The following is a 71,541-nucleotide window of genomic DNA, read 5'->3' on the forward strand; positions in this document are numbered from 1 at the left end:
TGGACAAGACCCCACACGCTTACCGGGGTCCCCCCGAACTATTGATGAAAAGAGGTCTCAAAACCAGCATAGAAACATAGAAAATAGGTGCAGGAGTAGGCCATTCGGTCCTTCGAGCCTGCACCGCCATTCAATAAGATCAGGACTGATCATTCCTTCAGTACTCCTTTCCTGCTTTTTCTCCATACCCCTTGATCCCTTTAGCCGTAAGGCCATATCTAACTCCCTCTTAAATATATCCAATGAACTGGCCTCAACAACTCTCTGCGGCAGGGAATTCCACAGGTTAACAACTCTCTGAGTGAAGAAGTTTCTCCTCATCTCAGTCCTACCCCTTATCCTAAAACTATGTCCCCTGGTTCTGGACTTCCCCAACATCGGGAACATTGTTCCCGCATCTAACCTGTCCAGTCCCATCAGAATCTTATACGTTTCTATGAGATCCCCTCTCATCCTTCTAAACTCCAGTGAATAAAGGCCCAGTTGATCCAGTCTCTCCTCATATGACAGTCCAGCCATCCCTGGAATCAGTCTGGTAAACCTTTGCTGCACTCCCTTGATAGCAAGAACGTCCTTTCTCAGATTAGGAGACCAAAACTGAACACAATATTCCAAGTGAGGCCTCGCTAAGGCCCTGTACAACTGCAGTAAGACCTCCCTGCTCCTATACTCAAATCCCCTAGCAATGAAGGCTAACATTCCATTTGCCTTCTTCACCGCTTGCTGTACCTGTATGCCCACTTTCAATGACTGATGAACCATGACACCCAGGTCTCGTTGCACCTCCCCTTTTCCTAATCTGCTGCCATTCAGATAATATTCTGCCTTTGTGTTTTTGCGCCCAAAATGGATAACCTCACATTTATCCACATTATACTGCATCTGCCAAACTCTCTCTTGTCCAACCTGACTTGAACGATCACGTTGAATACAGATGTCAAAGTCAGCAGCGGTATCATGATCGCGCCGCTGTGTCACGTGACATTTCTGTTAACGATCCTGTGTATGTACTGAATTATGGTCAAGGTCCCAAGTGGATCGCCGGTACTGTTACGGCCAAGGAGGGTGACAGAGTGTTTATCGCCAAGCTCAAGAATGGGCAAACATGCAGAAAACATGTTGATCAGATAAAGCTGTGGCACACGGATGAACCGGAACAGTCTGAGGAAGACACAATCAGTGACCAACCAACCTACCCTCAGTCATCAGAGGACTCCGCTGTCATCAATGAATCTGGACTTTCAATCCCTGACATGGTCATTGCCATTCCCAGCAGATCGGCCCCAGCCCCCGGTCATAACAGACTCAGAACACTCGCCCAAGGCTGGAGTTGAACTGAGACGATCAACTCAGGAGCAGAAAGCCCCGGACTGTCTCAATTTGTAAAAAGACTGTTACTAATATCTTAAAGGGGGATATTGTCATGTATGTATGCTTGGAATTACTAGCCACCAGGTGGTGCCACTGTCGGAGGTCATTGGGCTGTACGCACATGTGTGTGGCCCAGGTAATCACTTTGGGCCCAAATAAAGCAGAGCCAGGTTTGTACCTGTGTTAGTTTACAGTATTCAGTTTATCGAGTTATTATGTACATAACACTACCCACAGTGCTTCTTCCAAGTGGTGTTCACCATGATGGAGCACTGATTCAGCAGCTGAGGGAGGGCGGTAGGTGGTAATCAGCAGGAGGTTTCCTTGCCCTTGCTTGACCTGAAGCCATGAGACTTCATGGGGTCTGGAGTCAATGTTGAGGACTCCCAGGGCCACTCCCTCCCGACTGTATACCACTGAGCCACCACCTCGGATGGGGCTGCCTTGCCGGTGGGACAGGACATACCCAGGGATGGTGATGGAGGACTTTGCAGGGTGGCCTGGGCTGGGTGTGCCATTGTTGTGTTCGAAGCCGATGCCGGTGGTCCATCAGGTTTTATTTTTCTTACTGTTTTTTGTAGCTGGCTGTTGCAACTGAGTGGCTTGCTAGGCCATGTCAGAGGGCAGTTAAGAGTCAACCATGTTGCTGTGGGTCTGGAGTCACATATAGGCCCGACCTGGTAAGGACGGCAGATTTCCTTCCCTAAAGGATCTGCACTTGCGTCTCTGTATTATTAGTCTGGGCCTCTGGATTACTGGTGCACCACGATCACAGTCACACAGGATGTTGTTTGTGACTTTTGCTCGGGACATCTCAGTGCAGTGGCAGGGGTACAAACCTGATTGGAGTGATTCAACCGTGGAGCTGTGGGAAAGGGAGGTAGTGAGATTTGCATCACAACAATACATTCAAGGACTTTGGAGAGAAAAGGGAGGTTGGAAATGAGGCAATAGTTTGCAAAGAGAGTGATTGAGGGTGGGATTTTTGAGGAGGGAAGTGATGATGGCAGATTTGAAAGAGAGGGAACAGTTTACAATGTCAGCTAGTATGGGGGTCAGAAAGAGAAGCTGGGTGGTTAACAGTTTAGTGAGAATGGGGTCAAGGTAACACACGTTGGGTCTCGTGGACAAGATGAGGTCGGAAAAGGTTAGGGGAGATGGGACAGACGTTGGAAAGAGGCCTAGGATCAGGACTAAGGCAGAGGGGAGCACAAGATGTTTGGTTTGGTGGGAAAGGGGAGGGGGGCCGTGGGAAATGGCAGAGGATGGTCTCAAGCTTAGTGACAAAGAAATGCATGAATTCCTTGCTCTTGAAGTAAATGAGGGTGGAGGGGGAGAGGAGATGGGTTTAAGGAGATGGTTGGTGGTGGAGAAAAGCTGAGTTATCGCTGTTCTCCAGAACAATCCTTGAATTATGGGCATTTTGGCCAATGAGACTCAATATTGCTTTGTATGAATATGGGTTGGAGAGTTCATATGGAGGGAGAGATTTAGGGAGGACAGCAAGGAAGTGCGTTCAGAGGTGAAGAGGGATGGGAGAGCTAAGATGGAGATTGAAATCACCGAGGATGAGGAGTCTCTCAGTGCAGAGGCTGAAGGAGGAAAGGAGGGAGGATATCTTGAGGGATCTAAACTTGGGGTGTGGATTGGGGGAGCGGTAGACAATGAGGATTTTAAAGAAGAGGTGAGGGGTGGACTGAGGTGAGGTGCTTGAAGGAGGAGGAGAAGATTCCAGAGGAGTAAGAGGGGAGAACAAGGTATGACTTAACTGGGATCATGCCCTGGTCTGTATGGTGCAGTAACACATCGGGCAGTGCGTTTACCAATCGAACCACTAGGAGGAGCTCCGACCTACCAGATTGGAATCACAAGGTTTGATTTTGTGAAGAAATGCTGGTCGACAAGTTTACGGGTCTGGGGATCTGGGGGTCCGGGGATCTGCGGGTTTACGGGTCTGGGGGTCTACGGGTCTGCGGGTTTACGGGTCTGGGGATCTGCGAGTTTACGGGTCTGGGGATCTGCGAGTTTACGGGTCTGGGGGTTTACAGGTCTGGGGATCTGGGGGTTTACAGGTCTGGGGATCTGGGGGTTTACGGATCTGGGGGTTTACGGGTCTGGGGGTCTACGGGTCTGGGGATCTGCGGGTTTACGGGTCTGGGGGTCTACGGGTCTGGGGATCTGCGGGTTTACGGGTTTGGGGGTTTACAGGTCTGGGGATCTGGGGGCTTACGGGTCTGGGGGTCTACGGGTCTGGGGATCTGGGGGTTTACGGGTCTGGGGGTCTGCGGGTTTACAGGTCTGAGGATCTGGGGGTTTACGGGTCTGGGGGTCTACGGGTCTGGGGATCTGGGGGTTTACGGGTCTGGGGGTCTGCGGGTTTACAGGTCTGAGGATCTGGGGGTTTACGGGTCTGGGGATCTGTGGGTTTACAGGTCTGGGGATCTGCGAGTTTACGGGTCTGGGGGTCTGCGGATCTACAGGTCTGGGGATCTGCAGGTTTACGGGTTTGCGGTCTACAGGTCTGTGGGTGCACACTGCAGGAATCTCCACGATTCCACTTTGTTTTGCTATGTTACATTCCGACCTGCTTTTCTTAAATTTAGGAGCCAGCTCTCCTTTCCCTCCTCAATTGTGATTCTCTGAACCCTCATACCCACTCACACTCACCCCACGTTTATCTGACCTCGTGAGGCCTCACATGTAACCCCACTATTTAAGAAAGGGCAGAGAGAGAAAACGGGGACCTACAGACCCAGTTAGCCTGACATCAGTAGTGGGGAAAATGCTAGAATCTATTGTTAAGAACGTGGTAACAGGACACTTAGAAAAGAATATTGAGATTGGAGAGTCAGCACGGATTTATGAAAGGGAAATCATGTTTGATAAATCTGTTACAGTTTTTGAGGTTGTAACTAGCAGAATAGATAAGGGAGAACCAGTGGATGTGGTGTATTTGAATTCACAGAAGGCATTCGATAAGGTGCCACACAAGAGGTTATTAAACAAAGTTAGGGATTATGGGATTGGGGGTAATATACGAGCATGGATTGAGGATTGGTTAACGAACAGAAAACAAAGAGTGGTAACAAACGGGTCATTTTCGGGTTGACAGGCTGTAACTAGTGGGGTGCCGCAAGGATCGGTGCTGGGGCCCCAGTTATTCACAATCTATATCAATGATTTGGATGAGGGGACCAAATGTAATATATCCAAGTTTGCTGATGATACAAAGCTAGGTGGGAATGTAAGTTGTGAGGAAGATGCAAAGAGGCTTCAAGGGAAAACAGACAGGCTAAGTGAGTGGGCAAGAACATGGCAAATGGAATATAATGTGGAGAAATGTGAAGTTATCCACTCTGGTAGGAAAAATAGAAAAGCAGAGTATTTTTAAATGGTGAGAGATTGGGAAATGTTGGTGTTCAGAGCGACCTGGGTGTCCTTGTACACCAATCACTGAAAGTTAACATGCAGGTACAGCAAGCAATTAATAAAACAAATGGTATGTCGGCTTTTATTACAAGAGGATTTGAGTACAAGAGTAAATACATCTTACTGCAATTATATAGGGTAGACCTGGAGTATTGTGTAGCTTTGGTCTCCTTATCTAAGGAAGGATATACTTGCCATAGAGGGAGTGCAACAAACGTTCACCAGACTGATTCCTGGGATGGGAGGTAATTGTCCCATGAGGCGACATTGGGGAGCCTATACTAGAGTTTAGAAGAACGAGAGGTGATCTCATTGAAAAATACAAAATTCTTAGTGCTTGACAGGATAGATGCAGGGAGGATGTTTCCCCGGGCTGGGGAGTCTAGAACCAGGACTCTTGTACTCAAATCCTCTTGTAATAAAAGCCGACATACCATTTGTTTTATTAATTGCTTGCTGTACCTGCAGGTTAACTTTCAGTGATTGGTGTACAAGGACACCCAGGGGTCACACTTAGAATCAGGGGTCAGCCATTTAGAACTGAGATGAGGAGAAATTTCTTCACTCAGAGGGTGGTGAGTCTTTGGAATTCTCTATTCCAGAGGGTTGTGGAGGCTCAGTCATTGAGTATATATTTTTTTTACAGATAGATTTTTGGATATTAAGGGAATCAAGGGATATGGGGAAAGTGCAGGGAAGTGGAGTTGAGGTAGAAAATGAGCCATGATCTTATTGAATGGCGGAGCAGGTTCGAGGGGCTGAATGGGTGACTCCTGCTCCTATTTCTTATGTTCGCACCGCCATACTTGGTGAGTTAGGTGGTTTGGATAGGTCGATTCACTCCCGGGCAGGCCTGCCCCTTGGCAAGATCCCGTGTAAGTGACCAGGATGGAAGCCTTGATCTTTCTGGTTCAACAGCAGAGAGAAGGCCTCAGGCCCATAGATCCACGGGGAGACTAAAGAAAAAGGATGACCTTTCTGCATGGCCCTTTCAGACCCCCTGATTTCAGGGTTCCAAGTACAAAAAAGAACTTACATTTATATAGCGCCTTTCATGACCTCAGGAAGTCCCAAAGTGCATTGCAGTCAATGAAGTATTTTTGTAGTGTAGTCACTGTTGTAATGTAGGAAACATGGCAGCCTATTGCACTCAGCAAGCTCCCACACACAGCAATGTGGGAATGACCAGATACCAGGGATAACCCGACTCTTCTTCAAAATACTGCCATGGGATCTTTTACGTCTACCTCAGGGCAAACAGGGCCTCATTTCAGGTCTCATCCCAAAGACCGTTCGGATTAGGGTTAGGGCAGAACTCCCTCAGTGCTGCACTGCAGTTGGTTTAGCAGTAGCTTCATTGAGCAGTCCTCAGTCCGAGGGGAGGCCGAGTCTGGAGCACCAGTAACACCTCCTCCCGCCTCATTCTTTTGACTGCTCCGGCTCTGCTCCTGTTGTTGGTCCTGGCCCAGGTCCACCTCTCCGAGGAAGCTCGGGTAACTGAAACGGGAAGATATGTAACATAAGAAGTCTCCAGCTCCTTTTTATCTTTATACTGCAATGCAGCTGAGCACTGCCTGGTGAAATATCAGGGCCAACACATTGTAAGATAAGGAAGTGAGTGAAGACTAAAATAGGCTTCATTTTATAAGCAGACAATGGGTCTAGTTTACATTTTAGGAAAACTGGACAGATGGTGATCGAAAGCCAAGGAAAGCTCTGTACAAAGATGTAGTAAATCTCTAATGAGGATGTGTTTAAAGTTCAGTTTGATGTAAAATATAATCGGTATATGATGCTGCAGTGACCACAAGTAATGGACATTAAACCAGGAAGTGAGCATTTTTCCAGTCAGAATAGACTAAAAACCCGGTGAAGGTGCTGTCTGTCTTTGCGCTGGAGTAAATCCCATTGTAGTCCCCCACTGCCACCTGCACCCACACCTGGTCCTCGGGGTCCAGGCGCATGAGGGCTCCGCCCGATAGCGAGACAGGCTTCGGCCAGTTGCCGTAGTACTGGAAGAAGGACGAGATGGTCACGTTGTTCTTCATGATGTCAAACTGCAGGCTGGTTTTGTAAACGGTGGAGTGAACCACAAAGTAGTAGAGCCCCGGGATCTCACAGGTGAACTTTCCTGTCGCTGGGTTGTAGTGCTGCTGATCATTGTGTATAACCACATCGAACCGGACTGGCTCCTCCAGCAGGGGGAAGATGTGGGTCTTGGAACGCTTTGCACTGAATGCTGAGTTGTAGCTAAACACGCTCTCCCCTTTGACTCCCTTCTCACCTGTTAGCCCAGCTATCCCTGCAATGCCCTTCGGTCCTATGGGTCCATGCAAGCCTGAAAAGCAAAATCGTGATTTAGAGTGTTACAGTTAGGATTCTCTGGTTCTTTCCTCACCCCCAGAGGAGGAGACCAGCAGCACAGTAAAGTTACAACAATGGCCTGTCTCACTCAGAATCAAGGTCTACATCCAGCTCAGGTTGCTGAAGATTTTCTCTCGTTATGGACTGAGTGCTATACTGGGTTAGGCTCTGTCCTCATGTTTCAGACTAGGATAAATTGTAGAAGTTTACATCGCAGTAGGAGAATATTTGGCCCATCGTGTCCATGCCAGCTCTCTGAAACAGCTCTCCACTTAGTCCCGTTCCCCTGTCCTGTGCAAATTTTCTTTATCAAGATAAATGTTCCTAAACTCTCCCTTGATTTAAATTTAACCCCTCTAGTTACGGACTCACTGACCAGTGGAAATGGATTTCCTATTTACCTTCTCTGCTCTAATGGAAAGAGTCCTCATGTCTCTCATTTCTGCTCATAACTAAAGCCTCCCATCCCTGGTATAATGCAGTGAATCTCTCCTGTACCCTCTCCATGACCTTCACATCTTCCTCAAAGTGGGGTGCCCAGCACTGGATGCAATATTCTAATTGCAGCCCAATCCATTGTGTTGACAGGTTTAACATCACCTCTGCTTTTGTACTCGATGCCCCATTGACAAACACCATGATCCCATGTACTTTATTTTAACAGCTTTATTAACTTGTCCTTTATAGTTAGGGAAGTAGCACTGAAAAAACTGGTTGAACTGAAAGTGGAAGAGGGACTGGCCTCTGGTGGCTGCATCCTAGAACACTGAGGGAAGTCAGAGAGGAAGTAGCAGAGGCTCTGAGCATGATCTGTCAAACATCTTTGGATGGTACCAATGACAGACAGTCCGAGGCTTCTCAATGCAACACCTCTGTTCAAAAAGGGGGAAGGGATAAACCAGGTAATAGAGATCGATAAGCCTAAGATCCATCTGTTGAACCTTTCATTCTTACTCTCATACTCTCCTGTTAAAACCGTAGCAAAGTCCTCCTTTAGTATTTTCGCCATGAAGCTTGTGTTTCGGAGTTTGAGCGACACTTGTAGTCACTGCAATGCATCCGTGAGGCTCAGAATGTCATGGATATCACGTTTCTAGAGGTGTTCACCCCTCAGCTTCAGAGTATGCAGGCAGAGAGGGAATGGGCAACGGCCAGACAGAAGAGGAGGACCAGGCAGATAGTGTAGGAGTTCCCCGAGTGCATCTCGCTCTCCAACCAGTATTCTGTTCTGAGTACTGGTGGGGCTGATGGTTCCTCTGGGGAGTACAGCCAGAGCCAAGTCCACGGCAACTAGGGTGGCTCAGCTGCACACAGGGGGAGGAAGAAGAGTGGAAGAGCCATAGTGGTAGGGGATTCAATAGTTAGGAGAGCAGACAGGCGTTTCTGCGGCCGCAGACGTGACTCCAGGATGGTATGTTGCCTCCCTGGCGCCAGGGTCAAGGATGTCACAGAGCGGCTGCTGGACATTCTGAGGAGGGAGGGTGAACAGCCAGAGGTCGTGGAGCATTTCAGTACCAATGACATAGGTAGAAAAAGGGATGAAGTCCTTGGATATAGGCCAGAACTGGACTTGGATGTGATGCAACCCACAGTCAAATAGCAGAAAGAAATAAAATTGCAAGTCAGTCAGCATCTGTAACCAGAGAAGATGGATTACGGTGTCGGATGTAAGCCCTCATTAGATGTGGGGAAGGGTAACATCTTAAGCCCTACAACCCTCCGAGAAACTCTGTTTTGCTCCAGTTCTGGTCTCTTGTGCACCCGCCATTCCCTTCGCCCCACCATCGGCGGCCGTGCATTCAGCTGCCTGGGCCGCAAGCTCTGGAATTCCCTCCCTAAACCTCTCCGCCTTTCTCCTCCTTAAATCTCTTTGACCAAACTTTTGGTCACCTGACCTAATGTCTCTATGTGGCGCGGTGTCAGACTTTGTTTGATAACGCTCTGGGACGTTTCACTACGGTGAAGGTTGTTGTTGCTGAAATGTTAACTTCACTTTACAGAGTGCAGCTGGCCAGCTGTGTAATTGCAGCAAATTCTGCTGTTACTCCACAGTCAGAGCCCCTGCCGACACCTACTGCACGGGCACACATGCCAAGGGTGGCCACTGGGGTGGACAGATAGTGCCTGCGGGGACTGTGTCCCAACCTTCGGCAAAGGGGCGGAGAAAGCCGCGCTCCCCGCTGCTGGGACTCTGCGCGGACTCTGTAAACAGAAGCAAATGCAAATCCCAGGACTCAGTCCAAGTAATCTGGACAGACAACATTTCAAAAGAAGCGATAGAGATTCCTGATCAAAATAAAATAACCCGGGCCCAGGAGCGTGTTCCAACTTCCTTTAGGAAAAAACAAAATCAAGTGACTAAGTTGCCCAGATCGCTCCGCGTAGACCCCAGCCACTCCTCCCCACCTCCTCACACTGCCAGCTCAGTATCATTAACAGGAATGAGTAATAAGCAACTAAATGCTTCTTGTAAACCCGAACACATCTCTTAAAGGGGCACTGCTGTCAGGAGGGAAAGAGTTTTTGACAAAACTTTCTGTTCACGGAAGCAAGCTGTGATCTGTCAATCCAAGCAGTACGATGATAAGTTGCGACGCAGTTTATATTATTGTACTGTGATATGTAAAGACAATAGAAATATCAAACTCTAGGAAACTGGCCTCGGACGGAAGCTCCTCGATGGCATGGGCTGACATGAAGGAATGCAGTGTTCAGGAAATATTTCTATCACACATGCCAGTTATAATCAAAACCCCGGGGCAAACAGACTGATGCGAGGAGCACGGAGGGTGTGACACACAGGGCGGAGTGTTACACCCTGTCCCATGGTTCTGCCTCCAATCTGGGAGTTACACTCTAGGAGGAAGGATGAAGAGCAGGATCAGCTCTCCTTTCTCTCACTGTTGTACGCTCTATTGGTGCCAGGAGTGCATCAACCGGGGGCCAAGACTGTGAGCATTGGCAGGCAATTCAGTCATGGGGGACATCTCAGCAGAGCCAGTACTATCCTCATGCAAACTTGCACTTTCCAACAAAAACTAACTACCATGAGGCTCTTTGGTTCAGGATTATTTCCAAATTATAGTTTGGTTGGTATTTATAACATAAGTGTTTATAACACTGAGCTGTGAGCCGAGCGGCCAGGAGCAGCACGAACATACCTTGTTTTCCTTCGTCACCCTTCTCTCCTTGTGGTCCAGGCATTCCGTCCCTCCCATATCTCCCGTCCCGCCCTGGCACCCCTGGGTGCCCATTACGTCCCGGAGTTCCTGGAATTCCAGGATGACCAGCACAAAATCCAGAAAGGTTGTTGTCCTCCATGTTGGCCGAGGCACACGACAGCAACCAGAGCCACACGGGCAGGGTTACAGGAGTCATCCCAAGGCTCGGACAGCAAATCCAACTCTAGAGAGAAAAGGAATCACTGTTAGGCCTCAGTGGAGAATTGTGGCCAATTCCGGGCATCGGACTTTAGGAATGAAGTCAAGGCCCTGGAGAGGGTACAGCGGAGAGATACTAGAATGGCCCCAGGAATAAGGGGCGTCAGTTACATGGAGAGACTGGAGATGCTGGGGTTGTTCTCCTTAGAGCAGAGCAGGTTAGGAGGAGATTTAATAGAAATGTTCAAAATGATAAGGGGTTTTAATAGGGTCGGTCACCAGAGGACAAAGATTTAAGATCATTGGCATAAGTAGCAGAGGGAAGATGAGGAGAATGATTTTACGCAGCGAGTTGTTGTGATCGGGAACGCGCGGCCTGAAAGGGCGGTGGCAGCAGATTCAATAGTGACTTTCAAACCGGGGAATTAGATAAATACTAGAAAAGGAAAAATATGCAGGGCCGTGAGGAAAGAGCGGGGGGAGTGGGATTAATGAGATAGCTCTACCAAAGAAGCCAGCACAAAGGTCGAGTGGCCTCCTGTGTTGTATGAGTTTGATTCTATTTTAATTCATACTTGTCCGGCTAACGGGGGTGGGGAACGGGGGGTGGGTGACTGAACAGAGTCAATCCTCCTTTACACTGCCCGAGCTGCAGCTCTGAGGATGTCAGTGAGGAATAACCTTCAGGCTTACAGTTGGAGCTAAAAACAGAAAATGCTGGAAATCTCAGCGGGCCAGGCAGCATCTGTGGAGAGAGATTCCAGCATCCACACACAGTATTTTGCTTCTGTCTCACTTGGAGTTCGTGCATCCCAACCCCAGGAAGGAAGTATTCAATATCTCGGGAGAGAAGGGACAGATTGTTCTGGACAACTCTTTGGAAAGAGATTATTCTGTTGCGCTGTCAGAGGGCAGGATGGGTGGGGGAGAGGTTCGGAATCTAAAGAGAAAAAGCAAAACTAGAGTCAAATCCTCTGGTGTGAGCCAAGGTACTTACAGTGCCATCTGATTAATGACCTTTTCTCACCCCTCAGGATGCCACTCAAACTGTCAACATGTGTTTTGGTATCAAACCAATCTGCTCAGTCACTGACCCAGACCCGAGACAGGAAACATAACCAGTAGATCGAGTGTCTGCTGCAGGTTGGCAGACTTGTGAATTTGTGATGCTCACAGCCTCTGGCTCCGCCTCTCGATCGGATCTCGCTGATTTGAAGCTGTCTCGTGGTCTGTGTCTGTAATCCAGATGTTGGTGACACAGCTGTCTCCTTGGCTGGAATCCCTTGCGGTTCCTGCATTGTGTTTACAGCCGCAATAATTGACAGCTCACACAGACTTACCGCACGCAGTGTACCCAGGACCTGCCCTTTGGCTGTGGTCTGGTGCCCAGTCAGTGAGAGAGGGACACACTCTGTATGATAGTGTTTGTCAGACCTCTGAGGGTGGGAAAAGCTGTGTGTCATGTCAAGCGACGCATGACGCTTGAGTAAAGACACAGGGACTGGGAATGCGTCCTGATTTACACCATTGCATCGCCTGTTTAATAGATTGTCAAACAATATTTCATGAAAGCCATTATCCTTTAATTAAAATAAGTGCAGGCTGGGCTCCGAGTTCCACCCTTTACTCCCCTGTCGTGTTTACCAAGTCTTGTGACCGAAGCAATCTCATTTCCGTTACTTTAAACCCAAACCGGCCTCAGAACAATGAGCAAACCTCCAACTGCCAGAACTGGAGCTTAATGAGTTTTTATTCATCTCAATAGAGTGAGGTACATCACACCCAGACAGCCTATCCTGTCACACACTGACATCATCCTGCTCAGCTTTTTCTTAACTCCAGAAAATAAAGTCCTTTTTCAAACATTCTTCACACCGCCAGTTGTCTTCAGATCCCCCCATCTGTTCACTGAAATGAGAGTCCATGTTTTAAATTTGCTCCCCACTCTCTGGTTACTGTGAAATAAAGTAGAATTACAGGATGGGAGTTCATTTAAGGAACAATTAAAATCTCTCAGACTGCAGGCTGAGGTTTGTATATCCACAGAAAAATATTTTGAACCCGACCCATAGCCAACATCTGGGGCTCTGTCTCTAACAGGGGGCGGGTACAGGAAGTGCTCGGATTGTTAATAAGGTTTAACGTTCCAGTCCTTCAATCCCTTGGAAAACTAAAAGACACACATTTAAAACATACATTAAATAACTCACCGTAAACATGAAATATTTTCTACTTCTGCAAGAAGCGAAACTGTGAGAGTGGTGGCGACAGCTCTTCGATATCGCAGCCCGTGTCAGCGTGGCTTTGCGCAGCCCTTCAGTCTCCTGATCAGACAGCCCACCATCCAGCTCAGTTCACAGGGAATGAGCAAGCTCTCTTACTTACAAACTCTGTCCGACTCCAGGAGGAAATGGTTGGTGCGCTCAGAGGCAGATCCAGGAACAGCAGAATGAGTAAAGACACAGGGACTGGGAACAGACTGAGTAAAGGCACAGGGACTGGGAACAGACTGAGTAAAGGCACATGGACTGGGAACAGACTGAGTAAAGACACAGGGACTGGGAACAGCGAGTAAAGACACAGGGACTGGGAACAGACTGAGTAAAGACACAGGGACTGGGAACAGACTGAGTAAAGACACAGAGACTGGGAACAGGGAGTAAAGACACAGGGACTGGGAACAGACTGAGTAAAGACACAGGGACTGGGAACAGACTGAGTAAAGACACAGGGACTGGGAACAGACTGAGTAAAGACACAGGGACTGGGAACAGGGAGTAAAGACACAGGGACTGGGAACAGACTGAGTAAAGACACAGGGACTGGGAACAGACCGAGTAAAGACACAGGGACTGGGAACAGACTGAGTAAAGACACAGGGACTGGGAACAGACTGAGTAAAGACACATGGACTGGGAACAGCGAGTAAAGACACAGGGACTGGGAACAGACTGAGTAAAGACACAGGGACTGGGAACAGACTGAGTAAAGACACAGGGACTGGGAACAGGGAGTAAAGACACAGGGACTGGGAACAGACTGAGTAAAGACACTGGGAACAGACTGAGTAAAGGCACAGGGACTGGGAACAGACTGAGTAAAGACACAGGGACTGGGAACAGACTGAGTAAAGACACAAGAACTGGAAACAGAGTAAAGACACAGGGACTGGGAATAGACTGAATAAAGACACAGAGACTGGGAACAGGGAGTAAAGACACAGGGACTGGGAACAGACTGAGTAAAGACAAACCGATTCTCACAAAGTCAGTTCTCTTTTCAGAGAAATAACTCAGAGGATAATAAATGTTCAGTAAATCAGATGCTCAGTGATGTTCTACAAATTCTATGCCCACTATTGTCCACACATTCAGTCCCACTCCAGGACTTGACAACATAACCTAAACGGGCATCACAATCCAACACGGAGGGAGTGCTGCATTGCCAGCAGTGTAGATAACAAACCAATACCTCGGCTCCCTGTCCCAAGGTACTATTTGAATGTCAGGGAGTTCTCCCGGTGTCCTGGGGCCAATATTCCTCCCTCACCAACAGCACGAGAAACAGACTAATTGTTCATTACGTAATTCATTGTAGGTGAAGTGGGATGTGATAAGACAGTACATAAGACAGTGATAAGACGTTTATTCTAAATTATTTTATTCTACTTCTTACACAGTGCAAGGGATGAAGGTTAAAATTCTAAACGCAGCCAGGTCGAGTGAGAAAGTAAGGACAGTAATATCCTGACAGACTGGACTCCAAAAAGGTAGATTTATTCCAGTGACCATATTCCTGTTTTATTTATTTCTGTATCTAAATTAAATGAGATGTTGTAAAGTTAAACAAGATGCAGATACTCTGCACTGAATGCAGCGTTGAGATGTGTTTGTGCTGCTAGCTTTTTCCATTTACCATTTCCCCCCATTTTATTCGCCCTCTCCTGAAGGTACCGAGTTCTTGAGTACCTCACCCAAGTTGTCGCTCTTCATGTGTGACCTTCAACAGTGAGTGTCAGGAGGCTGCTCGACTGTGGTGGCATCACAGCCCAGCCAAATCCAATCCTCAACGAGCAGCCACGAACATACATTCTAGTAGCAGTCACTGGGTAGCGATCAGGAGCAGGGAACCCGGCTGATTCTATTCCCTCCCAGTCCAAGAATACTAAAGTCAATCTGAGAATTGCAATAGCTGCCCTAGCGATTAGCTAACTCCGCACAGGCTATCCATCAAACCCAGAACCTTGCTGCCCTGTGCCACAATGGGCAGTGCATTCACCCACTGAACTTTGGGGCAATTGCTTTCAGGCTCCTGAGTCACACATTGGGGGCCATTTTAACCAAACCCGCCCCGCGGGAGACTGACGGGATCGGGTGCAATGCTGTTTTTACAGCCGAGTCAAGTTTATAATCGGGCAGGGTGTAAAACCAGTGCCTGTTGCCTGTTGCTTTCCCGCCGGGTGAACTAGGTTCAAATGACCCCCATTGAGTCAGCTCCACCCAGCGAGGCATCCAGAGGTTATAGCAACAGGGATCTCATGTACCCGGAGCCTGCAAACCTCTGCTATCGTGATAATCGCAAAACATATCCATGTTTAAGATAAATTAAAATGGCTGCTTGAAAGCCTCTTGGCCATAGTTTGCGCTGCTTCAAAATAAATCACGACTCCTGCGACACGCGTGTTTCCATTATGGCGGCGGTGACATTCCGAGCTTGCATCGTCTGTCCGAGACTGGGAGGCCACCTGATAGACATGATGTTTCTTTAAATCGGAGTTCCAGCATCACAGCCTTGGTCTTGTCGAAGGAAGAATAAAACTCCACATGGGGAGAACTTATAAACATTCTCAGCTCTCACTTTTACTAAGAAATGTGTAATTCGCGTTTTATTGAGGCTCGGTCATGCGGTCTCCCAGACACTGGTGTTATGGGAGTTGCAATTAAAACAGTTTCTGTTGTTAAGGTGAGCGGTAGCTGTAGTTATGGATTGGGTCGGAGTGTTACCTCTCCCACTATGGCCTCACACATTCAATGGGGTCATCAGAGTCTGGGAAAAGGTTACAATTGAAAGGCCACATTATGCCCAGGGACTCGAGCGAGTGCTGGCACCGTTTCTCAGCAGATAGGCAGAGAGACTGGCAGGGTGGTACTACCCCACCGTCCTGTGTACACTTGGGAACAAAGATGCTGCAGGTTAGCAGGCGAAGATTCTCATAGCAAACCAACCCGGTCAGGAGCTGTCGGAATGAAAGGATAGACTGTTAGTGCCGCGACATCCAGGTACCATCGGGTTAGAACTGGTCAGAACCATTTGCACTGGGACCTTGTTAGACTGGATCAAATGCTCAACTGTACAACAGAAAGTTGACAAGCATGGAAAGGATTCCTAGTAACAGGGCTGTCAGTAACAGACTCCAAGAACATGTGGCTGGGGCTATGTCATTTCCCTCACTCAGAAGGAATTTGGATAAATATCTGGTTGGGAGCAGGATCTCACCATCTCCACAAATCCTCAGCACAGATCATTTGGTCAGCCGTGGGTAGCACTCTCTCTCGCCTCTGAGTCATGAAGGTTATGGGTTCAAGCCCCACTCCAGAGACTAGAGTACAAATAATCTAGGCTGACACTCAGTGCTGTATTGAGGGAGTACTGCACTGTCGGAGATGCTGTCTTTTGGATGAGATGTTAAACTGAGGCCTTGCCTCCATTCTCAGGTGGACATAAAAGAGTAGGGGAGTTAGCCCCAGTGTCCTGACCAATATTTATCCCTCAATCTACATCATTGTTTGTGGCTGCTGTGTTTCCTACAGTGACAACACTTCATTGACTGTAAAGTGTTTTTGGATGTCCGATGGTCATGACAAGCGCTATATAAATGCAAGTCTTTCTTTCTTTACAAACACTTCAAAACTGTGGGACTCCACAGGTCTCTCAGTCTCCCCTTCCCCCAACCTAAGCTTGGTGTCACCAAACTAATACTTGGTTCATCTCATCTTGTCTTTTAAACCTCGTTTTAATCCTGAATTATGGGTCTTATCCAGTGTTCCTCAAGGGGCGTGGTGCTCCAGTAATGCTTAGACTGAGGGGCTTCCCCACACTGGGGGAAGAGTAGGTGTTGTCTGTGAAGAGCAGCAGTCTCCAGGGTGTAACAGTGGAGGTGTGAAGCTGGAAGAATATTTTGGAGATTTGCTTGATATTCTATGGTCACGGGGAATATTGAACCAGATTTTCCCACAGGAGAATAAATGATTGGAGTGGAGTCAATGCATGTCATGCGGAAGGCGTGAGATAGATGGACTGAATACTCTCTCCAAATTCCAGTGATTTAATTTCAGGATATTTAATGAGTTACATTTCTCATAAGTGGACCTTGCTCCTACAAACTCACATAATCCTAGATTGCTAGTGCCCAGTGCATTTCATTTCTCTCAAGTGCTCTGGGAGATGGACTCAGGTTCAAAATTAACTAACAAAATATATTTACTGAAGTTAAACCAGTGAGACAAAGAGAACAGCGCACTGCTGACACTCCATGGCATGCTAGTGTCTTACACTGAGAATCCAGCAACAGCAGCAAGCTGAGAGATCAGCAGGTGTGGTGGGCATAGCCATGTCCTCTCACCTTGTAGTCTTTTAGGGTTGAAATAGCACTTCGCTGATCTGGAATTCCAAGCCAGATATTGGGGAACGAAGTCTCATTATAACTGAGACCCTGACACATCTCCACCTCAATCTTCTCACAATTGGTTTCTGGGAAAGGAGAGCAAAATATTCATGGCATGTTCAGAATAAATTGGAGTTTCCTGGGACATCGGACAGCTCCACCCTCTCTCCCATGGCTCGGTGGGTACATATACTGCCAAGTGTAGTACTGAGCATTGAGCAGAAAGATACCACATTCACCCTGTGGTCTGTGCTCTGTTTACTGAGCTAGCAGTCGATGTTACAACTGGGGAACATTAACATGCAGTCAGTTAGAACCATGACCAGTTAGAACCATGACCTTTCGTCTTTGGGCGTTGCGTTTGAGCTCAGCCTGACCTGATGAGGTGGATGTCGCTCATTTTTTTCAGGTTCATCAGTATTCTCAGCCCACCTCCATTTAGCAACAAGTTAGAACAAAAACTACTTGATTTCTCCATACATTTATCTAATGAGTTACAGTAATAAGTACAGAACCAGAGGGCACGGCCTGTGCATAAAGGGGGGTAAATTTAAAACTAAGCTGTGGAAACATATTTCTGTGAGCGAGTGGTCAATCTATGGAACAGGCTCCGTGGGAGATATTGGAAGCAGTTAGTATTGATTCAGTCAAATGCAAATGACATAGATTTCTTTCAGAAAATAATACTTAGGGATACAGTATTTGAGTAGTTGGAGACAGGTGGTGTGCTGAGTGTAGCGAGCGCGGGAGGAACAGGTGACTGTGGTTTCCAAAACTCTCCATCACTGGGGATTTCCTCGCCCTCTGTCTAGGTCTGTTGTAGACTCATTGATCGATTGATTAGTCAACAATTCCATTATTGTTGTAGCAAGTGACTCCCAGGCTAGATGGACTTTGGTCTTTTTTTGTCTAGCAATTCCTATGTTCCTGTAGGTAGCTTTTTCCATTGAACCCCATTCACAGGATCGTACCATAAGGCAGGTGTGTGACACCACTGCAGTTCATCTCGTCACTCCCATCCGAGCAGTCGTTCCAGCCATCACACACCCACTGCAGCGCTTCACACTGCCCATTTATACAGCTGAACTCATGAGGGCCGCACGTCGCTGAGAGAAAGAAGGAAGAAGGAAGAATTATTAGGGCGAGTGATTTAACCTCCTGTGAACTTCTAGACTTACTGCATACAGTGGAATTTGCTCCCCAAATATCACAAATGTGGGTAAAAGGTTCTAGAGGCAGGGAAAATGTTAGATTTGAGCAGACCGAAGTGATGACAAATCATTAACCCCGATAAGGGTTTAGGATACACCATATGGGGTTGATTCAAAGGAAAGGGGAGCTGAATTTTCATTTTGTATTTTTGCTCCTCTGAATCCTTGAACATTGGAGCCATATCAGCGGGGTTAACACCCTCCAGCCATCAGGTGGTATATTCCTGGTATCACCGTTGGTTTGATACAAGCACCCAGCTGAAGTACAGGACCTTTCTCGTGAATGCGGAAATTGGAGCGATAATCAGTGCAGGCCACTGCCTGAGGCTACTGGGGCCATTACAAGCGTGTTTACTTTTCAAAAATACTTCATGTGTCCTGAGGTGGCGAAAGGCACTAAATAAATAAAATGTTTTTTCTTTCTTTCTCCCTTTCTCACTGCCTCACTTTCTTTTTTTGGAAAAGGGGAATTGATGGAAAAGCAAAGGGAGGTCAAAAGTGTAAAAGTGAAGCAGGACAACCTGGAAATAATGGTATAACATGGCAGTGTTGAAATCACATTCCACCTGGGGAAAATGCTGTGTAATGGCAGGGCCTGGAGTTTCAGCACATGGTCCCTCACACAATACTTTGATCTGCGCTGGTACATGTAGCTCACAAATTCACCCTCATGAATGCAACATACAACAGTGTCTCTCTCACACATCAGAGAACAGAAATGAATAATTTAAAAGAAATTCTGCAAAATTGGCATTGATGTGCCAAGTGAGCATTGGCCCGTTTAGTATGAACCCCTCTCATCCACTTAGTCAGTTGTACAGGAACACTGATGGTCCCGAGAGGAGCTTGGCCACTCGTTTCCTTTCTCAAGGGTGTTGCACAGCACAGTAAGAAAGCACAGCATTCAGAAACCTTAAACAGAATTATGTAATAATTACAATTCCATGAGGCTTGTTCGAGCGGCAAGGACAGGCAAAGTGCAGCGGTGTTCCTTACCTTCGCTTCTGTTGACCGACCAGTAGGTGGCAAAGAATCCCACATTTGATTCACCCTCATCAGCCACAAAAAGAACCAGCATCTCATGTCGTGGGGACGTCAGAGTCGGGGGGACTGAGTCCCCACAGTATCTTTCAAAGGAAAGGAGCGGCTTTACTTTGTGCTTTTTACTCTCATTTCTTTTCCCACTTGGTCTCATGCAGCTGAGAGTTCAGGCACATATGTTGCCCCTGTCCTCTTGTAACTGGCCATCAGGAGACACCTGCGACCACCCAGGTGTCTCTCTCCCCTCTGACTATTCCTCCGTCCCCAGGGCTGTAAGACACTCAACATGGCCAGGACTGGAGCATTGTGCCTCTCTCCCGCATGACGCTGTGTGTCAGCTCGTTCGTGGTTACCCCATTCACCATGTGAGGGAGGATATCCTCCACAGGTGGGAGGTTTAAATCTGGGCCCCAGAGGTGAAAGGTTACTGTTATACTGCACTGCACCTGTTAATTCTGCCCTGTGGGTATTTTGTACACATTACCTGCCCATGAGGCTGCTGGGACTGCTACTGGCTTGGTCATGCACCTCCACAAAGTCATAGTGACAGTCTGCCACGGACTCCAGGCTGAAGTTGTGGAACAACAACTGGATTACGTGACCCTGAGGGACGGAGATGTGCCACACACATACCTACACAACAACAGAACACAGGAATTACCAAACAATACAGTCTGCGTAAGATTATGCCGTCTACTTATCGAGAGTCCTTCATTGAGACAATTCTAATTACTACTTACATTGGGAAAGTGATAAATAGACAACTAGACAAAGAGAGGAGCTGATGGTGTGGACTGTAGATGAAGGGATTGTGAAGGCTCTGTGGGTAGATGCCCACAGGGCATGCACAGCAGGAAGATCTTGCATTTACATAGCACCTTTCACATCCTCAGGATGTGTCAAAGTGCTTCACGATTATTTGAAGTATAGTCACTGTTGTAAATCAGGAAACACAGCAGCCAATTTGCACATAACAAGCTCCCACAAACAGCAGTGAGATCAATGACCAATTAAACTGTTTTAGTGATGTTGGTTGAGGAATAAATATAGGCCAGGACAGCAAGGGAACTCCCCTACACTTCTTCAAAATATTGCCATTGGAATCATTTATATCCACCTGAGAGGGCAGACGGGGCCTTGGTTTAATGTCTCATTTGAAAAACAGCACCTCCGGCAGTGCAGTATTGAAGTGCCAGCCTAAATTGTGCGTTCAAGTTTCTGGAGTGGGACTTCTGACTCAGAGGTGAGAGTGCTACCACCAAGCCAAGCCTGACACGCAAGTTCAATCGCTGGTCTGTGCTGAAATAGCTGATTTTGGTTGGGGGTGGGGGGTGGGGGGAGGGGCAGTACAGTTGGGCTCAGGAGAGAGAGACAGACTCGTTCCTTTCCTCATTAGTATCCAGCACTTGCAGTTGGAAAATGCTCCTGTGTTAACGTCGGGTGATGATGCGATGGGAGCTCAGTTCTCATGCCTCCCGTGGTCGAATAGCTTGCCAGCACTCACAGTCTAGGCTCACAGAATGGCCACCTGGTTCTGGTAGCAGAGGGCAGTGTGCACGCTTGGAACCATGTCCCAGTAAGAGTCAGTGCCTTCAGGAGCGAGCAGGAGAAGCTTGAGACGGGAAATTACGAGACAGACAGACATAGATCAATGGGTAACTGGAGAGAAACAGCAAGACAGACTGGCACAGAGCAAAGTGTTTTTATCTTTCCATCGAGTCATATATCAGAATTTAGTAGTAATGGAGCCGCTACCCTGACCACACACATACCAGACTGAACAATGTACATTAATCAAACGCACATGAGCATCTGGAGTTTCTTACAGTGGCACAGCCCATGTTACAAATCGTTTCATTCTGTTGTAGAGTTTGTTTGTGTCCAACATCTCCTGCTTGCTCCTTTGATGCTCAGTTGTCAAGGACAATTTGTCTCTGAGCTACACAGACCACAAGAGCCCAGATTCAGTCCTCAATCTGTGCTCAGATGGTTAATCTCAGGCATTATAATCATCAAATAGCTTGCCACACTTGTTGTATAAGCTAATAGATGTCAGCTATGGCTCATGCGGTAGCACTCTCGCTTCTGAGTCAGAAGGTCATGGATTCAAGTCCCACTCTAGAGGCTTGAGCACAGAAGCCAGGCAGACACTCCCAGTGCAGTACTGAGGGAGTGCTGCACTGTCGGAGGTCTTTCAGATAAGGAGTTAAACTGAGGCCCCTTCTGCCTTTCAGGTGAATGTAAAAGATCCCATAACATTATTCGAAGAAGAGCAAGGGTGTTCACCCCGGTGTCCTAACCAATATTGCTGAAGCAGATTTTCTGGTCATTATATCATTGGTGTGTGTGGGATCTTGCTGTGCACAAATTGGATGCTGCGTTTCACACAGCGCAACTGTAACTACAAAGCACTTTGGGACATCCTGAGGTCATGAAAGGCACGATATAAATGCAAGTCTTTCTTTCAAAATGACTGTAAAAATCTCAATTTCTGGAACTGCGTTACCCAGACCACACTGATGGGTGTAAATAATTTTTTCTGTAAGGTGAAGAATGACTACTTTAGGTGAGGTACCATCAGGACTGGTGCCCATTGGACCAACCCCTGGAGAGGAGTGGATAAAACTGAAGAAAGGTCGCTCACTGGGCATCAGTCTGGAATCGGGAGGTGCTACAATGGTCAGTTTGGGACTGGTGGATAGTAAAGGCAGGCTGAGACCGACGGAGGTGAAGGCTCAGTGAAGGGGATGGGATTTTATTAATGATGATCTAACCTGTGCCACATTTACCTACCTGCCTGTGTGGATACTGCTCGGGGTGTTTGGGAGTGGACAGAGATCCTTCCAGAGTGGTCAGAAGTCCACCGCAATCTAAAAGCAATGGGAACACCGGGAATACATTAGCGATTTGCAACACCCCATAATCGGTCATCAGGAATTTAGATAAAGAAAAACTCCATTTATATAAAAAATCAATCAATAAAATCAACAAAGGTGCTGAGTCTTTACAGTCTTTCACTCGATTTTGATCAGGTAGTTGATTTTTCATCTACTCTGCACTAACCATCAGCCTTATGATCAGGAGTATCCTCTTCTGGTCCAGTCTAACATTCCCATTTTCCACACCAGATGTCCTTGTGGTCTTTGAAGAAGACTGACAATTTCAGGGGAGACTTTCCACTGCAGCACTCCCAGTTGGAGCGGCACCCACCAGGAGCACATATCAGGAGATCGCGCAGCTCCAGCCCATGATTGTCCATCCAAAAGGAACAGCGGGTGGGTGGGGGAGGTTTACCGATGGGTGCATCTCCGCACCGGGGCACTAAGTGGCAAATGTCCCTTTTCGTGCCAATCCACTTGGGAGAGCTGGTACATGAGGGCGCTCTGGGATGGAGCCTTCCTGTGATCAAGGATCTGTTCTAGATGGAAAACCATCGATTCTGCAGTTACACAGTGAGTGACCCTTACCCTGAATAAACAGTGACTCTGTACAGTTACAGGGAGTGACTCTTACCCTAAATAAACAGCAACTCTGTGCTGTTACACAGTGAGTGACCCTTACTCTGAATAAACTGGCTCTGTACAGTTACAGTGAGTGACCCTTACTCACTGAATAAGCACCCAATTTTATGGTCCATGATATACACTGTGTCTAATCCTGTTCCAATCAGGCTAGAAACGGACAACTTAAAATTTTCCTGCAGGAAGTTCAAAGTATTTTAAAGTGGGACTGGTGATCGCTGTGTGTCTGACAGCAATGTTTGGATCACTACACTCGCCCCTGTGACAGATTATACCAGACTGGATGATTCCCCGACTCCCTGCAGTGAGTTAGGGGACAGATATTTACCATGATGGTGATGAGCGCAGTTCACCTCATCGGTCTTGTCCAAACAATCGTAAAAGTTGTTGCAGTTAAAACTGGCGAAAAGACAGCGGCCATCATCACACAGAAACTCGTCCCAGGCACAGCTTTCTGGGAGAGGAGAGATTATATCCCATCAGAAATCCTCAGTTAACAAGCTTTTCCTCATGAGATGCAAGCCATATCCCACAGGAACATGTCATACAAATTGCAAACAAAGCGATAACCCGCCCACCCTCTCATAACCCGCCCCGCCATCCGATAACCCACCCCACCCTCTGTCCATCCCATCAAACACTCCCAGGGCATGTACAGGGGGTTGGATACAGAGTAAAGCTCCCTCTACACTGTCCCATCAAACACTCCCAGGGCAGGTACAGCACGGGTTAGATACAGAGTAAAGCTCCCTCTACACTGTCCTATCAAACACTCCCAGGGCAGGTACAGGGGGTTAGATACAGAGTAAAGCTCCCTCTACACTGTCCCATCAAACACTCCCAGGGCAGGTACAGCACGGGGTTAGATACAGAGTAAAGCTCCCTCTACACTGTCCCATCAAACACTCCCAGGGCAGGTACAGCACGGGTTAGATACAGAGTAAAGCTCCCTCTACACTGTCCTATCAAACACTCCCAGGGCAGGTACAGGGGGTTAGATACAGAGTAAAGCTCCCTCTACACTGTCCCATCAAACACTCCCAGGGCAGGTACAGCACGGGGTTAGATACAGAGTAAAGCTACCTCTACACTGTCCCATCAAACACTCCCAGGGCAGGTACAGGGGGGTTAGATACAGAGTAAAGCTCCCTCTACACTGTCCCATCAAACACTCCCAGGGCAGGTACAGGGGGTTAGATACAGAGTAAAGCTCCCTCTACACTGTCCCATCAAACACTCCCAGGGCAGGTACAGGGGGTTAGATACAGAGTAAAGCTCCCTCTACACTGTCCCATCAAACACTCCCAGGGCAGGTACAGGGGGTTAGATACAGAGTAAAGCTCCCTCTACACTGTCCCATCAAACACTCCCAGGGCAGGTACAGGGGGTTAGATACAGAGTAAAGCTCCCTCTACACTGTCCCATCAAACACTACCAGGGCATGTACAGCACGGGTTAGATACAGAGTAAAGCTCCCTCTACACTGTCCCATCAAACACTCCCAGGGCAGGTACAGGGGGTTAGATACAGAGTAAATTCCCTCTACACTGTCCCATCACACACTCCCAGGGCAGGTACAGGTACAGCACGGGGTTAGATACAGAGTAAAGCTCCCTCTACACTGTCCCATCAAACACTCCCAGGGCAGGTACAGGGGGTTAGATACAGAGTAAAGCTCCCTCTACACTGTCCCATCAAACACTCCCAGGGCATGTACAGCACGGGTTAGATACAGAGTAAAGCTCCCTCTACACTGCCCCATCAAACACTCCCAGGGCAGATACAGTGGGTTAGTTATAGAGTAAAGCTCCCTCTACACTGTCCCATCAAACACTCCCAGGGCATGTACAGGGGGTTAGATACAGAGTAAAGCTCCCTCTGCACTGTCCCATCAAACACTCCCAGGGCAGGTACATGGGGTTAGATACAGAGTAAAGCTCCCTCTACACTGCCCCATCAAACACTCCCAGGGCAGATACAGTGGGTTAGATATAGAGTAAAGCTCCCTCTACACTGTCCCATCAAACACTCCCAGGGCAGGTACAGGGGGTTACATACAGAGTAAAGCTCCCTCTACACTGTCCCATCAAACACTCCCAGGGCAGGTACCGCACGGGTTAGATACAGAGTAAAGCTCCCTCTACACTGTCCCATCAAACACTCCCAGGGCATGTACAGGGGATTAGATACAGAGTAAAGCTCCCTCTACACTGTCCCATCAAACACTCCCAGGGCAGGTACCGCACGGGTTAGATACAGAGTAAAGCTCCCTCTACACTGTCCCATCAAACACTCCCAGGGCATGTACAGGGGATTAGATACAGAGTAAAGCTCCCTCTACACTGTCCCATCAAACACTCCCAGGGCAGGTACTGCACGGGTTAGATACAGAGTAAAGCTCCCTCTACACTGTCCCATCAAACACTCCCAGGGCATGTACAGCATGGGTTAGATACAGAGTAAAGCTCCCTCTACACTGTCCTATCAGATACCGCACGGGTTAGATCCTTCTACACTGTCCCATCAAACATTCCCAGGGCAGGTACAGCAGGTTTAGGAGTTCAGCTTTATCTGAGGTTGGATTTCTCGACACAAGTTCATTACCTCTTTCCTGGAGCTGTCACTGCAAGTTTACTGACACAGCACATTTCATATGGAAATAATCACTCCGCTCTTGAAACCAAAACAAACAGACACTTCCTTAAAAACTGGGAACATTCCCAATTAAACTATGGAACTGGACCCTCCCTTCATTGTTATGTTAACCTTCTTAATAGAGCAGCGAAATAATGTTACATCGTGTGGGCTCTTCAGATACAGAGGGACACTTCACATCATCACAGCTGATGTTCTCAACAGTGCCCCGAACCCCAACATTTGGCTGCAACAGCAGAATGTCAGGAGAACCCAGAAGGCAGCCTCACAGCTCTAGGACAAGCAGCTGTCTGATTATCATTCCACCCTGTCCCTGAAGGGAGTCATAGGATCATAGAATGGTTACAGCATTGAAGGAGGCCATTCGGCCCATTGAGCCTGTACTGGCTCTCTGCAAGAGCCCTTCAGCTAGTCCCACTCCCCCTGCCCTTTCCCCGGAGCCCTGCCAGTTGTTTTCCTCCAGGTACTTATCCAACTCCCTTTTGAAAGCCGCGATTGAGTCTGCCTCCACCGCCCTCACAGGCCGTGCAATCCAGATCCTAATCACTTGCTGCGTAAAAATGTTTTTCCTCGTGTCACCTTTAGTCCTTTTGCCAATCACCTTAAATCTGTGTCCTCTAGTTCTTGACCCTTCCACTAATGGGAACAGTTTCTATCTATCTATGCTGTCTAGACCCCCTCATGATTTTGAACACCTCTATCAAATCTCCTCTCAAGGGGGAAGTGTTTGCTGGTGCTGTTGGGGAGGGGTTAAACTAATATGGCAGGGGGATGGGAACCTATGCAGGGAGACAGAGGGAAGTAGAATGGGGGCAGAAGCAAAAGATAGAAAGAAGAAAAGTAAAAGTAGAGGGCAGAGAAACCCAAGGCAAAAAGCAAAAAGGGCCACATTACAGCAAAATTCTAAAGGGGCAAAGTGTGTTAAAAAGACAAGCCTGAAGGCTCTGTGCCTCAATGTGAGGAGTATTTGGAATAAGGTGGACAAATTAACTGTGCAGGCAGCAATTAATGAATATGATATAATCGGCATCACAGAGACATGGCTCCAGGGTGACCAAGGCTGGGAACTCAACATCCAGGGGTATTCAACATTCAGGAAGGATAGACAGAAAGGAAAAGGAGGTGGGGTGGTATTGCTGGTTAAAGAGGAAATTAACGCAATAGTAAGGAAGGACATTAGCTTGGATGATGTGGAATCGGTATGGGTGGAGCTGCGGAATACCAAAGGGCAGAAAACGCTAGTGGAAGTTGTGTACAGACCACCAAACAGTAGTAGTGAGGTTGGGGACAGCATCAAACAATAAATTAGGGATGCGTGCAATAAAGGTACAGCAGTTATCATGGGCGACTTTAATCTACATATTGATTGGGCTAACCAAACTGGTAGCAATGCGGTGGAGGAGGATTTCCTGGAGTGTATTAGGGATGGTTTCCTAGACCAATATGTCGAGGAACCAACTAGAGGGCTGGCATCCTAGACTGGGTGATGTGTAATGAGAAAGGACTAATTAGCAATCTTGTTGTGCGAGGCCTCTTGGGGAAGAGTGACCATAATATGGTAGAATTGTTTATTAAGATGGAGAGTGACACAGCTAATTCAGAGACTCGGGCCCTGAACTTAAGGAAAGGTAACTTCGATGGTATGAGGCATGAATTGGATAGAATAGACTGGCGAATGATACTTAAAGGGTTGACAGTGGATAGGCAATGGCAAACATTTAAAGATCACATGGATGAACTTCAACAATTGTACATCCCTGTCTGGAGTAAAAATAAAATGGGGAAGGTGGCTCAACTGTGGCTAACAAGGGAAATGAAGGATAGTTTTAAATCCAAGGAAGAGGCATATAAATTGGCCAGAAAAAGCAGCAAACCTGAGGACTGGGAGAATTTTATAATTCAGCAGAGGAGGTCAAAGGATTTAATTAGGTGGGGGAAAATAGAGTATGAGAGGAAGCTTGCTGGAAACATAAAAACTGACTGCAAAAGCTTCTATAGATATGTGAAGAGAAAAAGATTAGTGAAGACAAACGTAGGTCCCTTGCAGTCAGATTCAGGTGAATTTATAATGGGGAACAAAGAAATGGCAGACCAGTTGAACAAATACTTTGGTTCTGTCTTCACGGAGGAAGACACAAATAACCTTCCGGAAATACTAGGGGACCGAGGGTCTAGTGAGAAGGAGGAACTGAAGGAAATCCTTATTAGGCCGGAAATTGTGTTAGGGAAATTGATGGGATTGAAGGCCAATAGATCCCCGGGGCCTGAAAGTCTGCATCCCAGAGTACTTAAGGAAGTGGCCCTAGAAATAGTGGATGCATTGGTGATTATTTTCCAACAGTCTATTGACTCTGGATCAGTTCCTTTGGACTGGAGGGTAGCTAATGTAACACCACTTTTTAAGAAAGGAGGGAGAGAGAAAACAGATAATTATAAACCGGTTAGACTGACATCAGTAGTTGGGAAAATGTTGGAATCAATTATTAAAGATGAAATAGCAGTGCATTTGGAAAGCAGTGACAGGATCGGTCCAAGTCAGCATAGATTTATGAAAGGGAAATCATGCTTGACAAATCTTCTGGAATTTTTTGAGGATGTAACTGGTAGAGTGTCAAGGGAGAACCAGTGGATGTGGTGAATTTGGACTTTCAAAAGGCTTTTGACAAGGTCCCACACAAGAGATTGGTGTGCAAAATTAAAGCACATGGTATTGGGGGTAATGTACTGATGTGGATAGAGAACTGGTTGGCAGACAGGAAGCAGAGAGTCGGGATAAACGGGTCCTTTTCAGAATGGCAGGCAGTGACTAGTGGGGTGCCGCAGGGCTCAGTGCTGGGACCCCAGCTATTTACAATATACATTAATGATTTAGATGAAGGAATTGAGTGTAGTATCTCTAAGTTTGCAGATGACACTAAGCTGGGTGGTGATGTGAGCTGTGAGGAGGACGTTAAGATGCTGCCGGGTGACTTGGACAGGTTAGGTGAGCGGGCAAACGCATGGCATATGCAGTATAATGTGGATAAATGTGAGGTTATCCACTTTGGGGGCAAAAACACGAAGGCAGAATATTATCTGAATGACGGCAGATTAGGAAAAGTGGAGGTGCACGAGACCTGGGTGTCATGGTACATCAGTCATTGAAAGTTGGCATGCAGGTACAGCAGGCGGTGAAGGCGACAAATGGTATGTTGGCCTTCATAGCTAGGGGATTTGAGTTTAGGAGCAGGGAGGTCTTACTGCAGTCGTACAGGGCCTTGGTGAGGCCTCACTTGGAATATTGTGTTCAGTTTTGGTCTCCTAATCTGAGGAAGGACGTTCTTGCTATTGAGGGAGTGCAGCGAAGGTTCACCAGACTGATTCCCAGGATGGCAGGACTGACATATGAAGAAAGACTGGATCGACTGGGCCTGTATTCACTGGAGTTTTGAAAGATGAGAGGGGATCTCATAGAAAAATATAAAATTCTGACGGGACTGGACAGGTTAGATGCAGGAAGAATGTTTCCGATGTTGGAGAAGTCCAAAACCAGGGGACATAGTCTAAGGATAAGAGGTAAGCCATTTAGGACTGAGATGAGGGGAAACTTCCTCACTCAGAGTTGTTAACCTGTGGAATTCCCTACCGCAGAGAGTTGTTGATGCCAGTTCATTGGATATATTCAAGAGGGAGTTAGATATGACCCTTACGGCTAAAGGGATCAAGGGGTATGGAGAGAAAGCAGGAAAGGGGTACTGAGGGAATGATCAGCCATGATCTTATTGAATGGTGGTGCAGGCTCGAAGAGCCAAATGGCCTACTCCTGCACCTATTTTCTATGTTTCTCTGCTCTAAGGAGAACAACCCCAGCTTCTCCAATATATCTACGTAACTGAAGTCCCTCATCCCTGGAATCATTGTCCCAAATCTTTTCTGCACCCTCTCCAAGGCCTTCACATGCTTCCTAAAGTGCAGGGCCCAGAATTGGACACAATACTCCAGTTGAGGCCAAACTAATGTTTTATAAATGTTCATAACTTCCTTGCTTTTGTAATCTATGCCTCTATTTATGAAGTCCAGGATGCCAGTTGTTTTTTTTAACCGCTTTTTCAACCTACCCCGCCACCTTCAACGATTTGTACACATATATCCCCAGGTCTCTCTGTTCATGCACTCCTTCAGGATTGTACCCTTTAGTTTATATTGCCATCCTCAGTCTTCCTATCAAAATGTATCACTTCGCACTCTCTGTTTCCTGTCACGAAGCCAATTTCCCTTTTATTCCATGGGCTTCAACTTTGCTGGCAAGCTTATTATGTGGACTTGATAAAAACATCTATTGGAAGTAAGTGTTGTTGAGTGTTGTTGGAGCTGCACTCATCCAGGCAAGCTGTGAGTATTCCATCACACTCCTGACTTGTGCCTTGTAGATGGTGGAAAGGCTTTGGGGAGTCAGGAGGTGAGACACTCGCTGCAAAATACTCAGCCTCTGACCTGCTCTTGTTGCCATGGTATTTATGTGGCTGGTCCAGTTAAATTTCTGGTCAATGGTGACCCCCAGGATGTTTATGGTGGGGAATTCGTTGATGAATGTCGCTGAATATCAAGGCGTGGTGGTTAGACTCTCACTTGTTGGAGATGGTCATTGTCAGGCACTTGTGTGGCGCGAATGTTACTTGCTACTTATTAGCCCAAGCCTGAATGTTGTCCAGGTCTTGGTGCATGCAGGGATGGACTGCTTCATTATCTGAGGAGTTGAGAATGGAACTGATCACTGCAGTCATCAGCGAACATCCCCACTTCAGACCTTATGATGGAGAGAAGCTCTTTGATGAAGCAACTGAAGATGGTTGGGCCTACGACTTGCCCTGAGGAACTCCATCACATGGCTCTGGTTGGGGTGGAGTGAAGAATGTTTCAGTATAATGGATGTTGCAGTTATGTGAGGCGGACTGGTTGGGTTGGGTGCTCTTTGCCTTTCCGCCATTGTTCATTGGTCATAGTTTTCTATGTAAGCTTCAGGGCTGCTGACTGAGGGTCGTGCGGCTCTTTGTCGGCCGGAGTGGACACGATGGGCCAAAATGGCTTCCTTCTGTGCTGTAAATTTCTGTGTTCCTGCAGCGGTGTCCTGGAGCTGAGATGATTGGTCTCCAACAACCCAAAACCATCTTCCTTTGTGCTAGGTATGACTCCGGCCAGTGGAGAGATTTCCCCTTGATTTCAATTTTACTAGGGCTCCTTGATGCCACACTCGGTCAAATGATGCCTTGATGTCAAGATCTGGAATTCAGCTCTTTTGTCCATCTTTGGACCAAGGCTATAATGAGGTCTGGAGCTGAGTGGTCCTAGCGGAATTTAATCTGAGCATCAGTGAGCAGGTTATTGGTTGGTAAGTCTTCAGCACTACAGACAGGATGTTGTCGGTGTCCATAGCCTTTGCTGTATACAGTACGCTCAACCGTTTCTTGATATCACGAGGAGTGAATCGAATTGGCTGAAGACTGGCTTCTGTGATGGTGGGGATCTCAGGAGGAGGCTGATATGGATCATCCACTTGGCATTTCTGGCTGAAGATGGTTGCGAACACTTCAGTCTTGTCTTTTGCACTCTCGTGCTGGGCTCCACCATCATTGAGAATGGGGATGTTCATGGAGCCTCCTCCTATTAATTGTTTAATTATCCACTATCATTCACGACTGGATGTAGCAGGATTACAGAGCTTTGATCTGATCCTTTGGTTATGAGATCACGGTAGCTCTGTCTGTAGCTCTGTTTCCACTGTTTAGCATGTATGTATTCCTGTGTGGGCACTTCATTTTTAGGTACACCTGACGCTGCTCCGGGCACTTTTACACTCCTCATTGAACCAGGGTTGGTCCCCTGGCTTGATGGTATTGGTAGTCAGAATAAGGAAAAATGGTAAAAAGACAAAATTAAAGGCTCTTTATCTGAATGCATGCAGAATTCGTAACAAGTGTATGTGCATGAAACACAAAAGGATAGTGTTATGTCCATAATAAAGTAATTGAGCAATGTGATTTGAGTATTGTAGATGTGAGTAAGTGTGACCTTAGTCTCTTTATTCTAACTCCAGAGTGTTGGTACAGCATGAGAGGCCTGCTTATATACAGTGCTCCCAAGGGATGCTGGGACCCCTTGGGACTCCAACAGATACGACCTCTGGTGGAGGTAGAATGCTGGTTACATAGGGTTGCATACATAACGTCACTCCCTCCCAAAGTCAATAGTACATTTATTTACAGGGTGAGACGATCTGGGGCTTTTCGCTCCCTAGTTGATCGTCTCGGTACAAATGCAGGTGCAGGTGAGTTGGTTGGGCCTTCGCTGGACTGCTGGGCAGTTGACCTTGCTGGGCTGCTGGGGTTGATGAGTTCAGCTTTGTGGTCAATCATGATGTTGGTTGCCACTTGTGTGTGTGTCGGAGGGTTGAAGTTGGTGGTGTCCTCTTCAGGTTGCTCGTGACTGTCTGTGAATCACAGTTTGGTTTGGTCCAAATGCTTTCTGCAAGTTAGTCCATTCGCAAGTTTGACCTGAAACACCCTACTCCCTTCTTTGGCTATGACAGTGCCAGCAAGCCATTTGGGACCATGTCCATAGTTGAGTACAAATACAGGGTCATTGACTTCAATATCGCGTAGCAAATTTGCGCAATCATGGTACATGCTTTGTTGATGCCGCCTGCCCTCGATGTGATCATGGAGATCAGGGTGGACGAGAGAAAGCCTTTTCAGGAGCAGCTCAGGTGGGGGAGCCTCGGTGAGCGAGTGGGGTCTGGTGCGGTAGCTGAGCAGGACTCGGGACTGGTGGGTCTGCAGGGAGCCTTCCGACACGCGTTTCAAGCTTTGCTTGATGCTTTGGACTGCCTGTTCTGCCTGGCCGTTGGATGCGGGCTTGAACGGGGCAGATGTGACGTGCTTGATCCCATTGCGAGTCATGAATTCCTTGAATTGAGCGCTGGTGAAGCACGGCCCATTGTCGCTGACAAGGACGTCAGGCAGGCCGTGCGTGGCAAACATGGCTCGTAGGTTTTCGATGGTGGCAGTGGACGTGCTTACAGACATTGTTACACACTCAATCCACTTTGAATAAGCATCCACAACAACCAAGAACATTTTGCCTAGAAACGGGCCAGCGAAGGCAATGTGGATCCTAGACCACGGTTTGGAGGGCCATGACCACAAACTTAGCGGTGCCTCCCTGGGTGCATTGCTCAGTTGAGAGCAAGTGTTGCATTGGCACAAGCAAGACTCCAAATCTGAGTCGATGCCGGGCCACTACACATGGGATCTGGCTATAGCTGTCTGCCTGGGTAGTATGTAGGTCACGTATGAACGTTTCTCTGCCTTTCTTGGGCAAAATCACGCGATTACCCCACAAAAGACAGTCCGCCTGTATGGACATTTCGTCTTTATGCTGCTGGAATGGCTTGATCTCTTCATGCAACTCCGCTGGGACGCTGGACCAGCTCCTATGGAGGACACAATTTTTTTTTTTTTACAAGTGACAGTAAAGGATCCTGGCTGGTCCAGGTCCTGATCTGGCGGGCCGTAACGGGTGACTTTTCGTTTTCAAATGCATCCATCACCAAGAGCAAGTCTGCAGCCTGTGCCATTTCCACCCCGGTGGTGGGCAATGGTAGCCGACTGAGGGCATCAGCACAGGTCTCTGTGCCTGGCCTGTAGCGAATTATATCGTTATATGCAGACAGCGTGAACGCCCATCTTTGGATGCGAGCAGAGGCATTGGTATTGATACCGCTATTCTCAGAGAGCAAAGGTATGAGCGGCTTATGGTCAGCTTCTAACTCGAACGTAAGCCCAAACAGATACTGATGCAATTTTTTTACCCCGTCAACGCTTCTTTATCAATTATGCTGCAGGCCCTTTCGGCCTTGGACAAGCTCCTGGACGCATAAGCGACCGGTTGCAATGTTCCCAATTCGTTTGCTTGTTGTAACACACGCCGACCCCGTACAAAGACGCATCGTAAGCTAGCACTAAACGTTTACAAAGATCATACAGGACAAGCAGTTTGTTGGAACATAACTGATTTCTGGCTTTCTTAGAAGCAGTCTCTTGTGATTTCCCCCATACCCAGTCATCTCCCTTGCATAGCAACACGTGTAGAGGTTCTAGCAAGGTGCTTAACCCGGGTAGGAAATTACCGAAATAATTGAGGAGACCCAGGAACGACCACAGCTCCGTCGCGTTTCTGTGGTTTCAGCGCGTTCTTCATGGCCTCCGTCTTAGCGGTGGGTCTGATGCCGTCTGCCGCGATGATTCTTCCTAAGAATTCGACCTCTGGCGCCAGGAAAACACACCGAGCATTTCAACCTGAGTCCCACACGATCTAGCCAACTTAGAACCTCTTCCAGGTTCTGCAAGTATTCGATGGTGTCCCGGCCTGTGACCAGTATGTCGTCCTGGAAAATCAAGGTGCGCGGAACCGATTTTAGCAGACTCTCCATGTTCCTTTGAAAAATAGCCGCGGCCGATCGAATCCCAAACGGGCATCTATTGTAGATGGACAGACCTTTGTGCGTGTTGTTGCAGGTGAGGCCTTTCGAAGATTCCGCCAGCTCCTGTGTCATGTAGGCAGCGGTCAGGTCCAACTTGGTGAACGTTTTTCCTCCTGCCAGTGTCGCAAATAGGTTGTCTGCCTTGGGTAGCAGATACTGGTCCTACAGCGAAAAACGGTTAATCGTTACTTTATACTCCCCACAAATTCTGACCGTACGATCGCCCTTGAGAACCGGACTGACCCACTCGTTGAAATCCACCGGCGCGATGATGCCTCTCACAGCAGCCTGTCCAGCTCGATCTCCACTTTCTCTCGCATCATATATGGCACCGCCCGTGCCTTGTGTGGATGGGTCGTGTACCGGGAATCAAGTGGATCTGTACCTTCGCCCCCGAGAAACTTCCGATGCCTGGAAACTTGCTCAGAATCTGGGCACATGAGGCATCGTCGACAGACGAGAACGCTCTGATGTTGTCCCAGTTCCAGCGGATTTTTCCCAGCCAGTTTCTGCCGAACAGTGTGGGACCATCTCCTGGTACTATCCATAGTGGTAGTTCATGCACTGCTCCATCATAGGAGACTTTTACTGCTGCGCTGCCAATTAATTGGATCAGTTCTTTAGTGTAAGTTCGCAGCTTGATGTGAATGGGGCTCAGTTTGGGCCTGTGTGCCTTGTTGCACCACAGCCTGTCGAAGGTCTTATTGCTCATGATGGACTGACTCGCACCTGTGTCCAATTCCATGGATACTGGAATTCCGTTCAATTCAACTTTTAACATGATCGGTGGACATTTCGTGGTGAAGGTATGTATCCCATACACTTCTGCCTCCTCGGTTTGAGTCTCTAGTTCAGTTTGATCCGCCATGGATCGGTCTTCCTCTGCAGTGTGGTGGTTTTCAGGGTTTGCAGCTCATCTGCACATTCGCTGGAGGTGTCCCATTGTTCCACAGCCTTTACACACATAGTGTTTGAAACGGCATTGATGGGCTCGATGGTCACCTCCGCAGCGCCAACAAGGTGTTAACTGCCTCACATTAACGCTTGATGGCGGACTCAGTCATCTGAGGTCGTGCAGCTGCCGGTGCGTACATTCTGCCATATGCATTCCTGCCTGAAAACAACATTACTTTGTGTACAGTACTTGCCGAAACATCTTTATGCTGCAAAATTTGTTTGGTGTTATCGCTGGTGGACATAAATGCCTGGGCTATTGTTATGGCTTTACTCAGGTTCGGTGTTTCAACAGTCAATAGTTTGCAAAGGATAACCTCATGGCCAATGCCAAGAATAAAAGAGTCTCAGCATTTGCTTCAGGAATCCACCGAATTCCCAATGTCCTGCAAGGTGCCTTAGTTCAGAGACGTAGCTCGCCACTTCCTGGCCTTCAGACTGTTGACATGTGTAAAATCCATACCTTGCCATCAGAACGCTCTCCTTCGGATTTAGGTGCTCTCAGACCAGAGTTCTTCATACGATTTGGTTGTTGGTTTCACCGGAGCACGACGATTCTTCATAAGGCCATAGATTGTTGCCCCGAAGACGGTGAGGAGGATCGCCCTTCATTTGGGAGCGTTCTCATTCCCTTCCAGCTCATTGGCCATAAAGTATTGGTCGAGTCACTCTTCGAAGGTCTCCCAATCATTCCCTTCTGAAAATTTCCCCAGGATACCAACAGTTCTCTGCATTTTCGCGTGATGGTCCGTTATCTCGTCGCCAGTTGTTATGTCCATAATAAAGTAATGTTATTGAGTACTGTAGACGTGAGTAAGTGTGACCTTAGTCTCTTTAGTCTAACTCCAGAGTGTTGGTACTGCATGGGAGGCCTGCTTATATACAGTGCTCCCAAGGTACTGGGGGCTCCAACAGATATGCCCTCTGGTGGTGGTTGAATGCTGGTTACATAGGGTTGCATACATAATAGATAGTCTGCAGGTACAGCAAGTGATCAGGAAGGCCAATGGTACCTTGGCCTTTATTGCAAAGGGGATGGAGTATAAAAGCAAGGAAGTCTTGCTACAGCTATATAAGGTATTGGTGAGGCCACACCTGGAATACTACATGCAGTTTTGGTTTCCATATTTACAAAAGGATATACTTGCTTTGGAGGCAGTTCAGAGAAGGTTCACTCGGTTGATTCCAGGGATGAGGGGGTTGACTTTTGAGGACAGGTTGAGTAGGTTGGGCCTCTACTCATTGGAATTCAGAAGAATGAGAGGTGATCTTATCGAAACATATAAGATTATGAGGGGGCTTGACAAGGTGAATGCAGAGAGGATGTTTCCACTGATGGGGGAGACTAGAACTAGAGGGCATGATCTTAGAATAATGGGCCGCCCATTTAAAACTGAGATGAGGAGAAATTTCTTCTCTGAGGGTTGTGGATCTGTGAAATTCACTGCCCCAGAGAGCTGTGGGAGCTGGGACAGTGAATAAATTGAAGACAGAGATAGACAGTTTCTTAACAGATAAGGGAATAAGGGGTTATGGGGAACTGGCGGGGAAGTGGAGCTGAGACAATGATCAGATCAGCCATGATCTTATAAAATGGCGGAGCAGGCTCGAGGGACCGTATGGCCTACTTCTGCTCCTATTTCTTATGTTCTTATAAGATCGATGAGTTGACGGCACAAATAGAAATAAATGGGTATGATCTGATAGCGATTACAGAGACATGGTTGCAAGGTGACCAAGGCTGAGAACTAAATATTCAGGGTTATTTGACATTTTGGAAGGATAGGCAGAAAGGAAAAGGAGGTGGGGTAGCTCTGTTAATAAAGGATGAGATCAGTGCAGTAGTGAAAAGTGATATTGGCTCAGAAAATCTAATGTAGAATCAGCTTGGGTAGAGATAAGAAATAGTATTTGTGAAGAAGTCACTGGTGGGATTGTCTATATGCCCCCTTAACAGTAGCTACAAGGTAGGACAGAGTATAAATCAACAAATAATGGGGGTTTATAAGAAAGGTACTGCAATAATCATGGGCGATTTTTATTTTCATATAGATTGGACAAATCAAATTGGCAAAGGTAGCCTTGAGGACGAGTACATAGAGTGTATTCGGGATGGTTTCTTAGAATAATGTGTTATGGAACCAACCAGGGAGCAGGCTATTTTAGATCTGGTAACGTGTAATGAGATAAGATTAATTAATTATCTCAGAGAAGGATCCTCTCGGGAAGAGTGATCATAGCATGTTAGAATTTCAAATTCAGTTTGAGGGTGAGAAACTTGGGTCTGAAACTAGTGCCTTAAACCTAAATAAAGGAAATTACAAAGGTATGAAGGCAGAGTTGGCTAAAGTGGACGGGGAAAATAGACTAAAGGGCAAGATGGTAGATAAGCAGTGTCAGACATTTAAGAGATATTTCCTAACTCTAAGCAAAAATATATTCCAGTGAGAAAGAAAGACTCTATGAGAAGGTAAACCATCCTTGGTTAACCAAGAAAATTAAGGATGGTATCAAATTGAAAGAAAAGGCATTAAATGTTGTGAAGGTTAGTGGTAGGCCAGAGGATTGGGAAATTTTTAGAAATCAGCAAAGGATGACTAAAAAAAAAATTAAGAGGGAGAAGATAGATTATGAGAGTAAAGAAATATTAAAACAGATAGTAAGAGCTTCTACAGGTATATAAAAAGGAAGAGAGTAGCTAAAGTAAACATTGGTTCCTTAGAGGATGAGTCTGGGGAATTAATAATGGAGAACAGGGAAATGGCAGAGATGTTGAACAAATATTTTGTATCGGTCTTCACGGTATTAGACACTAAAAACAACCCGATAGTAGATAATCAAAGGGCTATAAGGAGGGAGGAACTTAAAACAATCACTATCACTAGAGAAAAGTACTAGACAAACTAATGGGACTAAAGGCAGACAAGTCCCCTGGACCTGATGGCCTGCATCCTAGGGTATTAAAATAAGTGGGTGCAGAGATAGTGGATGCATTGGTTGTAATCTGTCAAAATTCCCTGGATTCTGGAGAGGTCCCAGCAGATTGGAAAGCTGTAAATGTAATGCCCCTATTCAAGAAAGGAGAGAGACAGAAAGCAGGAATCTAAAGACCAGTTAGCCTAACATCTGTCATTGGGAAAATGCTGGAATCCATTATTAAGGAAGGATTAGTAGCAGGACATTTAGAAAATCATAACACAATCAAGCAGAGTCAACATGGTTTTATGAAAGGGAAATCATGTTTGACAAATTTCCTAGAGTTCTTTGAGGATGTAACGAGCAGGGTGGATCAGGGGAACCAGTTAGATGTAGTGTATTTGGATAAGGTGCCACATAAAAAAAAAGAGTTCCCGTTTGATCCCGTTGCTTTCATAGAAACATAGAAAATAGGTGCAGGAGTAGGCCATTCGGCCCTTCGAGCCTTCACCACCATTCAATAAGATCATGGCTTTCTCTCCATACCCCTTGATCGCCTCAGCTGCAAGGGCCATATCTAACTCCCTCTTGACTATATCCAATGAACTGGCATCAACAACTCTCTGCGGCAGGGAATTCCACAGGTCAACAACTCTGAGTGAAGAAGTTTCTCCTCATCTCAGTCCTAAATGGGCTACCCGTTATCCTAAGGCTGTGTTCCCTGGTTCTGGACTTCCCCAACATCGGGAACATTCTACCCGCATCTACCCTGTCCCGTCCCATCAGAATCTTATATGTTTCTATGAGATCCCCTCGCATCCTTCTAAACTCCAAAGTATAAAGGCCCAGTTGATCCAGTCACTCCTCATATCAGTCCTGCCATTCCGGGAATCAGTCTGGTGAACCTTCGCTGCACTCCCTCAAATAGCAAGAACGTCCTTCCTCAGATTAGGAGACCAAAACTGAACACAATATTCCAGGTGAGGCCTCACCAAGGCCCTGTACAACTGCAGTAAGACCTCCCTGCTCCTATACGCAAATCTCCCAGCTATGAAGGCCAACATACCATTTGCCTTCTTCACCGCCTGCTGTACCTGTATGTCAACTTTCAATGACTGATGAACCATGACACCCAGGTCTCGTTGCACCTCCCCTTTTCCTAATCTTCCGCCATTCAGATAATATTCTGTCTTCGCGTTTTTGCCTCCAAAGTGGATAACCTCACATTTATCCACATTATACTGCATCTGCCATGTATTTGCCCACTCACCTAACCTATCCAAGTCAACTTGCAGCCTCCTAGCGCCTGTCTCACAGCTCACACCGCCACCCAGTTTAGTGTCATCTAAAAACTTGGAGATATTACACTCAATTCCTTTATCCAAATCATTGATGTATATTGTAAAGAGCTGGGGTCCCAGCACTGAGCACTGCGGCACTCCACTAGTCACTGCCTGCCATTCTGAAAAGGACCCGCTTGTCCCGACTCTCTGCTTCCTGTCTGCCTACCAGTTCTCTATCCATGTCAGTATATTATCCCCAATACCTTGTGCTTTGATTTTGCACACCAATCTCTTGTGTGGAACCCCGTCAAAAGCCCTTTGAAAATCCAAATACACCACATCCACTGGTTCTCCCTTGTCTGCTCTACTAGTTACATCCTCAAAAAATTCTAGAAGATTTGTCAGGCATGATTTCCCTTTCATGAATCCATGCTGACTTGGACCGATCCTGTCACTGCTTTCCAAATGCACTGCTATTTCATCTTTAATAATTGATTCTAACATTTTCCCCACGACTGATGTCAGGCTAACTGGTCTATAATTACCCACTTTCTCTCTCTATCCCTTTTTAAAAAGTGATGTTACATTAGCTACCCTCCAGTCCATAGGAACTGTTCCAGAGTCGATAGACTGTTGGAAAATGATCACTAATGCATCCACTATTTCTGGGATGCAGACTATCAGGCCCCGGGGATTTATCGTTCTTCAGTCGCATCAATTTCCCTAACACAATTTCCCGCCTAATAAGGATATCCTTCAGTTCCCCTTCTCACTAGACCCTCGGTCCCCTAGTACTTCCGGAAGGTTATTTGTGTCTTTCTTCGTGAAGACAGAACCAAAGTATTTGTTCAATTGGTCTGCCATTTCTTTGTTCCCCATTATAAATTCACCTGAATCAGACTGCAAGGGACCTACGTTTGTCTTCACTAATCTTTTTCTCTTCACATATCTATAGAAGCTTTTGCAGTCAGTTTTTATGTTCCCAGCAAGCTTCTTCTCGTACTCTATTTTCCCCCTCTTAATTAAACCCTTTGTCCTCCTCTGCTGAATTCTAAATTTCTCCCAGTCCTCAGGTTTGTTGCTTTTTCTGACCAATTTAGATGCCTCTTCCTTGGATTTAACACTATCCTTAATTTCCCTTGTTAGCCACGGTTGAGCCACCTTCCCCATTTTATTTTTACTCCAGACAGGGATATACAATTGCTGAAGTTCATCCATGTGATCTTTAAATGTTTGCCATTGCCTATCCACCGTCAACCCTTTAAGTATCATTTGCCAGTCTATTCTAGCCAATTCACGCCTCAAACCATCAAAGTTACCTTTCCTTAAGTTCAGGACTCTAGTTTCTGAATTAACTGTGTCACTCTCCATCTTAATAAAGAATTCTACCATATTATGGTCACTCTAACCCAAGGGGCCTCGCACAACAAGATTGCTAATTAGTCCTTTCTCATTACACATCACCCAGTCTAGGATGGCGAGCCCTCTAGTTGGTTCCTCGATATATTGGTCTAGAAAACCATCCCTAATACACTCCAGGAAATCCTCCTCCACCGTATTGCTACCAGTTTGGTTAGCCCAATCAACATGTAAATTAAAGTCACCCATGATAACTGCTGTAGCCTTATTGCATGCATCCCTAATTTCTTATTTGATGCTGTCCCCAACCTCACTACTACTGTTTGGTGGTCTGTACACAACTCTCACTAGCATTTTCTGCCCTTTGGTATTCCGTAGCTCCACCCATACCGATTCCACATCATCCAAGCTAATGTCCTTCCTTACTATCATTAATTTCCTCTTTAACCAGCAATGCCACCCCACCTCCCTTTCCTTTCTGTCTATCCTTTCTAAATGTTGAATACCCCTGGATGTTGAGTTCCCAGCCTTGGTCACCCTGGAGCCATGTCTCCTTGATGCCAATCACATCGTATCTGTTAACTGCTATCTGCGCAGTTAATTCGTCCACCTTATTCCGAATACTCCTCGCATTGAGGCACAGAGCCTTCAGGCTTGTCTTTTTAACACACTTTGCCCTTTCACAATTTTGCTGTAATGTGGCACTTTTTGCTTTAGGTTTCTCTGTCCTCCACTTTTACTTTTCTTCTTTCTATCTTTTGCTTCTGCCTCCATTCTACTTCCCTCTGTCTCCCTGCATTGGTTCCCATCCCCCTGCCATATTAGTTTAACTCCTCCCCACCAGCACTAGCAAACATTTCCCTTCGGACATTGGTTCCGGTCCTGCCCAGGTGCAGACCATCAATGGAATGATAGGCAGGCAGTTCTAGAACAGGAGGTCCATCTGATCCCAGATGCTGAAGGTGAAAGTCATCCCACCCTCAGGATCTCTCACATCCACCTGAACCATCTGGAACAGATCTTAATTCCACTTACTGTCACTTGATTCGATCATCCAGTATCTTGCCGTGAAACCCCGTCCCCCAACACTTGTGTCCGACACGAAGGAGACTTTAAGCCTGCTGGTGTTGGTATTGACAGTAGGAGGCGCAACATCCCCACACAACCTGTTGAGAGGGAACCGTAAAGTGTCGTAAGAATGGAACTCTGAATACCCACAACCGCCGCTGCAACCGACTTGTGTTTATCCGGAGATCTGATTTCCAATCGATACCGATCGACCAATGACCTGTAACCTCCTACTCCACTCGCCAGACCTGAGTCGAGAGGCCAAGACACAGACCTTTCTCCTATAACAATGGCCATCCCACTGGAACATGGTCAACCCACAATCTGACCATTCCCCTGCCCGAGCACTCTTGATAAATGGCTCGTCTATCCGATACCCTCTTGAGCAAGGCAGCTGAGTCCAGCCCTCACTGCACAGAAACATTTTATTATTTTTTGAAATGCCCTCCGTCACCACCAGAGGGAACATGTTTACTGGGCCTCCTCAGTTACTGCAGGTAGGAGAAGGGAACCGTTATCTAGGACGGCAGGGGTCAGTGGGGCAGGAACATCAGGTCCTTCATTGAAACATCTGTGAACTCTTGTCATCCTCATTCGAGGGACCGCCTATGATGATGATAACTCAGTTGCCCAGACAACGTGGGGGAGGACTGAAGTATTTTTAATAAACATGAAGTTGTGTGTTTGCAAGCAATCGTCTGAAAGTACATGTGAGCAACAGGTCAGACCACACAATTACTCGAGAGAAGACAATACCATCAGATTACCCACTCTACGTCTATTTACCCTCGCACTCAACCCTTTAAATAAAATGCCAAACAACACTGAGTGGAAGTTGAATCAGGTAGTAGCTGGAGAGAATGACTAAGATATTGAGGGTCATTTTAAGCTGACCTGCTGGTCAGGAAACTGATGGGATTGGGAGCAACACACCGGTTTCACATCCTGCCTGATTTTACTTTCTATTGAAATCAGTGGAAAGAAATACAATATGGGGTGTAAAACCGGCGATCCACCCTTGGGATTGCCATCCGTGAGCTCGGTTAAAATGACCCCCATTTCACCGACAATTGACAGAGTTTATTTTATAAGTGCAGTCTTGTTTTTCCCTGGCAGACTGCCAACTGACCGCGCTATCTGGTGGGAGTGAAGTCCGTTCTCCGCTTCCTCATGAAGATCCAGCCGGTCAAAGTGGCACGGTGACTGACCCTCGATGTTCAGCGAGTCGACTTTAAACTGGATCACGCGGCCCAGCTCTGCTACGACCCACCAAACACAAAGCAGGTTTGCCGGGTATTGCGCTGGGTAACGGGGGGTGGACAACGAGCCCTCAGGGTTTCGAAAGATGCCACCGCACACTGCAACCAGAAGAAATGAGTCAGTGCAGCTGCTGATTAATCCCTGGAGCCCCAGCCTGCTGCTCTGTGAGTGAACATGATCATCAATGATGCTGATTTCCACCTTACACCCATAGGCAGCAAGCAACTTGAGAAAATCACCTCCCATGGGATTCGCTGCTCCACTTTCTTATCTTGCAGTGTACTGGGGTCTGCCGTCATTCAGACCCTGTCCTTTTCTTCCTGGGGTCTGACTACAAGTCCAGCAGGCTGATGGAGGTAGTCCCCTCATCTGTATCTAACCCGTGCTGTACCTGCCCTGGGAGTGTTTGATGGGACAGTGTAGAGGGAGCGTTACTCTGTATCTAACCCCCTGTACCTGCCCTGGGAGTGTTTGATGGGACAGTGTAGAGGGAGCTTTACTCTGTATCTAACCCATGCTATACCTGCTCTGGGAGTGTTTGATGGGACAGTGTAGAGGGAGCTTTACTCTGTATCTAACCCGTGCTGTACCTGCCCTGGGAATGTTTGATGGGACAGTGTAGAGGGAACTTTACTCTGTATCTAATCCCCTGTACCTGCCCTGGGAGTGTTTGATGGGACAGTGTAGAGGGAACTTTACTCTGTATCTAACCTGTGCCATGCGAGTGTTTGACTGTGCTGGTGTTCGTCGGGTTCTCTTTATATTTGAAGGATATGGCTGAAACAAAACTTCTTGGACTGGAAGAATATGATAAGCTCTGTGCTGAGGCTGTTTAATTATGTTGTATACAAATACACTTCAGAATTGATGGAACAATTTCAAAGTTTTTGATACACCAAATTAGGAGGTTTGGTAATTTTGGTGAGGACTGTGAAAGACTGAGGACATAGATAGGTAAGCGGGAGGGGCAGATAGGTGGTAGATGCAGTTCAACGAAGAAGGAAATGTGAAATACATTATGCAAGTAAGAATGGAGAAAGAAAATGCACATTAAATGGTAAGATTTTAAGTGGAATAGCAGAGGGACCTGGGTGAGCAGATACACAGGTCAATAATGTGGCAGCACAAGTGGACAGGGTCATGAAAACCTTGTTTCACATCCAGGGGCATAGAATGTTGAAGTTGTAAGATTTTAGTGGGGCTGTATTTAATGTTGAGCAGCTCATTATATGAAGGATGTAGAAACAATGGAAATGATGCAGTGTAGATTCAGCAGGATGTTATCAGGGATGAGGGAGTTATAGTTAGAAACACTCAAGAGTTTCTGGATTTTTCACTCGAGTTGAGAAGGAGGAGGAGGTCTTCACGATAAGATAAATGATGATGCATGCTTCCATTGATTGGCCAGATGGTAATGAGAGGCTACAAATTTATCACAGAAAGAATCAGGAGTTACAGAAAGGTTCTGTACTCAGAGGGTGGTTGGAATGTGGAATTTTCCCGCACCCCTGTTGTTGAAACCAAGTCCATAAATTTCTTGAAGGGGGAATTAGATAATTGCTTGAAAAAGATGATTATTAAAGGGAGGGGGAGGGAGCAGGAGAGTGGGATATTAAAGGGTACGGGGAGTGATCAGGACAGTGGAATTAGAGTGGATGGGCTGAATGGCCTGTTAGTGTGATGGAACATTCTACAGGGGTAGTAAAACTCACATGGTGATGGTGTTGAGGTTTGGGATGGTGCAGTAGCTGCTGAAACGTCAGGCATGCCCAGGATCAAGTTCTCGGAGCTGGAAGTGGCGTCAGAGGGAGAGACTGTAAAGAGGCTGATAAAAGTCCGGTTACCTTCGTTTTGGGTGGTGATCATTTCCCCAGACCGATTGTCTGATGCTTCCTGAATAACAAATTCTATCGAGAGGAAGAAGAGCATTGGATGGATCAGGGCAATGCCAAGTATATCAACCATAGCAACAGGCTCTTCACAGAATTACACAGGGCAGTGTGAGGGGGCAGAGAGTTACAGAATTACACAGGGCAGTGCGAGGGGGCAGAGAGTTACAGAATTACACAGGGCGGTGCGAGGGGGCAGAGAGTTACAGAGTTACACAGGGCAGTGCAAGGGGGCAGAGAGTTAGAGTTACACAGGGCAGTGCGAGGGGGCAGTGAGTTACAGAGTTACACAAGGCAGTGTGAGGTGGCAGAGAGTTAGAGTTACACAGGGCAGTGCGAGGGGGCAGAGAGTTACAGAATTACACAGGGCAGTGCGAGGGGGCAGAGAGTTACAGAGTTACACAGGGCAGTGCAAGGGGGCAGAGAGTTACAGAATTACACAGGGCAGTGCGAGAGGGCAGAGAGTTACAGAGTTACGCAGTGCAGTGCGAGGGGGCAGAGAGTTAGAGTTACACAGGGCAGTGCGAGGGGGCAGAGAGTTAGAGTTACACAGGGCAGTGCGAGGGGGCAGAGAGTTACAGAGTTACACAGGGCAGTGCGAGGGGGAAGAGAGTTACAGAATTACACAGGGCAGTGCGAGGGGGCAGAGAGTTACAGAGTTACACAGGGCAGTGCGAGGGGGCAAAGAGTTTGACCCCCATCACATACTGGGGGTGGGGGACTGAGGTGTCTGCAAGCAGGAGGAGGAAACCCGGAAGGGAAAGGAGAGTCATTGACAAATTGTTAATGAGCCCCGTAGAAGGTGGACTAATAGATGTCAGCCATGGCTCTGTGGGTAATATTCTCACCTCTGAGTCAGATGGTCGCGGGTTCAAGCCCCACTCTGGAAACATGAAGCACACAAATCTAGGCTGACACGCCAGTGCAGTGCTGAGGGAGTGCTGCACTGTTGGAGGTGCTGTCTTTCGGATCAGACGTTAAACCGAGGTGTCGTCTTCCCTCAGGTGAACGTAAAAGACCCTATGACACTATTCAATCAAGAACAGGAGAGTTCTCCCCAGTGTCCTGGCCAATATTTATCCCACAGCCAACACCTAAAACTAGATTATCTGGTGATTATCACATTATCAGCTACTGCAGTTTGCAGGAGTGGCTTGATCACTTTCTCTCTTTTCCCCTCCCAGGGGATTGAGTGACTGGGGTGGGGTGATGCTGCACACGGTATTTAAATGGGACAATCTTGATGCACCAGTTGGTCTTTTCCTGTCCTTTTTTAAAAAATGATGATATGTTCGTGATCCAAATATATCTCAGCATTCCTCCGAAGCAGAGTGCTGTTCAACATACTGAAACTGCCTGTGGATGATAACAGATCCTTGTCCATCACAAGGAAACCTTTTCTCTCCCTACTGGGCTGTCACACAGCATTGGGGGTAACAGTGGGAGTCGCTGCCTGTGTAGGCAGCTCAGGTTAAACACAGCACCACCTGCCTGAATAAATTCAGATACTCACGGACGGTGAAGGTGATCAGACTCCCTCCAATAGTCACGGTCAGAATTACAGCCGTCACTGTGACAAAGAGCCACACCGGGCCTGGGCACGTGCCGGCTCTCCCAGCGAGCGTTTCCCAGGAACCATTCACTGGAGTAGGGAAAGACAGAATTCATTAACAGCTCTCTGACTCCCAACTCACAGCCTACAGCCTGGTTTTGATTATGTCCCTCTCCCCGCTCTCCTGACAGGGCTTAGTGTACATTCCACGGGCCAGGCACTCAAATCTTATTCAAGTGTTGACCAGTAATTGCTCACAGGGCCACCAGAGCTGAACCTGGTCGTGTCCAGCAGGGGTGGTCGGATGTAATCAGGAGCAGGGACCCTGGCAGGGCAGGGCAGGGCCTGCTGTTGGACAGTGACTGCCTGCCTGAGATGAGCTATCAGCACAGAGGAGGAATCGTACCGGTTCCTTCTGGCCTGTGTGGTTCAGTATCCCACTCGGCATTGGATCCAACAACGGGGCCAATGTGGGGAGCTAAATTACAGACATTTTAACTTTAATTTCCTGTGCGACGCTGTTTCATTTGTTTGGGTTTGGGGAGCAGAGGCTGATAGTGTTAGATTCACCCCGTTAGGAACATAGGAATTACTGGATGAAAATAGACTAAGGTCCATTTAGTTCGCCTTCTACCATCCTGGTAGTCTCATGTTACAACGATAATGGAGTTAGTGACCAATCACAGCAATCGATCTGTGTCAATGAGTCTGCAACAGAGCCAGACACAGGTGAGTAAAGCCCCAGTGATGGAGAGCTTTGGGAACCTGTTCCCTCGGAGCACTGCACTCACCACACGCCACAGACTGAATCTCAAAATATTACTTTCTGAAAGAAATCTATGTAATTTGAATTTGAATTAATCAATGCTAACTGCTTCCACTGTCTCCCTAGTGAGCCTGTTCCATAGTTGGACCACTTGCTCACTGAAATAATGTTTCCGCAGAATCGTTTTAAATTTACTCCCCTGTTCATATTCACTCCCTATTTAGCCAAGGCCCATTCAGCTGGATGGATTTGAATGACCCAGTGCCCAAAACTGTGGAGGCAATATTAGGTATTAATATTTATAGTCAGGATTAATCAGGATTGTAAATGTTACACCCCTGTTTAAAAAAGGGGAGAGGGATACACTACAGGCCAATCACCGAGGTCGCTGGTGGGAAACTTTGAGACAATAATCCAGGACAAAATTAATTGGCATTTGGAAAAGTATGGGCCGATAAATGAAAGTCAGCACGGATTTGTTAAAGCAAATTAATGATGGTTGTGCGGTTAATGTATATATGAACTTTTAACATATGACAAAGATGGTAGAAAAATTAAAGCCCACGGTTTTAAAGGGACATAAGAATGGCAGCATGGATACATAGAATCATGGAAAATAGGTGCAGGAGTAGGCCATTCGGCCCTTCGAGCCTGCACCACCATTCAATATGTACCCCATTCCTGCTTTCTCTCCATATCCCTTGATCCCTTTAGCCGTGAGGGCCACATCTAAATCCCTTTTGAATATATCTAATGAACTGGCCCCAACAACTTTCTGTGGTAGAGAATTCCACATGCCCACAACTCTGAATGAAGAAGTTTTTCCTCATCTCGGTCCTTATCCTTAGACTGTGACCCCTGGTTCTGGACTTCCCCAACTTTGGGAACATTCTTCCTGCATCTAACTTGTCCAATCCCGTCAGAATTTTATATGGTTCTATGAGATCCCCTCTCATTCTTCTAAATTCCAGTGAATACAGGCCCAGTCGATCCAGTCTTTCTTCATATGTCAGTCCTGTCATCCCAGGAATCAGTCTGGTGAACCTTCGCTGCACTCCCTCAATAGCAAGAATGTCCTTCCTCAGATTAGGAGACCAAAACTGACACAATATTCCAGGTGAGGCCTCACCAAGACCCTGTACAACTGCAGTAAGACCTCCCTGCTCCTATACTCAAATCCTCTCGCTATGAAGGCCAACATACCATTTGCCTTCTTCACCGCCTGCTGTATCTGTATGCAAAACTTCAATGACTGATGTACCATGACACCCAGGTCTCGTTGCACCTCCCCCTTTACTAATCTGTCACCATTCAGATAATAATCAGCCCTCCTGTTTTTACCACCAAAGTGGATAATCTCACATTTATCCACATTATACTGCATCTGCCATGTATTTGCCCACTCACCTAATCTGTCCAAGTCACCCTGCAGCCTCTTAGCGTCCTCCTCACAGCTCACACTGCCACCCAGCTTAATGTCATCTGCAAACTTGGAGATATTACATTCCATTCCTTTGTCTAAATCATTGATGTATATTGTAAATAGCTGGGGTCCCAGCACTGAGCCCTGCAGCACCCCACTAGTCACTGCCTGCCATTCTGAAAAGGACCCGTTTATTTCTACTCTTTGCTTCCTGTCTGCCAACCAGTTCTCTATCTACGTCAATACAAAATTGGCTGAGGAACAGAAAGCAGTCTCTGGACTCGACAAGGTCCAGCATTTCCAGGGCCTCGTGGTTCAGGATCTCCTGTCAGTGCCACACAGGATCCATCAGTCATGGATCATTTAAGCAAGTACGGCGTTTCAAAATGATAATCTCCCCTGCCTGAGTATCTTCCACTCATGCATGTTCCTTTCATCACCTGCACACATCCTTCTTGCCCTGATGCCTCCCGTAAATCAGAGCTGCTCCTTATGGACACGAGCAAAGACCTGAACTTTGCCCTCAGGCTGGATTTCTCCCCTCTCAACAAACAACCCTGGGAAGGCGGTAAAATGCAGCTCTGTCCTACCCCCTTAGGACCCCCACCTCACCCCTCCTCACCCACTCACCAACCCTTCCCCATCACTTCCCACCTCCTCCTCACCCACTCACCAACCCCTCCATGCCATGCCCCCTCACCACCCTCACTTCACCACCTTCATGCCCCCACTCCTCCCCACATAGGTTGGGAGCTCAGTGTTGCTCATACCCGATTCATTCCCTGGGTCCGTTTTCATGTAGTTTCCAGTTCCTCGATCCACGTGCTCCTCGATTCCATTCTCGGGCTGGTAGGCTGGGTTAACAAAATCCGTCTAAAATAAGCATATAATTGGTTTCATTTTCCCACATTTCTAAGTTTTGCTCAGTTCTAGTCTCTACTACGTGCACTGCGCTCTCTCATTGGCAGGGCTAATGGTAGAGTTAATGGTTTGGGGGTGGTTTGGTGAATTGGTTGGCATGTTGGGGTGGGGGGAAAGAGATGGTTGAGGGTGAAGTTTGGGATGATGGTTGGGGTAATATAACTATGGCTAGGGGTGCTTTAATCTGTCTGACCATTTGTCTTTCTCAAGTCGCCGGGTTATGGAGGAAGAATCAGCCAGAGCTCTGCTCCCGACCACTGTCGCGTGACCTGTGTGACTGTCGAAAGCAGGGCAGCAATGGGCTCAACATTTCCATGTTGAATAGTCTGGTTCCCATGGAATCCGACCCAGTAAGGAGAACCCGTTGGGAACAGGAGGGGGAAGAGGAGGAAGGGAGGATATTGGGGCAAATGGATTCCTTGCTTTAAACAGCTGAGATCGTCAGCCTGCGCCTGAAGTCCTCGCCTTACCTTACTCTCATCTCTCCTGGGGTCTTCCAAAGTGATTTCCGTGAAGTCCGGTTTCTCTCTCATGTTTGAGGAAACCCTGTTGGCTACAAAAAAAATCGAGAACGAGAGAATTTTACTGGAAATTGGTTCAATTTCCCAGCGAGACATCAGAGAGTCCAGTGAAAGAATATTTCAAACGGTAGTTCAGCTTCAAGTTTCTCAATAGATTTGATATATTTCCCCTCTGCCCCGATATATAAATATTAATTATCTCACCCTCACATTGTCTGATTTTCTATATTTTTTTCTTTCTCCTGCTCTCACCGTCTCGCTCTCCGTCTGACTTTCTCTCTCTCTCACTGTCTCTGTCTCCGTCACTTTCGCTCCCTCTATTTCTCTTTCTCTCCCTTGCTCTGTCTTTCTCTTCCTTTCTCGCTCCCTCTTTCTGTTCAGTCTCTCTATCTCTCCCTCTCTCTATCCCTCCCTCTCTCTATCCCTCCCTCTATTAAACTCTATGATCAGCCTGCAATACTCACAAGTTTTCAAACAGCTTAAATTCGGATCAGTGGTCCCCTGTTGGCGTCACTTCAAACACTGCAAATTCAACACATTTATTGATGGAAACTGCAAAAAGATTGCAGCCCATGACAAACAGATACCCGGTGTGTGAAGTTTGCGCAGTGTGTCAGGTACTCCTGAGCTCTTGATTCTGAGAAGTGGTTTTGAAACAAGCAGCGACCTCCCGATCTCTATTCCAGTCACATGTGACACTGCAGCCAAATACCTCCAGATTTATCGTTCTCCCTTTCTGAATAGCTTGACGTTTTACTTTAATCTGAGTTGATAGGAGTTAGCAGAGCGCGACTGAAAGAGACTCAGACAGAGAGCGGAGGAGGGGGTGGGGGGAAGTGAGTGGTGGGGTGGAAGTGGAAGATAAAGGGAGCGAGGGGAGGGGAGGGGAGAGAGGAGAGGGTGCGCCAGGGTTGATGCTGACTGAACCCACTCACTCCCCACCACCCCCAGATTTCTGATCTGCTCTAAATAATCAGGATTATTCATTGTTAAATACATTCACATGCACATTCCTCTCTCTGAACTATGGCCGTGTTATTCCAAATTCGATGTTTGAATTGGAAGCAATTCCAAAGTTTCTAATTAAATAACAGAAGATTCTTAAATTACAAAAAAGGCCACTGAATTCATTGCAGTAAAGTCTTTCTCCTGTAGATCTGTCTCTCTCCCAGGTTCTTTCTCTATCTCTCTCTTTGTGTCTCTCTGTTTCTCCCTCTCTCTCTCTCTCTGAATGGCCAGCTCCCGGGACCATGTCCCTACCAGTCTGTTGTTTGTACACACGGTCCTGGGGTTAGGGTTGGGGGGTTGAGGTTGGGTTTGGGGATGGGTGTGAAGTTCCTACAAGCTGCATTTAGGGAGCCAGGAGTTAAATTAAAAAGCAGGCCCTCAAAGGTAGTAATCTCACGACTGCTACCATTGCCACGTGCTAGTCAGAGTAGGAATTGCAGGATAGCTAAGATGAATAAATGGCTTGAGGAGTGGTGCAAGAGGGAGGGATTCAAATTCCTGGGACATTAGAACCGGTTCGAGGGGAGGTGGGATCAGTACAAACCTAAGCAGGACCGGAACCAGTGTCCTAGGGGGAGTGTTTGTTAGTGCTGTTGGGGAGGGATTAAACTAATATGGCAGGGGGATGGGAACATAAGAACATAAGAATTAGGAACAGGAGTAGGCCATCTAGCCCCTCGAGCCTGCTCCGCCATTCAATAAGATCATGGCTGATCTGGCCGTGGACTCAGCTCCACTTACGCGCCTGTTCCCCGTAACCCTTAATTCCCTTATTGGTTAAAAATCTATCTATCTGTGACTTGAATACATTCAATGAGCTAGCCTCAGCTGCTTCCTTGGGCAGAAAATTCCACAGATTCACAACCCTCTGGGAGAAGAAATTCCTTCTCAACTCGGTTTTAAATTGGCTCCCCCGTATTTTGAGGCTGTGCCCCCTAGTTCTAGTCTCCCCGACCAGTGGAAACAACCTCTCCACCTCTATCTTGTCTATCTCTTTCATGATTTTAAATGTTTCTATAAGATCACCCCTCATCCTTCTGAACTCCAACGAGTAAAGACCCAGTCTACTCAATATATCATCATAAGATAACCCCCTCATCTCCGGAATCAGCCTAGTGAATCGGCTCTGTACCCCCTCCAAAGCCAGTAAATCCTTCCTTAAGTAAGGTGACCAAAACTGCACGCAGTACTCCAGGTGCGGCCTCACCAATACCCTGTACAGTTGCAGCAGGATCTCCCTGCTTTTGTACTCCATCCCTCTCGCAATGAAGGCCAACATTCCATTTGCCTTCCTGATTACCTGCTGCACCTGCAAACTAACTTTTTGGGATTCATGCACAAGGACCCCCAGGTCCCTCTGCACCACAGCATGTTGTAATTTCTCCCCATTCAAATAATATTTCCTTTTACTGTTTTTTTTCCCAAGGTGGATGAGCTCACACTTTCTGACATTGTATTCCATCTGCCAAACCTTAGCCCATTCGCTTAACTTATCCAAATCTCTTTGCAGCCTCTCTGTGTCCTCTACACAACCCGCTTTCCCACTAATCTTTGTGTCATCTGCAAATTTTGTTACACTACACTCTGTCCCCTTTTCCAGGTCATCTATGTATATTGTAAACAGTTGTGGTCCCAGCACCGATCCCTCTGGCACACCACTAACCACCGATTTCCAACCTGAAAAGGACCCATTTATCCTGACTCTCTGCTTTCTGTTGGCCAGCCAATTCTCTATCCATGCTAATACATTTCCTCTACCTCTATCTTCTGCAGTAACCTTTTGTGTGGCACCTTATCGAATGCCTTTTGGAAATCTAAATACACCACATCCATTGGTACACATCTATCCACCATGCTCGTTATATCCTCAAAGAATTCCAGTAAATTAGTTAAACATGATTTCCCCTTCATGAATCCATGCTGCGTCTGCTTGATTGCACTATTCCTATCTAGATGTTCCGCTATTTCTTCCTTAATGATAGTTTCAAGCATTTTACCCACTACAGATGTTAAACTAACCGGCCTATAGTTACCTGCCTTTTGCCTGTCCCCTTTTTTAAACAGAGGCGTTACATTAGCTGCTTTCCAATCCGCTGGTACCTCCCCAGAGTCCAGAGAATTTTGGTAGATTATAACGAATGCATCTGCTATAACTTCCGCCATCTCTTTTAATACCCTGGGATGCATTTCATCAGGACTAGGGGACTTGTCTACCTTGAGTCCCATTAGCCTGTCCAGCACTACCCCCCTAGTGATAGTGATTGTCTCAAGATCCTCCCTTCCCACATTCCTGTGACCAGCAATTTTTGGCATGATTTTTGTGTCTTCCACTGTGAAGACCGAAGCAAAATAATTGTTTAAGGTCTCAGCCATTTCCACATTTCCCATTATTAAATCCCCCTTCTCATCTTCTAAGGGACCAACATTTACTTTAGTCACTCTTTTCCGTTTTATATATCTGTAAAAGCTTCTACTATCTGTTTTTATGTTTTGCGCAAGTTTACCTTCGTAATCTATCTTTCCTTTCTTTATTTCTTTTTTAGTCATTCTTTGCTGTTGTTTAAAATTTTCCCAATCTTCTAGTTTCCCACTAACCTTGGCCACCTTATACGCATTGGTCTTTGATTTGATACTCTCCTTTATTTCCTTGGTTATCCACGGCTGGTTATCCCTTCACTTACCACCCTTCTTTTTCACTGGAATATATTTTTGTTGCACACTATGAAAGAGCTCCTTAAAAGTCCTCCACTGTTCCTCAGTTGTGCCACCATTTAGTCTGTGTTTCCAGTCTACTTTAGCCAACTCTGCCCTCATCCCACTGTAGTCCCCTTTGTTTAAGCATAGTACGCTCGTTTCTGACACAACTTCCTTACCCTCAATCTGTATTACAAATTCCAAGAGGATCTTTTACTAGTAGATCGTTTATTTTTCCTGTCTCATTACACAGGACCAGATCTAAGATAGCTTGCTCCCTTGTAGGTTCTGTAACATACTGTTCTAAGAAACAATCCCGTATGCATTCTATGAATTCCTCCTCCAGGCTACCCCGTGCGATTTGATTTGACCAATCGATATGTAGGTTAAAATCCCCCATGATTACTGCCGTTCCTTTTTCACATGCCTCCATTATTCCCTTGATTATTGCCCGCCCCACCGTGAAGTTATTATTTGGGGGCCTATAAACTACGCCCACCAGTGACTTTTTCCCCTTACTATCTCTAATCTCCACCCACAATGATTCAACATTTTGTTCATTAGAGCCAATATCGTCTCTCACAACTGCCCTGATATCATCCTTTATTAACAGAGCTACCCCACCTCCTTTCCCTTCTTGTCTATCTTTCCGAATTGTCAGATACCCCTGTATGTTTAATTCCAAATCTTGGCCACCCTGCAACCACGTTTCTGTAATGGGCACCAAATCATACCCATTTGTAATGATTTGTGCCGTCAACTCATTTACTTTATTTCGAATGCTGCGTGCGTTTAGGTAGAGTGTTTTAATACTAGTTTTTAAACCATGATTTCTAGTTTTGACCCCACCTGTAGCCCCTTTATATTCAGTGGCCCTTTTTGTTTTTTGCCTTGGGTTTCTCTGCCCTCCACTTTTACTCATCTCCTTTCTGTCTTTTGCTTTTGTCTCCTTTTTGTTTCCCTCTGTCTCCCTGCATTGGTTCCCATCCCCCTGCCATATTAGTTTAACTCCTCCCCAACAACACTAGCAAACACTCCCCTAAGAACCTATGCAGGGAGACAGAGGGAAGTAAAATGGGGGCAGAAGCAAAAGATAGAAAGAAGAAAAGTAAAAGTGGAGGGCAGAGAAACCCAAGGCAAAAATCAAAAAGGGCCACATTACTGCAAAAGTCTACAAAATGTGTTAAAAAGACAAGCCTGAATGCTCTGTGCCTCAATGCGAGGAGTATTCGTAATAAGGTGGATGAATTAACTGTGCAGGCAGCTATTAACGAATATGATATAATTAGGATTACGGAGACATGGCTCCAGGGTGACCAAGGCTGGGAACTCAATGTCCAGGGGTATTCAACATTCAGGAAGGATAGACAGAAAGGAAAAGGAGGTGGGGTAGCGTTGCTGGTTAAAGAGAAAATTAACGCAACAGTAAGGAAGGACATTAGCTTGGATGATGTGGAATCTGTATGGATAGAGCTGCGGAATAGCAAAGGGCAGAAAACGCTAGTGGGAGTTGTGTACAGACCACCAAACAGTAGTAGTGAGATTGGGGACAGCATCAAACAAGAAATTAGGGATGCGTGCAATAAAGGTACAGCAGTTATCATGGGCGACTTTACTCTACATATTGATTGGGCTAACCAAACTGGTAGCAATGCGGTGGAGGAGGATTTCCTGGAGTGTATTAGGGATGGTTTTCTAGACCAATATCTCAAGGAACCATCCTAGACTGGGTGATGTGTAACGAGAAAGGACTAATTAGCAATCTTCTTGTGCGAGGCCCCTTGGGGAAGAGTGACCATAATATGGTAAAATCCTTTATTAAGATGGAGAGTGACACAGTTTAATTCAGAGACTAGGGTCCTGAACTTAAGGAAAGGTAACTTCGATGGTATGAGGCGTGAATTGGCTAGAATAGACTGGCGAATGATTCTTAAAGAGTTGATGGTGAATAAGCAATGGCAATCATTTAAAGATCACATGGATGAACTTCAACAATTGTACATCCCTGTCTAGAGTAAAAATAAAACTGGGAAGGTGGCTCAACTGTGGCTAACAAGGGAAATTAGGGATAGTGTTAAATCCAAGGAAGAGGCATATAAATTGGCCAGAAAAAGCAGCAAACCTGAGGACTGGGAGAAATTTAGAATTGAGCAGAGGAGAACAAAGGGTTTAATTAGGAAGTGGAAAATATAGTATGAGAGGAAGTTTGCTGGGAACATAAAAACTGACTGCAAAAGCTTCTATAGATATTTGAAGAGAAAAAGATTAGTGAACAAAATGTAGTTCCCTTGCAGTCTGATTCAGGTGAATTTATAATGGGGAACAAAGAAATGGCAGACCAATTGAACAAATACTTTGGTTCTGTCTTCACGAAGGAAGACACAATTAACGTTCCAGAAATACAGGGGACCGAGGGTCTAGTGAGAAGGAGGAACTTCAGAAAATCCTTATTAGTCAGGAAATTGTGTTGGGGAAATTGATGGGATTGAAGGCTGCTAAATCCCGGGGCCTGATAGTCTGCATCCCAGAGTACTTAAGGAAGTGGCCCTCGAAATAGTGGATACATTGGTGATCATTTTCCAACAATCTATTGACTCTGGATCAGTTCCTATGGACTGGAGGGTAGCTAATGTAACACCACTTTTTAAAAAGGGAGGGAGAGAAAAAACAGGTAATCATCAGTACCTGTCATCATCAGTAGTGGGGAAAATGTTAGGGTCAAATATTAAAGATGAAATAGCAGCGCATTTGGAAAGCAGTGACAGGATCGATCCAAGTCAGCATGGATTTATGAAAGGGAAATCATGCTTGACAAATCTTCTAGAATTTTTTGAGGCTGTAACTAGTAAAGCAGACAAGGGAGAACCAGTGGGTGTGGTGTATTTGGACTTTCAAAGGGCTTTTGACAAGAGATTGTGTGCAAAATTAAAGCACATGGTATTGGGGGTAATGTACTGACGTGGATAGAGAACTGGTTGGCAGACAAGAAGCAGAGAGTCGGGATAAACGGCTCCTTTTCAGAATGGCAGGCAGTGACTAGTGGGGTGCCGCAGGGCTCAGTGCTGGGACCCCAGCTATTTACAATATACATCAATGATTTAGATGAAGGAATTGAGTGTAATTATCTCCAAGTTTGTAGATGACACTAAACTGGGTGGCGGTGTGAGCTGTGCGGAGGATGCTAAGAGGCTGCAGGGTGACTTGGACAGGTTAGGTGAGTGGGAAAATGCATGGCAGATGCAGTATAATGCGGATAAATGTGAGGTTATCCACTTTGGTGGCAAAATCATGCAGACAGAATATTATCTGAATGGCAGTAGATTAGGAAAAGGGGAGGTGCATCGAGACCTGGGTACATCAGTCACTGAAGGTTGACATACAGCTGCAGCAGGCGGTGAAGAATGCAAATGGCATGTTGGCCTTCATCGCTAGTATCGGAGCAGGGAGGTCTTACTGCAGCTGTACAGGGCCTTAGTGAGGCCTCACCTGGAATATCATGTTCAGTTTTGGTCTCCGACTCTGAGGAAGGACATTCTTGCTATTGAGGGAGTGCAGCGAAGGTTCACCAGTCTGATTCCCGGGATGGCAGGACTGACATAAGAGGAGAGACTGGATCGACTGGGCCTGTATTCACTGGAGTTTAGAAGAATGAGAGGGGATCTCATAGAAACATATAAAATTCTGACAGGATTGGACAGGTTAGATGCAGGAAGAATGTTCCCGATGTTGGAGATGTCCAGAACCAGGGGACACAATCTCAGGATAAGGGGTAAGCCATTTAGTACCGAGATGAGGAGAAACTTCTTCACTCAGAGAGTTGTTAACCTGTGGAATTCCCTGCCGCAGAGCGATGTTGATGCCAGTTCATTGGATATATTCAAGAGGGAGTTAGATATGGCCCTTACGGCTAAAGGGATCAAGGGGTATGGAGAGAAAGTAGGAAAGGGGAACTGAGGGAATGATCAGCCATGATCTTATTGAATGGTGGTGCAGGCTCGAAGGGCCGAATGGCCTGCTCCTGCACCTATTTTCTATGTTTCCTGTGGTTAGGGTTGCGGGGTTGAGGTTGGGTTTGGAGATGGGTGTGAGGTTGGGACTCGGGTGAGCTCACTCTCCTCCAATGATGATGCTGATGCCGGGTGCTGGAAATGCACAGCAGATCCATTAGCATTAGAAAGGAGAAAACACAGATTAACATTACACAGCTCGGCAAGGGTCTATATCCCAAATGTTAATCTCACGCTCAGAAACAGAGGATTCTTGTCTGGGTGTATTTCCAGCATTTTCTGTTTCTTTTTATGAAGAGGAAATGGAACTGATTTGGGACGAATGGCGCCATCGGTTGGGGTTCTGCAAGCACTGCGTCATTACATTTTCCCCAACAGACTTTCAGAGGCAAACTCCAAACTCCAAGCTTCAGTCCCACACTGCATCAGGTCAGAACATGATCAGGCTCAGCTACAATTAAATAGCTACAGACACTTACTGTCAGGGAAAATAAGGACAAAATGCTTGGGTGAGATACTGCTGGTGTCACAGGAACTGTCCTGGAGAGAGGAAAAATTGGCAACCCCCACAGCAAATAAAAATAGTTTCATGAGGATATCGGCCTCCTGATTTCAGCTTGGGGTTCCAGGCCTGAGATTGCTGATTGGAATTTTGCAAAATGGAGCTAAAGTGAATTATTTTATTAACCCTATGGTTCTCTCAAAAATAAACATTTGGAGGGAGGCAGGAGACATTTAATAAAATGTGAGTTGGTCTTACCGCAGGTGAAGGGTCCACAGCCAGATATGGAATGGGTGACCAACAGGAAGAGCAGTACAAGGAAGGTAGTGCAGGGATCCCCTGCGGTCATCCCCCCGAAAAACAGATACACCGCTTTGGGTACTGTTGCAGGGAGGGGATGACATAGAAACATAGAAAATAGGTGCAGGAGTAGGCCATTTGTCCCTTCGAGCCTGCACCACCATTCAATGTAATCATGGCTGATCACTCACCTCAGTATACCCTTTCCCGCTTTCTCTCCATACCCCTTGATCCCTTTCGCCATAAGGGTCACTTCTAACTCCCTCTTGAACATATCCAATGAACTGGCATCAACGACTCTCTGCAGCAGGGAATTCCACAGGTTAACAACTCTGAGTGAAAAAGTTTCTCCTCATCTCAGTTCTAAATGGCCTACCCCTTATCCTAAGACTATGTCTCCTGGTTCTGGACTTCCCCAACATTGGGAACATTCTTCCCGCATCTAACCTGCCCCATCCCGTCAGGATCTTATGCGTTTCTATGAGATCCCCTCTCATCCTTCTAAACTCCAGTTGATCCAGTCTCTCCTCATATGTCAGTCCAGCCATCCCTGGAATCAGTCTGGTGAACCTTCGCTGCACTCCCTCAATAGCAAGAACATCCTTCCTCAGATTAGGAGACCAAAACTGAACACAATATTCCAGGTGAGGCCTCACCAAGGCCCTGTACAACTGCAGTAAGACCTCCCTGCTCCTATACTCAAATCCCCTAGCTATGAAGGACAACATGCCATTTGCTTTCTTCACCGCCTGCCATACCTGTATGCCAACTTTCAATGACTGATGAACCATGACACCCAGGTCTCGTTGCACCTCCCCTTTTCCTAATCTGCCGCCATTCAGAAAATATTCTGCCTTCGTGTTTTTGCCACCAAAGTGGATAACCTCACATTTATCTACATTATACTACATCTGCCATGCATTTGCCCACTCACCTAACCTGCAGCCTCTTAGCATCCGCCTCACAATTCACACCGCCACCCAGTTTAATGTCATCTGCAAACTTGGAGATATTACATTCAATTCCTTCATCCAAATGATTAATGTATATTGTGAAGAGCTGGGGTCCCAGCACTGAGCCCTGCGGCACTCCACTAATCACTGCCTGCCATTCTGAAAAGGACCCGTTATCCCGACTCTCTGCTTCCTGCCTGCCAACCAGTTCTCTATCCACGCTAGAACGTTACCCCCAATACCATGTGCCTTGATCTTGTATACCAATCTCTTATGTGGGACCTTGTCAAAGGCCTTTTGAAAGTCCAAATTCACTACACCCACTGGTTATGACTTGTCCACTATAATAGCTGCATCCTCAAAAAATTCTTGAAGATTGGTCAAGCATGATTTCCCTTTCATAAATCTATGCTGGCTTGGACCAATTCTGTCACCGTTTTCCAAATGTGCTGCTATTTCATCCTTAATAATAGATTCCAACATTTTCCCCATTACTGATGTCAGGCTATAATTACCCGTTTTCTCTCTCCCTCCTTTCTTAAAAAGTGGTGTTACATTAGCTACCCTCCAGTCCATAGGAACTGATCCAGAGTTGATAGACTGTTGGAAAATGATCACCAATGCATCCACTATTTCTAGGGCCACCTCCTTAAGTACTCTGGGCTGCAGACAATCGGGCCCCGGGGATTTATCGGCCGTCAATCCCATCAATTTCCCCAACAGAATTTCCCGCCTAATAAGGATATCCTTCAGTTCCTCCTTCTCAGTGGACCCTCGGTCCCCTAGTACATCCGGAAGGTTATTTGTGTCTTCCTTCGTGAAGACAGAACCAAAGTATTTGTTCAATTGGTCTGCCATTTCTTTGTTCCCCATTATAAATTCACCTGAATCTGACTGCAAGGGACCTACGTTTGTTTTCACTAATCTTTTTCTCTTCACATATCTATAGAAGCTTTTGCAGTCAGTTTTTACATTCCCGGCAAGCTTCCTCTCATACTCTATTTCCCCCCTCTTAATTAAACCCTTTGTCCTCCTCTGCTCAATTCTAAATTTCACCCAGTCCTCAGGTTTGCTACTTTTTCTGGCCAATTTATATGCCTCTTCCTTGGATCTAACACTATCCCTAATTTCCCTTGTTAGTCGCAGTTGAGCCACCTTTCCAGTTTTATTTTTACTCCAGACAGGGATGTACAACTGTTGAAGTTTATCCATGTGATCTGCAAATGTTTGCCATTGCCTATCCACCGTCAACCCTTTAAGTATCCTTTGCCAGTCTATTCTAGCCAATTCATGCCTCATGCCATCGAAGTTCGCTTTCCTTAAGTTCAGGACCCTAGTTTCTGAATTAACTTTGTCACTCCAAATCTTAATAAAGAATTCTACCATATTATGGTCACTCTTCCCCAAGGGGCCTCGCACAGCAAGATTGCTAATTAGTCCCTTCTCATTGCACATCACCAGTCTAGGATGGCCAGCTCTCTGGTTGGTTCCTCGACATATTGGTCTAGAAAACCATCTCTAATACACTCCAGGAAATCCTCCGCTACCGCATTGCTACCAGTTTGGTTAGCCCAATCTATATGTAGATTAAAGTTGCCCATGATTACTGCTGTACCTTTATTGCACACATCCCTTATTTCTTGTTTGATGCTGTCCCCAACCTCACTACTACTGTTTGGTGGTCTGTACACAACTCCCACTAGCGTTTTCTGCCCTTTGGTATTCCGCAGCTCCACCCATACCGATTCCACATCATCCAGGCTAATGTCCTTCCTTACTATTGCGTTAATTTCTTCTTTGACCAGCAACGCCACCCTGCCTCCTTTTCCTTTCTGTCTATCCTTCCTGAATGCTGAATACCACTGGATGTTGAGTTTCCAGCCTTTGTCGCCCTGGAGCCATGTCTCCGTGATGCCAATTACATCGTATCCATGGACTGCTATCTGCGCAGTTAATTCGTCCACCTTATTCCGAATACTCCTCGCATTGAGGCACAGAGCCTTCAGGCCTGTCTTTTTAACACACCTTGCCCCTTTAGAATTTTGCTGTAATGTGGCCCTTTTTGTTTTTTGCTTTGGGATTCTCTGCCCTCCACTTTTACTATTCTCCGTTCTATCTTTTGCCTCTGCCTCCTGGCATAGGTTCCCATCCCCCTGCCATATTAGTTTAACTCCTCCCCAACAGCACTAGCAAACAGTACCCAAAGTGGTGTATCTGTTTTGCAGGGGGATGACTCATCAGGGGAGGGCAGCAGCAGCCAAGTTCATGGCACGATGGGTGGCTCTGCTGCACAGGAGGGTAGGAAAGAGAGTGGGAGAGCTATAGTGATGGGGGATTCAATTGTAAGGGGAACAGATAGACGTTTCTGCGGCCACAACCGAGACTCCAGGATGGTATGTTGCCTCCCAGATGCAAGGGTCAAGGCTGTCTCGGAACAGGTGCAGGGCATTCTGAAAAGGGAGTTTGAACAGCCAGTTGTCGTGGTGCATATAGGTACCAACGATATAGGTAAAAAACAGGATGAGGTCCTACAAGACGAACTTAGTGAGCTGGAGCTAAATTAAAAAGTAGGACCTCAAAGTTAATAATCTCAGGATTGCTATCAGTGCCACGTGCTAGTCAGAGTAGGAATCGCAGAATAGCTCAGATGAATACGTGGCTTGAGGAATGATGCAGAAGGGAGGGATTCAAATTCCTGGGACATTGGAACCGGTTCTGGGGGAGGTGGGACCAGTACAAACCGGACGGTCTGCACCTGGGCAGGACCGGAACCAATGTCCTAGGGGGAGTGTTTGCTAGTGCTGTTGGGGAGGAGTTAAACTAATATGGCAGGGGGATGGGAACCTATGCAGGGAGACAGAGGGAAGTAGAATGGGGGCAGAAGCAAAAGATAGAAAGAACAAAAGTAAAAGTGGAGGGCAGAGAAACCTCAGGCAAAGAGCAAAAAGGGCCACATTACAGCAAAATTCTAAACGGGCAAAGTGTGTTAGAAAGACAAGCCTGAAGGCTCTGTGCCTCAATGCGAGGAGTATTCGGATTAAGGTGGACAAATTAACTGCGCAGATAGCAGTTAACGAGTATAATGTAATTGGCATCACGGAGACATGGCTCCAGGGTGACCAAGGCTGGGAACTCAACATCCAGGGGTATTCAACATTTAGGAAGGATAGACAGAAAGGAAAAGGAGGTGGGGTGCCATTGCTGGTTAAAGAGGAAATTAATGCAATTGTAAGAAAGGACATTAGCTTGGATGATGTGGAATCGGTATGGGTGGAGCTACGGAATACCAAGGGGCAGAAAACGCTAGTGGGAGTTGTGTACAGACCACCAAACAGTAGTAGTGAGGTTGGGGAGGGCATCAAACAAGAACTTAGGGATGCATGCAATAAAGGTACAGCAGTTATCATGGGTGACTTTAATCTACATATTGATTGGGCTAACCAAACTGGTAGCAATACGGTGGAGGAGGATTTCCTGGAGTGTATTAGGGATGGTTTTCTAGTCCAATATGTCGAGGAACCAACTAGAGAGCTGGCCATCCTAGACTGGGTGATGTGTAATGAGAAAGGACTAATTAGCAATTTTGTTGTGCAAGGCCCCTTGGGGAAGAGTGACCATAATATGGTAGAATTCTTTATTAAGATGGAGAGTGACACAGTTAATTCAGAAACTAGGGTCCTGAACTTAAGGAAAGGTAACTTCGATGGTATGAGGCGTGAATTGGCTAGAATAGAGTGGCAAATGATACTTAAAGGGTTGACGGTGGATAGGCAATGGCAAACATTTAAAGATCACATGGATGAACTTCAGCAATTGTATATCCATGTCTGGAGTAAAAAATAAAACGGGGAAGGTGGCTCAACCATGGCTAACAAGGGAAATTAAGGATAGTGTTAAATCCAAGGAAGAGGCATATAAATTGGTCAGAAAAAGCAGCAAACCTGAGGACTGGGAGAAATTTAGAATTCAGCAGAGGAGGACAAAGGGTTTAATTAAGAGGGGGAAAATAGAGTACGAGAAGAAGCTTGCCGGGAACATAAAAACTGACTATAGAAGCTTTTGCAATGTGAAGAGAAAAAGATTAGTGAAGACAAACGTAGGTCCCTTGCAGTCTGATTCAGGTGAATTTATAATGGGGAACAAAGAAATGGCAGACCAATTGAACAAATACTTTGGTTCTGTCTTCACGAAGGAAGACACAAATAACCTTCTGGAAGTACTAGGGGACCGAGGGTCTAGTGAGAAGGAGGAACTGAAGGATATCCTTATTAGGCGGGAAATTGTGTTGGGGAAATTGATGGGATTGAAGAACAATAAATTCCCGGGGTCTGATAGTCTGCATCCCACAGTACTTAAGGAAGTGGCCCTAGAAATAGTGGATGCATTGGTGATCATTTTCCAACAGTCTATCGACTCTGGATCAGATCCTATGGACCGGAGGGTAGCTAATGTAACACCACTTTTTAAAAAAAGAGGGAGGGAGAGAGAAAGCGGGTAATTATAGACTGGTTAGCCTGACATCAGTAGTAGGGAAAATGTTGGAATCAATTATTAAGGATGAAATAGCAGCGCATTTGGAAAGCAGTGACAGGATCGGTCCAAGTCAGCATGGATTTATGAAAAGGAAATCATGCTTGACAAATCTTCTGGAATTTTTTGAGGATGTAACTAGTAGCATGGACAAGGGAGAACCAGTGGGTGTGGTGTATTTGGACTTTCAAAAGGCTTTTGACAAGGTCCCAAACAAGAGATTGGTGTGCAAAACCAAAGCACATGGTATTGGGGATAATGTACTGACGTGGATAGAGAACTGGTTGGCAGACAGGAAGCAGAGAGTCGGGATAAACGGGTCCTTTTCAGATTGGCAGGCAGTGACTAGTGGAGTGACGCAGGGCTCAGTGCTGGGACCCCAGCTCTTTACAGTATACATCAATGATTTAGATGAACGAATTGAGTGTAATATCTCCAAGTTTGCAGATGACACTAAACTGGGTGGCGGTGTGAGCTGTGAGGGGGACGTTAAGAGACTGCAGGGTGACTTGGACAGGTTAGGTGAGTGGGCAAATTGCATGGCAGATGTAGTATAATGTGGATAAATATGAGGTTATCTACTTTGGGGGCAAAAACACGAAGGCGGAATATTATCTGAATGGCGGCAGATAAGGAAAAGGGGAGGTGCAACGAGACCTGGGTGTCATGGTTCATCAGTCATTGAAAGTTGGCATACAGGTACAGCAGGCGGTGAAGAAGGCAAATGGTATGTTGGCCTTCACAGCTACGGGACTTGAGTATAGGAGCAGGGAGGTCTTACTGCAGTTGAACCGGGCCTTGGTGAGGCCTCACCTGGAATATTGTGTTCAGTTTTGGTCTCCTAATCTGAGGATGTTCTTGCCATTGAGGGAGTGCAGCGAAGGTTCACCAGACTGATTCCCGGGATGGCTGGACTGACATATGAGGAGAGACAGGATCAACTGGGCCTTTATACATTGGAGTTTAGAAGGATGAGAGGGGATCTCATTGAAACATATAAGATTCTGACGGGACGGGACAGGTTAGAAGTGGGTAGATTGTTCCCGATGTTGGGGAAGTCCAGAACCAGGGGACGCAGCCTTAGGATAAGGGGTAGGCCATTTAGAACTGAGATGAGAAGAAACTTCTTCACTCAGAGAGTTGTTAACCTGTGGAATTCCCTGCCGCAGAGAGTTGTTGATGCCAGTTCATTGGACATATTCAAGAGCGAGTTAGATATGGCTCTTATGGCTAAGGGGATCAAGGGGTATGGAGAGAAAGCAGAAAGGGGTAATGAGGGAATAATCAGCCATGATCTTGTTGAATGGCGGTGCAGGCTCGAAGGGCCGAGTGGCCGACTCCTGCACCTATTTTCTATGTTTCTATGTAAAACATCGCTTCATCACTATAATCGTATTGTAGCTGAACACGGACTGCCAACCCACCCAGATTGGGAAGGTGATGGGTCTCCCAGGATGGGGAGGGGGGGAATGGGATCTCCCAGATTGAGGGGGCTCATGGGGTCTCCCGGAAAGGGAGGGGGTGGTATCTCCCAGAGTGAGGGGCCTCATGGGGTCTCCCGGAATGGGGGGAGTCCTAGCCCAGTGTGCTGTAGAAATGTTGGTGCTGAGCCGAGACTCGAACAGTGTGCCCTGAGAGAAGTGCCCCAAACACCGAGCCCGCTGTGCGAGCCCACAGGTTGGTCGGTCGGTCTGTGCAACCCACTTTGGACGTGTGATGTCCAAGTACAGATCAGTGCTCACTTAGTCGTCACCTTCAAACTGTAGAGTCTCCAACCAGACTCTGCACAGGGGAGAGCTGCAATAACATGTGATCAGAAGTCACATGGGCAGGTGTCACATGATTAGACATTATGTGGTTAGAATCTCACATGATCAAACCTCCAGGAATACCTCCAACCAGAGTTGGCAACTCCAATCTGAACCAAGAAAGGACAATCTGCAAACATCAGCTTAATATTCACAGTGCTTTTTATTCTTTCAAAAGTAGTCTAAAAAAAAACAAGGTACATGCGCACGCCCTTCAGTGACCCGCAGTGCTGCATTAACCCCAGCGACCATTCCTGCAGCTAAATACCTGCAGCGACAAGCACCAGACCCACAGCAACAACAAAGTGCAGATTCTTTAAAAAAAACATTTTTTCAGAACATTCCAGTGAAAAGGAAATAAATCAGTACAAGAAAATAATACCGAGGGTTATGGGTGTGAGGAAGCTCCTACATCAGTTTACCAGCACTGCGTGACTTATGTGCTCTGGTATCTCTGTGCCCCGAGGACCAGCTACAGTCTATTCCTTTCCCACACTCTGCCACTGTACCAATCACAGCACAAGAACCTGAGCGGGTGACTAGCACTGGCTGGCTCTAACCAAGCCGGACGGAGTGACCATCATCCCCGACTCACCCCTCCCTCCCCCCCCTCAACTTGCTGCATGACAGACACCGGCTTGTATCCGTGTTTCTGCGTGTGCCAGGGTTCCGAACTCTGGCGAAGTTCAACTGGAGGCTGAGAAATCTTCCGGGAAGGATGGGGAGATTCCGATCGAGAGTTGGGGAAAGAAAAACTTGCATTTCTATAGCGCCTTTCACAACCACAGGAGATGCCAAAGCTCTTTACAGCCAATGAAGTACTTTTGGAGTGTAATGTGGGAAACACAGCAATCAATTTGCGCACAGCAAGCTCCCACAAACATCAATGTGATAATGACCAGATGATCTGTTTTAGTGATGTTGATTGAGGGATAAATCTTGGCAGGACACCGGGGAGAGCTCCCCCTGCTCTTCTTCCAATAATGCCATAGGATCTTTTACATCCACCTGAAAGAGCAGACAGGACCTCGGTTTTAATGTCTCATCTGAAGGGCGGCACCTCCAACAGTGTCACGCTCCCTCAGTGCTGCACTGGGAGTGTCAGCTGAGATTTTTGTCATGGTGAAATCATTTAAATTAATGAAATCAAATTCTCCATTTTTTACACGAGCATTCTCACTGTCTGTAAATGTTGTCTGGGATCCTTCCAACAATGGTTTCTGCATCTGAATGCAGTTCCAAAATATTGCCAGCTGCAATGCAGAATATTCTGGGAGTCACAATTCCTCTGCCAGGTTTGGTGGGTTAGATGTGCAGCTAAAGTAGCTCAACTGGTCAGCGAATGAGCAACACATTGCCTTGGTCTGCTGGTTTAAGCTCACTTCTAGCAGTGAGTTGTCCTGATTATCAAATCTGCACCATGAGATTGGGAGGCGACATTACCCACCTCTCTACCTTCACTGATCTTCTCACACTGGAGAACCCAGGGCATCAGATACAAGGCTGGGGACTGCTCACAAAATCAAAAGTCCATAGCAAAGGAACTCTGATCATCATAGGGATCAGAGCGAGGGAGGTTAAAAATAAATAAAACACCAAGAAAATCAAGTTCACTGCAGCAGACCCTCTCCTGGGAACTCAGCGAGCACACTAGCCAAACCCACATCCTCCTCTGGAACCACAGAGCGTCTCGTTACAAGAGCAACATTCCTCAGTTAAATGACACAATACACCAATCAGGATTTCATACTGTACCAAGGCCAAAGGCCGCTGCTTTACACCCACTCGCTAGGCTGTCATCGCAAGGCATACCTTTCTATATATAGTTATACTGCGCATGTATACACACAGCTGTTATTCTATATACTATAGATAGATATATATATATTTAGTTAAAATTTCTTATGTACAACTCCTCACTGTACATAATATAAAATATATCCAGTGCTTGTTTACATGGTAAACAAGGTAATGCATAAACCCACGACATATCAAAATACAACAGTCATCACGTCTCCATGCATTAGTTTAAAACTCAAGTCTTTTCTTCAATAAGATATCATAATTAAAAAGCCCTGTAAGGATGATGAGTTTTGGGGCGGGGATAAGTCATGGATGGACACGGTGTGTTTATGTTACAGGTACCAAGTTGGCCATTAATATGCCTGTTTCCCGGTGTGGACGGCGGTGCTTTAAGGTTTTGTGCGGGGGAGATCTAAACAAAGTGGAGAATGTTTCACTGGTCAGGACAGCAGCAATACTGCGCTGGATCCAACATCAGGGGCGAATACAGAACGAGCAGGGAGGACTGGAGCTAGGTCGGATAGTACATCCAGGAAAAGTCCTCTCAAAGAGAGTGTGCAGCAAGCAGGCAGAGTTACAGAATCGGTCTGGTGTACAGACATGTTTTGGATGGAGGGCAGTTAAGGGGCTTGGAGAAAAGGCAGACAATGAAGTGAAAGGGATAGACTGTTGTTGTGGCTAACAGAAGGTACAGCCTCCTCTTGTTCCCAGTTCTCCTACCCACCCCCCCTCAATTAAAGGAGAGATTGGGCCTAAAATCTGGAGTTTAGATGATCTCCTTGAAACATAGAATCTGAGGGGGCTTGACAGGGTAGATGCTGAGAGGTTGTTTCACGTGTCTGGAGAGTCTAGAACTAAAGGTCTCAGGATAAGGGGTTGGCCAGTTAACACTGAAATGAGGAGGAATTTATTCACTCAGAGGGTTGTGAATCTTTGGAATTCTCTGCCCCAGAGGGCTGTGGATGCTGAATCGTTGCGTATATTCAAGGCCGAGATCGACAGATTTTTGGAGTCTCATGGAATCAAGGGAATGGAGATAGGGTAGGAAAATGGAATTGAGGTCAAAGATCTTATTGAAAGGCAGAGAAGGCCCGAGGAGCCATATGGCCGTCTGATGCTCCTAATTCTTATGTTCTTATAAATTATAGGAATCAGTGGCTCCCACAGCGAAGGCCAGCAAGTGCAATAGGCAGTGTGTGGATTCCTGAAATCACTGAGTGATATGTCAACCCCACGAGAAATAAAAAATAGTCCCAATCACAGAATGTCCTGGGGGGGGGGGAATGCTCCAGACTCACTTACAATATCACATTCTTTTGAGCTGAAACGAATCTCTCGGATTTCACGTGATCTCGTCTCACAGATCAAACGATCCTGAACGTCACATTTTCAATATAAAAGCAATGAGCGACTGGAAGCAGAACTAAAATCAGGCAAATTTGTTCAGATCACAACATTTGAGTCCTGCAAAAAATGACCTGATTGACATTATCTGCTGTGGATTAGTTTGTTAACACAGGAATCATAGGCTCCGAGCATATATACTGTCCCAGTCCAGGGTAGCCTTGTCACAGTTAAAATTCCTACAGGGCCTGTTAAAGTTTAGACAAGACCAGTACTGTCCTGGTGATGCCGGATAACTGAAGGTCTGAGCCCAGCGTACCCTCCTCCGGAGCTGGCTTGTATATTAAGGGAAGGATTGGTGCAGAGGCTTGTGAGATGGGCACGAGGGAGAAAGATGGGGCCATAGAACAAAGGGGGCGATGCAGCAAGCATGGGTGACAGGGCTCACTTTATGTTCATTCTATCCAACTATTTAGTTGTGACGGTGCAAAGCTCAGATGTTTTGAGAAGACCAACCCCAATTAACCCTTTGTCTCACCATCTTAAATAAGATTTGTCCCTTTCTCTCTGCGCATTCTTTTATCCGAAGGCAAGGTGAGAAATGGTGTCAGGAAGATGGGGAATGAGGATAGATGAGATGGAGAAGGAGGCAGAAAGCCAGCAGAGAGAGAGAAGGAAGAAAGGAAAGTTGGAAGGAATTGTGACAGGATTATTGAGAATGACAGGTTGCTCCCCAGATCTGAGGTGAACAAAGGGACACATTGGTCTGCCTGAACTCTGCTGACCACCACAGATTATGCAGATATTTTGGTAACTGACTGCTTCTCACAGGGAAGAAACGTACCAAAACTTGGAGCATGGACTTAATGAGGTGGTTACCTTGGTACCGATTACCTAACCTACTGCTCAGTGCTAATGCCCAGATGGGTGTGCACATAGCAAGAGGTGAGGCTGTTCTTCCTGTAGCTGATGAAATGAAAGCAGAACAACAGACTTCTCCTGGAAGGACGATGTCTCGTCATTGAGAAGGATTCTGTGCCGTGAAGGCGCTCGGTCCGTTAGCTGTAAGGTATCTTCTGCCCTGTGTAAGAGTTTAACATCAATCAGGGCCAATTCTCCACAGGACTCGGAGATAAAGCTGGTGAACTCAGGCAAGTAAATATTACTCCTGTCAGGCCACGTGAACAGTGCACTAGTCCAGGTAGTCTCTAACCCAAGTTAAGAGCTAGTTAGTTTTCTTAAATTGCATTTCAACTTACTAAATGTGAGTTTTGTTTTTTTATTTAAATGTAATGTAATTGTTGATTAAAAAAATACTGCAGGCATCACGGAGACAGTGAAAGGGAGCAATTCCCCCGGTTCAAGAAAGCAGCTAGGGGGCGGAGAACACTTGCCCCTCAGTGATAATTCTAACCAGATATGCCACAGGCAGTTCAGCCAAATCACTACAACAGAACCCCCAAAAATAAATAAACATTTAAATATCAGCCTGAGCCCCGATTTCCTTGTTTATAACTGAGGATTTGACAAACCGTCTCGATCCCTCTCTGTAACAATTTGTGGTTTTAATGTTTCAAAAGACTTGCAAGAAAATTCTGCAACTGAAAATAAACATACTCCAAGACAGTGTGCGGAGAGCATTGCTGGTGCAGCAGTGACAGTCCAACAGCTCACTGCCGGCCGGTGCTATTTCCTCGGGAAGGTGTTGACTGGAGCGACGTTTGCTCTGCATCAGATGCTGGTGTGTGTAACTTTGGAAAAACTGTCAATGGCTATAGGGCTGCTGAGCCCTGAATTTCAGAAAGAGCCCTTTGTGTGTGCCCTCCCCTGCCGTTCCCCCTCGCAATCAGTCTGGGCACTGGTTGAGCTTCACCTGGGGCGGGGGGAGGTCCCCTTGCCCTAGACAGGGATTTCTCCTTGGTCCACGATGTTGATTGAGGCCACGAGATGATCACTGAAAAATGTCGCCATTGCAGCGAGACAGTTTTTGTTGTAGCTGCTTTGTTTGTCCCCATTCTCTCGTGTCCGACACCGTTATATCCGAGAGGAAGGACAGGAGTGTTCGTAAAATAAAACATAGGCGTCACTTGTCCGTATCTGGCTTGATGATATCGGGGTCACTCTGCAAAGAAAGAGTGTTTATGAATTAGCCCTCTTGTTTTCCTTCCTGCCTTCCATCCATCATCATTGCACCAGCTGCCAGCCTGCAGACAGGAGCTTGCTCTCACCCAATGTGCAGTTTCCAGGAGGGTCACTCAATCAGGAGCAGGAATCCTGTCTGATTTTAGCCACTCTCAAACCAAATTCAGTTATTACAAGCAACGTTCCCTCTCATTTTTCTTGCGCTGTCCCTTTAATTGGCCATTCAAATTTTCGCACCCACACAGTCAGTTCCTTCCATGTAAAAGCCGGTGAGTGGCCTGTGCGGAACCTCCAGAGCGCAGCGCCGTGAGCAGAGTATTGATAACCTATTTAAATAAACTCACTCACTTCCTCTCCCATCACTTGTTGCAAAGTCAATCGGCT

General features: G+C 46.5%; 3 protein-coding genes across 8 annotated transcripts in view; all 3 read right to left on the minus strand.

Moving 5' to 3' along the window:
• Positions 1-6,407: 6,407 nt before the first annotated feature.
• On the minus strand, positions 6,408-12,891 carry c1qtnf5 (C1q and TNF related 5). The gene is made up of 3 exons (XM_070893183.1): positions 12,755-12,891; positions 10,326-10,569; positions 6,408-7,138 (listed from the first exon to the last, which is right to left on the minus strand). The coding sequence occupies exons 1-3, from the start codon at positions 12,761-12,763 to the stop codon at positions 6,621-6,623; spliced, it is 771 nt and encodes a 256-aa protein (XP_070749284.1). The 5' UTR covers positions 12,764-12,891; the 3' UTR covers positions 6,408-6,620.
• A 1,296-nt stretch (positions 12,892-14,187) lies between these two features.
• Positions 14,188-50,092, minus strand: mfrp (membrane frizzled-related protein). The gene is made up of 13 exons (XM_070893184.1): positions 50,016-50,092; positions 49,395-49,497; positions 46,397-46,525; positions 44,707-44,901; positions 42,864-43,092; positions 41,702-41,832; positions 23,310-23,435; positions 22,254-22,330; positions 19,945-20,093; positions 19,416-19,546; positions 18,180-18,314; positions 17,167-17,294; positions 14,188-15,780 (listed from the first exon to the last, which is right to left on the minus strand). Exons 1-13 carry the CDS (start codon positions 50,076-50,078, stop codon positions 15,556-15,558), a joined length of 1,821 nt encoding a protein of 606 aa, XP_070749285.1. The 5' UTR covers positions 50,079-50,092; the 3' UTR covers positions 14,188-15,555.
• Positions 50,093-70,563: 20,471 nt separating this feature from the next.
• LOC139276491 (ubiquitin carboxyl-terminal hydrolase 2-like) overlaps positions 70,564-71,541 on the minus strand; it is a 137,472-nt gene continuing 136,494 nt past the window's right edge. For all 6 annotated transcript variants that reach the window (XM_070894576.1, XM_070894577.1, XM_070894574.1 and 3 more), the window contains one exon: positions 70,564-71,137. In XM_070894576.1, coding sequence (XP_070750677.1) covers positions 71,050-71,137 — 88 coding nt within the window. In that variant the 3' untranslated portion in view covers positions 70,564-71,049. The remainder of the gene's footprint in view (positions 71,138-71,541) is intronic.

Source organism: Pristiophorus japonicus, chromosome 11, assembly GCF_044704955.1.
Source record: "Pristiophorus japonicus isolate sPriJap1 chromosome 11, sPriJap1.hap1, whole genome shotgun sequence".
Taxonomy (NCBI): Eukaryota; Metazoa; Chordata; class Chondrichthyes; family Pristiophoridae; genus Pristiophorus; species Pristiophorus japonicus.

What these genes read in the sequence shown, in the direction of transcription:
- c1qtnf5 (XM_070893183.1), bottom strand. An exon ending in GGGTGACGAAGGAAAACAAG is followed by an intron (nt 7,139 to 10,325) that starts GTATGTTCGTGC and finishes TTTGCTTTTCAG; the next exon opens with GCTTGCATGGACCCATAGGA.
- mfrp (XM_070893184.1), bottom strand. Translation starts at nt 50,078, where the DNA reads ATGAGAGAGAAACCGGACTTCACGGAAATCACTTTGGAAGACCCCAGG. An exon ending in TCTGATCACCTTCACCGTCC is followed by an intron (nt 44,902 to 46,396) that starts GTGAGTATCTGA and finishes TCCTCTCGATAG; the next exon opens with AATTTGTTATTCAGGAAGCA. An exon ending in AACCTCAACACCATCACCAT is followed by an intron (nt 43,093 to 44,706) that starts GTGAGTTTTACT and finishes TTCTGGTTGCAG; the next exon opens with TGTGCGGTGGCATCTTTCGA.